This window comes from Pleurodeles waltl, chromosome 6 (assembly GCF_031143425.1).
Source record: "Pleurodeles waltl isolate 20211129_DDA chromosome 6, aPleWal1.hap1.20221129, whole genome shotgun sequence".
In the NCBI taxonomy this organism is placed as follows: Eukaryota; Metazoa; Chordata; class Amphibia; order Caudata; family Salamandridae; genus Pleurodeles; species Pleurodeles waltl.
Genome location: NC_090445.1, coordinates 732,944,493 through 733,016,581, shown reverse-complemented (window position 1 = coordinate 733,016,581; position 72,089 = coordinate 732,944,493). Strand labels below are relative to the sequence as shown.

Below are 72,089 nucleotides of genomic sequence, written 5' to 3'. Positions count from 1 at the left end.
CCCGTTCCCGTCCTCCCTAATCCTTATCGGTTTACCTCCCGCCCCTGGTGACCGTGCCTTGCAATATCATCCCTCCCGTCCTCCCTAACCCTCCCCGTCCACAGCCCCGTACCTGACTTAGCCACGCTTCTCCTGAAGCGTGGCGGGTCCTAAGGTTCTGCTTCCCGGGGCCGGCTGTCTTCGTCCCTGGTTGGGACCGCGGTGATTCCTTGCTCCGCTCTTGCTCTGTTCTCGAGGGGTGCCGATAGCCCTAGGAGTCTTCTCGACCCCTGGAGCCTCACAAGTCTTCGGGGTGGGTCCTCTGTAGCCTCCTTTACGAATCCTCTATGACCATCCGCCGTCCTCTCCCCCAACTCCGCGACCTGGCCTTTTGACTTCCCAGGTTCCCGCGGAAAGAGTCCTGAGCCTATCGGATGGGATGACCTCGGAGGCCCATGTAGCGTCAGCACCAGTCGAGATTGTGTGCGGGTTGGCCCGATCCGACCTGTCACAGACACTCCCCCTAGAGAGCGGTAGCCGATGACGCTCAGGGGTAGGGTAGAGAGACAAGAAGTCAGCATTCAACATGTGGCGGCCCGGAGAGTGCCGAATCTGGAAGGAGAAGGGCTGCAAAGAGAGAAACCACCTTAGAACACGAACGTTTGAGTCTTTGTTGCGAGCAAGCCAGGTGAGAGGTGCATGATCCGTAAGAAGTGTAAAAGTTCGCCCACTGAGATAATAGCGCAATGCCTCAATAGCCCATTTAATAGCCAAACATTATTTCTCAATGGTGGGATAGTGAGTCTCTCTAGGGAGGAGTTTCCTACTAATATACAGTATAGGGTGGATGGACCCATCCGTCTGGGTTTGAGATAACACCGGCCCAAGTCCTACATCAGATGCGTCCGTTTGTAAAAAAAAAAAGGTTTTGGGAAATCCGGACAGCATAACACAGGGTTGGTGGATAGGGCGTTTTTCAGACGGTTAAAGCTGTGGCGTGCAGCTTCGGGAAGCGAGAATAAAGTTTTGCGAGTAGACTTCTTGAGCAAGTTGGTGAGAGGTTCTGCTACTGTCGAAAATTGCGGAATAAACCGCTGGTAGTACCCAACAAGACCGAGAAAAGCACGTACGTCCTCCTTTGACCTTGGTAGGGGTATCTGTTGGATGGCATCTACTTTCTCTATCTAGGGACGAACCAGTCCTTCCCCTAACACATAGCCTAGGTATCTGATTTTTGTAAACCCTAACTTACATTTCTCAGGGTTAGCTGTTAAATGGGCTTCCCTTAATGCCTGTAAGACCGCCCCCAAGTGTTCTAGATGTTCTGTCCATGTCTTGCTGTATATCACTATATCGTCTAGATACGCAGCCGCATATGGCTGATCTGGACGTAGTGCCATGTCCATGAGTCTTTGAAACGTGGCCGGGGCCCCATGCAGCCCAAAGGGGAGAACTGTAAATTGGTAAAGACCGGATGGGGCTGCAATGGCGGTTTTTTCCTTATCTGCTGCTCTCAAGGGGATTTGCCAATACCCCTTTGTGAGATCTAGGGTGGACATGAACCTGGCTTGTCCCAGTTTTTCAAGAAGTTCATCAATGAGTGGCATCGGGTAAGCATCAAAATAGGTCAGTTCATTGACCCGTCTATAATCCACGCAAAACCGAGTAATCCCATCCGGTTTTGGGACCAATACTACCAGAGAACACCAGGGACTGTTGGAGGGTTCTATGATTCCTGCTCCTAACATTGTTTGGACCTCTTGTTCTATTATGATTCTTTTAGCTTCTGGGATGCGGTAGGGTCTTTGTCAGGATATGGACTCATTTTTGGTTCGAATCGGGTGTTCAGCTAACTGGGTACATCCGGGCTGTTTGGAAAAAAACATCCCGATACAACTCAAAAACGTGTAAGAGGGGAACAAGCTGTGTATCTGGAAGGGTTGCATTGGTTTGAGGCCTAGACTCCTCAGGACAGTGTGGCAAGAGAAGGGATAGGAATGGGATGTCCTCTGTACTGTTATTTGTGATATACCGGACTGGTTGGACACTCACGGGTTCAACGGCTGACTTTGACTTTTTGATCAATATTACCTCCTGCTGCTCCTGTGTCTCTAGGATTTTCTCAAGCAACTTTCGGTGACCACTACAAACCACTATAATCGCTCCATGCAACTGAAAAGGCAATCATCAAGGCAAAGAGTAAATGGAGGGCAGATAAATCAATTTATATTGGTTCTTTAGAAGATTTAAACCCAATTCCTACATTCTTTCCAAAGATGAGTGGTTCAGAACTAAAGCCATCAACCAATAAAAAATAAATGAAGCAATGAAGAGCCACTGAAACCAGAAAAACACCATATATTGAAAATGGAAAGGGTCAGCGATATGGAAATATTGTCTCCTGTAGCCAACAAAAACAGCCGATGGACATTGAAATAGCCTATTGAAAAATCAATGGTATTGATCCCCATGGAGTACACCTTGCCTGTTATTGATTCTGGTAGTCTAATCCCACAAATAAATAAAAAGTTGTAAAAGACACATTGGAACTCTTCAACATAACACCAATTAATGACAACCTAAATACTGATGATCTCTCAAACACACCTGAGTTCCCTTTGAAAATGTCATCTCATTACCCAAACGACTATGTCCAGGTGTCACAAACCCAACAAACCTTACAGAGAATCATAGAATCTGTTTTGTCATTAGCGGATAAGACAACAAAGTTGAATCATTCTTTGATATGTTAACAATAGTATTAAAATCCCTTACCAGTACTAGTAACACTGTTTTATCAGGGTGTCGTAGGCTGGCCAATATCAAGCACACAGCACTAGTTTAGTCTATAGGTAAGTAGTGTTTATTTGAGTTACATAACACTTTCTGGTGAAGTAAGTCTTTGATATTAGGCTTCTGTTCCTCGGACGCCTCCTCCAGCCTTGGTTGACTAATCTCGTCTTCTTCTTTCTGCTTTCTCCACAGGCCTCTCGGGAAGCAAGTGTGGACAGAAGAAGAATAGGCACGGTAAGTGGTTGAGCAAATATTTTCTCTTCTTCTCTTCTCTTACTTTCTCTCTCTCTTTTATTCTCTCTCTGCCTTTTCCTTTTCTCTTCTGGCCTAATTCCCTATTCTTTAAAGGTGGGTGGAAAAACGGACCGGATAAAATAAACCACGAAACAAACAAAACCAGACTAACATAAAATATGTTTCCTTGTCCCTTGTTTCTGCTCTTTCCTTTCTTCTCCTGTCTTCTGTCTTACTCAGATCTGTCCGGTCGTGTTTGATTCTGGCTTTTATTTATTTCCTTTCCTGTATGTTCTTTTCTCTTTCTTTTCTCTATTTTCTCTTGAGTCTCCTTCCTTATCGTTGTATTTTCTTTCTTCTTATTTCCTGTCAGTAACTGGAACCTGTTCTCTTCCTGGTAATCTCTTTCTGTGCTTTCTGTGCTCCCCGTTCCAGTCCTCCCTAATCCTTATCGGTTTACCTCCCGCCCCTGGTGACCGTGCCCTGCAATATCCTCCCTCCCGTCCTCCCTAACCCTGCCCGTCCACAGCCCCGTACCTGACTTAGCCATGCTTCTCCTGAAGCTGTCTTCGTCCCGGGTTGGGACCGCGGTGATTCCTTGCTCCGCTCTTGCTCTGTTCTCGAGGGGTGCCGATAGCCCTAGGAGTCTTCTCGACCCCTGGGGCCTCACGAGTCTTCGGAGTGGGTCCTCTGTAGCCTCCGTTAGGAATCCTCTTCGACCATCCGCCGTCCTCTCCCCCAACTCCGTGACCTGGCCTTTTGACTTCCCAGGTTCCCGCGGAGAGAGTCCTGATCCTATCGGATGGGGTGACCTCGGAGGCACTTCCGGGTCATCCCATGTAGCGTCAGCACCAGTCGAGATTGTGTGCGGGTCGGCTCGATCCGACCCGTCACACAGGGCTATCACAAGATTTATATAGGAGTAGTAATGAGAATCTCGATTTTCATCAAGTGAAAGTTCAAAAATGAAAATTGTATACTAGGGTAGATCAAGGAATCAAGGCATCTCATGCTGGTAAATCAAATGTAGGTGGAGTAAGAATCAAAAAATATCTGATACAGAGAAGGAGTTTTATATCAGAAAACCTTTTCCAGAAGAATTTGTAAGTGAACAGGCATCAGAAAATGTACATTCTTGTTCTTCCATATCTTGCTTCCTGATTTTTAGTAAACAAACCAGAAAAGATTCCAAGCCTTTACAATTAGAATCACAGAAAGAACTACCAGAGGACGAAGAACTTTAACCTAACCGGAAAAAAATAAGAGAATAAGGAAAGAGGTTAACTGACAAATTACAAAAAAGCGTCTAAGGTGCATTAGATGCCGTTCACATTCAGTGGTGAACAATCCCTCTATAATTAATGAAGATAACAAACTGGTGCTAATTTAAATGAAATACAACAGATAAGCCCATCACAAAAAACATAATTTTATCAACTAAGGCCACAGAAGATCTTAGTCAGGAATCAAACCCTTAAGCACCAGAATTTATGATTCTCTACACATCTAAAGAGAAAACTGCCATTCCATCTAACATCAATGTTGGCAACAACCATATAAACGTGTCATTCCCTCATACAAAAACGAGGTCTTTTGTATCAATTAACTATTTAAATTATAGATCTTTTTCATAGAAATTGAAGCCCATTAAAGAGATGAACAATTCTGTGTCTGTTACATACTTATCCACACCTGTGATTCTTATCTTTAGCAGAAATTAAGTTAGTTTATTTCCCTAAAAACAGGATCCATCCATTGTGACAATTGAATTCTGGTCAAAATTAGTTTAAAAAATAATTGTAATTAATTGAGATCTACCTTGCACGAGTGGATTCAATGGATCGTCCATCTAACAGCAACTTGTACTGATTACTTATGTTGTCCAAAATACACGCTACATCATACAGTACCAAACTAACCCATACAGATAATAACTACAGGACCATAAACTCAGTGGTTATCCAGGATAACTCTGAAGGTAGAAAAGTAAACACCTGTGATCTACCAACCCACAAAACAACCAATAAAGTGATATCTTGAACACGGCTTTCTGGAAAGCTAAGCAAAAATAGGCTGAACTGGGATTTCAAGTTACCTTTTTAACAACAACAACTTCTCCCTTGGAATTTACCAGGTCTGAAAGATAGAAAAATCAATTATCTACCAGGTTTAGAAACGTTACTCATCTGTTTTCACGTGATATTGTAGGAGGCTGGCCTGGCTTGTAGTGGGTACCAGAGGTACTTACACCTTTTGCCAGGTCCAGTTATCCCTTATTAGTGTAGAAGAGGTGTTTCTAGCAGCTTAGGCTGATAGAAGGTAGCTATGGCAAAGCAGCTTAGGCTGAACTAGGAGACATGTAAAGCTCCTACTATACCACTGGTGTCATATGCACAATATCATAAGAAAACACAATACACCGAATTACTAAAAATAAAGGTACTTTATTTTTATGACAATATGCCAAAAGTATATCAGTGAGTACCTTCAGTATGATGATAAGTGATATAAACAAGATATATGTACACAAACCAAAATTAGGTAAGTAATAGCAAGAAAAGTAATGCAAGCAGTGTAGAATTACAGAAGATTGCAATAGGAGCATATAGGTATAGGGGCAACACAAACCATATACTCCAAAAGTGGAATGCGAACCACGAATGGACCCCAAACCTATGTGAGCTTGTAGAGGGTCACTGGGACTGTAAGAAAACAGTGAGGGTTAGAAAAATAGGCCACCCCAAGACCCTGAAAGGTAGGTGTAAAGTGCACCTACTACACCCAGAGAGCACAGAAGTCGTGATAGGGGGATTCTGCAGGAAGAACAAACACCAGCAATGCAACAATAGTGGATTTCCAGAGCTGAGTACCTGTAAGACAAGGGGACCAAGTCCAATAGTCGCGACAGTGTCGATAGTGGGCAGGAGCCCAGGAAAAGCCAGCTGAGGGTGCAAGGAAGCTGCCACTGGATGGAAGAAGCTTGGAGTTCTGCAAGAAAGAAGAGAGCTAGGGACTTCTCCTTTGGAAGACGGATGTCCCACGTCGCGATGAATCTTGCAGAGGTGTTCCCACGCAGAAGGACCACAGAAGGACCGCAAACAAGCCTTGCTAGCTGCAAGGGTTGCAGTGAAGGTTTTTGGATGCTGCTGTGGCCCAGAAGGGACCAGGATGTCGCCACTTGGAGGAGGAGACAGCGGGGGTGCCCAGCAACTCAGGGAACCCTCACAGAAGCAGGCAGCACACGCAAAAGTACCTAAACAGGCACTTAGAAGGAAAGTGAACCGGAGCCTACGTGAAGTCACAAAAGGGAGTCCCACGATGCCGGAGGACAACTCAGAAGGTTGTGCACTGCAGTAAGGAGTGTCGGGGACCCAGGCTTGGCTGTGCACGAAGGAAATCCTGGAAGAGTGCACAGGAGCCAGAGCAGCTGCAAATCATGCAGTACTCAGCAATACAGTCTAGCGTGGGGAGGCAAGGACTTACCTCCACCAAACTTGGACTGAAGAGTCATTGGACTGTGGGAGTCACTTGCACAGAGTTGCTGAGTTCCAGGGACCACGCTCGTCAGGATGAGAGGGGACCCAGAGGACCAGTGTTGCAGTCTTTTGGTACCTGCGTTAGAATGGGGAAGATTCCGTCGACCCACGGGAGATTTCTTCGGAGCTTCTGGTGCAGGGTGAAGGCAGGCTATCCCCAGAGCATGCACCACCTGGAAACAGTCGAGAAAGCCGGCAGGATGAGGCGATACAAGGTTGCTAGTAGTCATCTTGCTACTTTGTTGCGGTTTTGCAGGCGTCCTGAGCAGTCAGCGGTCGATCCTTTGGTAGAAGGTGAAGAGGGAGATGCATAGGAACTCTGATGAGCTCTTGCATTCATTATCTAAAGAATTCTCCAAAGAAGAAACTCTAAATAGCCAGAAAAGGAGGTTTGGCTACCTAGGAAGGAGGATTGGCTACCAAGAGAGGTAAGAGCCTATCAGAAGGAGCCTCTGACGTCACCTGCTGGCACTGGCCACTCAGAGCAGTCCAGTGTGCCCCCAATACCTCTGTTTCCAAGATGGCAGAGGTCTGGGACACACTGGAGGAGCTCTGGGCACCTCCCCTGGGAGGTTCAGGTCAGGGGAGTGGTCACTCCCCTTTCCTTTGTCCAGTTTCGCGCCAGAGCAGGGCTGGGGGATCCCTGAACCGGTGTAGACTGGCTTATGCAGAGATGGGCACCATCTGTGCCCATCAAAGCATTTCCAGAGGCTGGGGGAGGCTACTCCTCCCCAGCCCTCACACCTATTTCCAAAGGGAGAGGGTGTTACACCCTCTCTCAGAGGAAGTCCTTTGTTCTGCCTTCCTGGGCCAGGGCTGCCTGGACCCCAGGAGGTCAGAAACCTGTCTGAGGGGTTTCCAGCAGCTGCAGTGGAGACCCCGGAAAGGCAGTTTGGCAGTACCCGGGTACTGTGCTAGAGACCCGGGGGAGAATGGAATTGACAATTCCATGATCTTAGACATGTTACATGGCCATGTTCGGAGTTACCATTGTGATGCTATACATAGGTAGTGACCTATGTATAATGCACGCGTGTAATGGTGTCCCCACACTCACAAAGTCCGGGTAATTTGCCGTGAACGATGTGGGGGCACCTTGGCTAGTGCCAGGGTGCCCACACACTAAGTAACTTTGCACCCAACCTTCATCAGGTGAAGGTTAGAAATATAGGTGACTTATAAGTTACTTAAGTGCAGTGGTAAATGGCTGTGAAATAACGTGGACGTTATTTCACGCAGGCTGCACTGGCAGGCCTGTGTAAGAATTGTCAGAGCTCCCTATGGGTGGCAAAAGAAATGCTGCAGCCCATAGGGATCTCCTGGAACCCCAATACCCTGGGTACCTCAGTACCATATACTAGGGAATTATATGGGTGTACCAGTATGCCAATGTGAATTGGTAAATTTAGTCACTAGCCTGTTAGTGACAAATCTGGAAAGCAGAGAGCGTATAACCACTGAGGTTCTGGTTAGCAGAGCCTCAGTGAGACAGTTAGGCATCACACAGGGAACACATACAGGGCACATACTTATGAGCAGTGGGGCCCTGCCTGGCAGGGTCCGGGTGACACATACAACTAAAACAACATATATACAGTGAAATATGGGGGTAACATGCCAGGCAAGATGGTACTTTCCTACAGATATTGTCCACAAAAACTTCTCTTCACACAATTATAGATGATGGGTAACATTGCTCTTGGCTCCAGCAAAGGTCACACAAAAGGAGGTTTAGCTATGTCAATATTAATAGATCAGTAGTGGGACTACAAGGTTTTAACTTATCGCCCAGCAATAACATACACACCATCTCCTAAAGTAAACTTTCTGGTCTAAAGTTTCTCAGAACAATTCTTTCCTCTTGTTTCATGTGTTCATACTCCCAGGTGAGCAAAACAACTTGATATTATTTAGAACATTGGTACTCACAAACATTGTTTCAGGGGCCGCAAAGTTTAGTCTGTGATGCGACGAGGGCCGCATTGATGCCAGCAAAGTGGCAGTCTTGGAGTGGGGGGAGGAGGGGAGGCGGTAAGGTGGGTTATTGTTCATGTCTAATAGGAATCCAGGCCACCCTATGAGTGCAAATAACAACTGCCCTGCCTCTTAGTTCACTATTGGCAATGTTGTCAGTGTGTGGAGAAGACTTCAATCAACCTTTAAAGAAATACTTGCCTGTTTTTTTATTTTTTTATGTAAGTGCCGAATCGAGTGAACAGCTGCCTTGTGCTGCTGTTGATCAGGGGGCCTCATATAAAGGTCAAGAGGCCGTACTTTGAGTATCACTGATTTAGAACATTCACATTAATTGAAAATACAGTGGAAAATGAACTAAATACACAGTTGTTGATAATAGGAAACTTTAACCCAAAGATATTCAATAACAGGTTGAGTACCTACGGATACAAATAGCTAGAAGAACCATGGAATCTTCCGAAATCATAAAGCTGATAAATGCAGCAGACAACGCGAGTTTCACAAGATACTAGGTGGAGGCTTAATCACTGGAAGAGTAGAGTCGGATATGGCCAGACCTGCTAGAACAAGTATTACAGGATCATTAACAAATAGTTATATAATTCCAAGTCTTAAATTATTTAGTCTAATCTCTGAAATACACATGTTATATCTCAATCATAGTAACCACACGATTAACTAAATTCCCATCAAGTTTCTGCAATCACATCCCTCTGATTGGTCCTTGGAGATCGCCCATGGTGACATCAATGTCAAACAAAAACATGGACGACTACACTGGAACGCCATGAATATAAATAAACACCCTTAATAATATGAAAATTGCACGTTTCTACCTATCGGAGGTAGCTGGGATCAATAAGATATTTGAGTATATTATTTGTAGCAAAGGCGGAGGAAAGAAAATAAACTGCAAAAAAGAGTGCAAAATATTGCAAAAGACTGCATATCCCAAACTGTCTGTGCATGTAAATTGGCTTGTAAGGAAACAGTTCCTGCCTCAGTTCATAACTGGTAACAAAGAAATTTAGGACTTCGTGAAAAAATACGAAATACATCGAATTGCTCACAGGAAGGTAAATTACCAAAATTGGCTCGGTCTTCATTAAGTTGCTTTCAGTAAAAACTCAAGACAATTTTGGAGATTAGTAGCACTGAATTGTGGGACAAAAATAAGTCTGCTATTGTCTTTAGTCCACCTCAGGCATGGATAGGCTACATTACCAAATTATACACAGGAAGTAGATCTAATCAAGCTGATGAGTTCATTTTTGATTTCTCTTCGACTCAGAAGCAACACTCTGAGGAGATAGCCCCACCTATGTGCAAATAGCAAATTACATAAATAGACTCAGAGCTTCTGGAGCCATGAGAGCAGACCAAATTGAAATGGGGTAAAATACTAGCTCCCTTATACTCCCACTGCTACAAATCAGGTCATATACATAGCTCCTGGAAAGGGAGCATTGTGGCACATCTGTTTAAAAAAAGAAGGACATTCTAATACTAGTAAATACAGACTAATTGCTCTCCTTGATACAATAGGAAAGATCTTCGCCAGAAGTGTTTTGAAACATTTGCATGACTGTGCACACGGGAAGGCAATCATTCCTCACTAGATGCAAATGCTTAGTAATGGATACAATTTGTATGATACAAACATTAATCAATACACATTACATTTAAACCTCAAATAATTTATGCCACTTTTATCGATTTGTCCACATCTTTTGGTAGAGTAGACAGACCAGCGCTGTGGAGAAAAGTACTGAGCTAGGCGTTCCTCCCAACTTATTAAAATTGATAATTGCAATACATACTTCAACATGGTGTAGAGTATTGATAGGAGGATAACAGCAGAGTTAAAAGCTTGGAATGGCTTAAAACTGGGTTCCATACTGGCACCATTTTGTTCTCCTTCTTTTTACATGATTTACCATCTCAGTTCTCCCGTGTCAAATACTTTCCCCCAAGACTAAGCTCCTAAACAGTACATTTGCTGATGTCTGTGGATGATGTGTGGCCATATTTGACCTAACCTCAACAGGCCTGCAGCAGAACTTAAAGGCACTTCATGCTTACATCGTAAAACATTCCCTTAAAATTAAAATACCAAGATTGGAGCCTTGGAGAGCTGGAAGCAATACAAATCATTTTGCTGGTCCTTAGGGGCCAAGACATTAAAAAAGGGTAAGTCATATATTTATCTTGGAAGAACATTTTCCCAAAATCTTAATAATAAACAACACTTCTACTCTAAAGTATGCTTTAGAATACACCCGCATAGTAAAGTGGTCCCATTTGAATGTCCATGAAAGCAATATTCTGAAGACATTTAGTACAGTTAGTTCAGGCATTCCTTTGCAGGAATTGCGCCTGGAATTCAGCTTGGCTACTTCATATGCCCAAGCAAATTAAAAAATAGTTCAATAGGCCTATTTTATAATACATGCATCAAAGGGCTCTCTAAGAGAGTTGCTAAAATATGAAAACCTTAAAGCCACAAATACGAATCACACTTTTCCAGTAAACTTACAATTTGTACTAGATTAACTAGAATGCAAAATTGCATTTTTTGACACATTATCACTCAGACAACTGCAATTATTCTTCAAAATGGTATCCCAAGTCAAAGTTTTACATTAGATGAATATTGTGCTAACTTCAAAATGTATAAATCCTTTCCCGATAAAGTACTGTATAAAAAGCCTCAAGGATACCTATTTCTATCTCTGGAACATGGTGTTTAAAGGTTAAAAATACTGATACGGTTAGGTAGCTTATGTCTTAAGTTCTGTATTGGAAAATAGGCAGACTAGGGAATTGACCCATTTATGTATCATCTCTGTTATGTACTATGTATACAAAAAAAGTGATGGCTGTAATGCTTGAATTAATCTTAGTCATTGGTAGTCACTCGGACCTCATCCCAGTCCATCATTATTTTGCACACCATGTCACCTTAGCTTGGACCCAGGCATTTGCAAATCCGTCTTGACCCTGTTCCAGTGGAAACACTTAAGCCCGAACTGCCAAAGCAGATCCTCTCTGAACAGGAACACAAGCAAACCAGCCATACACTGAATTGTGTTTGGAAGTTGTGGGCATGTCTTTGAGCAGTTTGAATGTCTGGCCATTTGCAGCATAACAAGAAGTTCTGTCTAGATTGTCTATAGTTCAGTTTTATTTGGCGTAGCCTGGTTCAATTTTACTTTAAACAACTTGGCTTATCTACATTTGGCAGAGATTTCTTAAGTTACAATCAACACAGTTTGTTTGTACTTGGCAGAACTCAGTTGCACTTGGCACAAATACTATGAATTACATGTGCCAGAGTTCTGTTTAGTCGTACTTACGACATTTAGTTATGCCATTTGTTGCAGTCAGTTGAGTTGTACTTGGTACAGCTTGATTCAAGTGTGTTTGTCATGAATTGGTTAAGCTTTACCTGTCTCAATCTCTTTCAGCCCTACTTGTAACAGTCCAGGTCATCTGGAGTCTGCTTAGATCCTGTAATTACATCCAGCATGCCTTAATTAAGTGGCAAAATTATCTTACGTTGTATTAGCCATGTCTTAGTTAAGTTGCACTTGGCATAACTCGGGTTGAATATATTTGACACAGCTTGGTTACATGATACGTGGCACCTCCTAGATCATTTTTATGTGGTACAGGTTGGGTAAGCTTTATTTGGTACATCTTAGTTGAGTTAAATTATGTCAAACATACAAAAGAAGATGAGAGTATTGCTTGCAAATAGCCTAAACTCCTTGCAATTGCTCTTGGAAGCAGTCCAGCCCATTGTTTTTCACCCACTGTGTCACTCCTTGACAGAGCGCCACCTTATGCAACCCAATACTGACCCTTTTCTTCATGGGGGAAGTTCATCCCAAACTGTCTCCCGAAGGGAACACAAGCAATCTCAAACCACTTTCAGTTTGTTAGGCCGGTCTGGTATAGTAAGGATCATGTGGCACAATGAGCAAGGGATTCAAGCTGTATTAGACCCAGCCAGGTCCTGATCAACTGACACATCTTAGTTCAGCTGTAAATTAGTTAAGTTGTACCTGCATAACTCCATTCAATCACACTTAGCACAGATTGCTGTATTTTGACTTAGAAAACTTGCTTGCATTTCACTTGAAACAGATGGTTTAAGCTTTAACAGTGTGCTTCCTGTGACTTTGAGAAAGATTGGTTAAATTGTACTTAGCACAACCCGGTACAGATACAATTTGCACTGCTCAGTTTAATTGTACTTGACTACATTCAATTTGACACAGTTTGGTTCGATTGTATTTCCACATCTCGGATAGCTTAGTTCATCTCACACACAGAACAAAAAAGAACAGAGGAATGCTAGATCGAGCGCCCCTCACCCTCTTGCTGGAGATTACATAGGTAGCACTTACCCATAATTCCTCCTGGACTATCAAGCCCTCAAACACATGAAGGTCAGCAGCCCAGGAGGGGGCATGATGAATGGGACGAGGACATTAGGACCAGGAGTAATGAAGATTATCGGTAAGTAATAGAGATTAGCCTCAGGCCCACTGCCCTCATCCCCTTCATCACTAGTGGAATACAAAGCAGCCTCCCAGACCTTCGTATAAACCTGAATAAGAAAAAGTGGAAAAAACACACCAGATACCAGCCGAATAATGCAGCACCATAAGTGATTTATTCAAGACAGAAAGGAAGGGAAATCAAGACACAACAGAATGCAGCACCCCTAACCCAAAGTTGGTATCATTACATAACACAGTCTACAGCCTGTAATGTCTCCCAAAAGTATTAGGGGAAGTCTTTGAAATGGACACCTTCTTAGTTCTGCCCAGGGGACTGCAAGCCCCCTGGTAGACCAGCCCTGAACCCCCACCAAACGAGGAGCTTCCAGCACACAATAAGCAAAAGCAATCAACTGCTTGATCCAGTGGCTGATAAACAAAGGGGAAGACCTTTTCACCTTGGGAGAGGAATCAAACAAAACAAACAAAGAATCAGTCTTATGAAAAGACTTTGGGCCTCATTATGAGGTGGCGATCGGACCGCCGCAGTCCAGGCTGTCTGATCACCACATTACAACCCTGGTGGTCGGACTATGTCAAGACTGCTGTCCCCGAAAGAAACATTGTTCCTGATGGGCAGATGGCAGTCAGATTCACAGTCAGCCACGGTGATGCTGAACTCATTGCCACCGTGCTGATCATGACTCCACTTTACGCCAGCCTTTTAATGGTGGTGAGACCAGTGTCGGGGACCACAGAAAGGCCCCTGCACTTCCCACGAACATGTCATGGGCTATGCAGGGGTCCTCCTGCCCAGCACCCTCAGAATGTGCACTATCTAGTTTGTAGACAGTGCGCATTCCGAGGGTGCTGTTGTGCTACTGTATTGGCTCTTAAGGGAACGTTGTAATACAATGCCACTACTGATCAGCCCAGCTGGAACATTGTAAAATGATGGGTGGGTGGGATGCCGCCAACATGATGGCAGCGTCCTCCCCGCAGCATTGGTGGTCCTGTGGTGGGACCGTTAAAGTCATAATGAGGCCCTTTGTCCTGTCTAAGTAAACCAACAGGGCATGATGAACATCCAACAGGGACCACTGAGGCTCCGAATCAGACTCAGAACCATCCCTCAAAACTGGGAGAATCACTGCCTGGGACTGATGAAAGTGGGAGTCCACCTTAGGAACAAAAAAGGGACCCAACCTGAGAACCACACCATCCGCAGAGAAAGACAGGTAAGGCTATGATGCCATCAAATCGCCAGCTCCCCAATTCTGCTGCCAAAGGTTATGGGCACCAAAAACACAACCGTGAGCATGAGAAACTTTATGTTCACCAACTCCAAGCGTTCAAAAGGAAAAGAAACGAACACACTCAGAACCAAAGGCAAATCACAAAGAGGAAACCAGGGCTTCACTAAAGGCATATCCAGGGAGATATTGCACAACAAACGAACCACCAAGTCCTCAGCATCTGTCAAAATTCCCCAAGGAGACTTGAAAGCACATAGAGCAGCCCATTGGGCCCCAAAAATGGAGACTGCAAGGCGTTTCTCAAAACCTTCCCACAAAAACTGCAAAACATTACTCAACTGACAGTCCAGTGGAGACAGCTGGAGAGGCGTGCACCAACACTGGAAACTACCCCAATGCCGCTCATAGGAACACAAAATGGAAGGAGTGCTAGAATTTTAAAGTCACCACTGTTAAGTTCCGGGACAATCCTTTTTCCTGCGAACACCACCTTTCAACTTCTAGGCCGACAGATGGAGTCACTGAGGAGACAGGAAGGAGGTGGACTGAGAGGGGAAGGGGAGCATGGGATCATCCAGGGACCCTGGATTGCCAAGAGCTTGAGCCAAGGAAACCACGACCTCTGGGGCCAAAAAAGGACCACCACAATCATCACCCTGTCCTCCTCGACAACCTGGCCAACAGAGGAGAGATCAATGGCACCGGAGGAGGGTCATACAGGAGATGATCTGACCATGGGAGAGTCAATGAACCCACCCCCCAAGCTCTCTCCATTAGACCTCAAGAACAAAAACTGGCAACCTGGGCATTGAGTTGGGAAGCAAAGAGGTTGAGAAAAGGCACACCAAACTTCTTGCGCAATAGATAAAACACCTCTCTGGTCAATTACAGTTCCTGAGAAGGAGGAAACAACCTGCTGAGGGAGTCTGCCACCCCATTGTCCACCCCTCTGGCATGTACCACCAGAAGCGCCTGCAGGAAGCGTTCCACTCACTGAAAAATCAAGGTAGCCTCTGCATTGAGGGACCATGACCGAATACCTCATTGGTTGTTAAGATAAGCCAACATTTACGTTACCTGATTGCCTGATCTGACCACCAAGTTGAAACTCACCAAAGTAGACCTAAACCACAACATAGCCCTGTACACGGCCATGAGTTCCCTCCAATTTGAAGAGCACCACAGTCCTGGAATGACCACCTCATCTGAAGTGACCTGTCCCCCAGCATAGATCCCACCTGAGGGAGCTGGCATAAGTTGTAAGCACCAAAGGAGGGTCCTGCTGAAGAACCATCCCCCTGATCAGGGTGGCAGGCCTGGTCCACCACCGCCAGACTTCCACTGCCCCGTTGGTCACCGGAACCACACAATTAAAATCCCCAGATGCAGGACCTCAAAAAGTGTGAAGATGAGACCACAGGGAATGGAGGTGGAAGTGAGCCCAGGGCACCATCCACACTGCTGCTGCCATAAACCCCAACAGCCTCAACCACTGCCGTACAGGTAGGGGTTGACAACCCATGGTGTGCAAGGCAATAGACCTCAGGACTGCTGCCCTCAGTCTCGGAAGGAACACTTGGTTGATGTCTGTCCTAGACAGATAAAAGGGCCTGTCCCTTCACTGTGATCTATACCGTCACCAACATTAGTCTCGCAAAGTCCAGGTAGAGAGGCTGTAACCATTCTCTGAAAGAGGGTGCACTTTGGATGTTCTCTTGACATCACAGACATGCTCTGTGGTCTCAAACTAATTATCAGAGAGACTCACGTCATAGTGAGCATAGTGAGGGAAGGCAACTTTTCTCCTTTTCGGGTGTGAGCAGAGAACAAAATCTGCTCCCGCACAGACAGAAGCAAAGTAATGGAGCCGCTTCCTCCAGCACACAGTATGGTGCTGGCCTGGGAGCGAGCTGGGGCTGAGGGGGCCATAGGGATATCCCCACAGCCCCAAACGAGGGGCACATTGTGGGTAGACACCAGAGCACCCACCAATAATGTAATGGCTGGCTCCTGGCAGGAGTGCCCACAGGAGCTGTGGGGGGCCTGAGACTCCCTCTGCATCACCCAGTGAAAACAGAGTTGTGGGTACCATGAATGGGCACCTTGGTACCCAATTAACAAAAATAGTTGGTTTCCGCTGACATCCACTACGGGTGCTAACTGGGGAGCCAGTCAGTAAGGGCCTTGGGCCTCCCCCTCACCACCCCAACTATTAAAAACAGTGTGGCTGCCCTGGGTGGGCACTCACAACTTTGAAAAAAAGATTAAAAATAACTGCAGCAGGAGCCGCTCATTTATTATTCACAGCTCCTGCAAGGAGCACTCCATAATGTCCTAGGGCATTAATAAATTATATATGTTTTTGCTGGTTGCTTTCCTAGCAAGGTCAGGGTCACCTCCATACATTTAGGTCAATGTTCTGGGGGGCTGCAGAGAATACAGCAGCCCCCAACAACATTAAAAGAACTTCTGTAAGTCTCCTGGGTCATTGAATTCATGACCCCAGAAAGGCCTACCATATTTCTTAAAGCACTCCAAGCAGGAGTGCAGGGACCTTTAGTGGTTTACTCTATGGCTGCACTTTGTGGTCTGAAAAATGTTTTTAAAAAACCGAAAGGCATGTCTGCTTTCTTTATTTTTTTATGTACAATATTGTATCACACTCACTATTATTAAACATTTCTATGTTGTATTTACTAAATATACATTTGATTGTGGTTATTGTTGATGGGCTGACCATTTGATAAAGCTAATAAGCCCTACCACTATTAGTTTGGTATTTTCGGGCTTTGACAAAGCCAACAGGTCTGTCTTATTTAAAACTACATCATAACCAGCCTTGCACAGCGGCAGGAGGGTTTGGGTGATTGCAGGGGCTGAGTGCAAGGCCTACTTGCTGGTCAGACCCTGTACCCAACCCCATGCTGTGCACTGCCAAAATCCATATGCAGGGTTATAGGCCAGACCCTGAGCCTAACCTCACGTCATGCATGCTGATGGACATCTTACTTTATATTATTTTTAAACAGAAATTCACAGAAAACACAAAGGTTAAAGGGATGTTATAGTTAGGTGAGGTTATAGTCATTTTTAGTCACCATTACAGATGATAACACTGTGCATCACGGGGGTTTGAGTTATGTTTACTTTAGGGCACTAGTTATAGTTACTTAAGATAACTATAACTGGTGAGATTCAGTTGTTTTATTGGTTTAAAATAGTATGTTTTAGCTGGCATTTTCACCTTCCCACTTAACTATAATATCCCTTTACCTTTTGACTTTTTCATCGAATTTAAAGGAATTTTATATATAAGAGAATATATAATAATCAGTGATGGCTCCTCCGTTTGGGCGGGGGAGCGTTGTCCCCCTCCAGCAGCGGCAGCTGCAAAAAAATAAACTTTGTGATTGTTTTCTGGTAAAGGGGGCGGGGCCACGGGGGATGAGCAGTGAGGCGGATCGCATAGTACTCCCCCTCAGAGCGCATGTGTGTTTGGTTGGCAGTCTCGGGCTGACCAAACATACATGCACACAGGGCTCTCTCCAGCCCAGCAACATAGTTGCTGGGCTGGAGAGAGCCTGCACAGGCTCCCAGTCTGCCTGGGAGCACCCTGGCAGGGCGCTCCCAGCCAATCCTGACGCTGCTCTGAGCAGCATCAGGATTGACACAGGGCAGGCTGGGAGCCTGTGCCTGCAGCGCCCGGTGATGGAGAGGAGCGGCGCGGAGGCGAGGAAAGGTGAGAGAAAAAGCCATATACATTTGAGGCACAGTGACGTTTACCACTGTGTAGTTATAGCAGGGTCAGAGTTTCCTTAAGAAGAACATTTTTTGTTGTGCTAATAACTTTGACATTGTTTGTCAAATCTTCACAAAACTTTCTAAAAAATGTTTATCCACCTCAGCTCCTTTCTGGAAAATTTTGGAGTTATTTATTGAATGGTGGCAGAGAAAAAAGGAGCTCCCAAAATGTAATTTCCATATGTTAATTTCCATAGGAAATACTGGGCACGGATATAGAAAAACAACTGAACGGAAAAACTCAAAATTTAGCGGAAAGTTAGAATTGCAATCAGAAAGGGTACTTTTTGTGTTTTGCTGTAAATCCATTTTGCCATGTTCAAAAAATTTGTGTTAAAAGAGATGCTCGGGCGTGGCTTGAAAAAGGTAAAAACATAGGTGTAGTTGGACTGTTGGTCCAGTGGTAGTCACGTGATATTGTAAATTTAAAACATAAGGGTTTCTGAATGACTGAAAGAGCTTTTTCTCCTGTTGGCCTTTCCCGTCCAGTAGGACCAATACCTGTCTTGCAGGACTGAACATTGTGATTTTTTTGGGCTCAACTTGAAGACAAATATTGTGGTCAGCATTACAGGAGATGGTGACTCAGTCCGAGGTCCTGAGCAGGCCTGGTTCTAGCGGGTGGGTCAGGTCCACCCAAACATGACCTTTGGCCCGGCCAGTTGGCAGAAGAGGCCTAAGAGAACGTACCTAACAATTCCTCCCTGGATGTGGGCGGTCAAACCTTGTGATGTTTTTTCACTTTGTTTACATTAATTATCAGTCAGGGGCAAGTGTGCCCCCTTTCCAAAAGAAATCACATGACTCTTCTGTCTGTATTTACTTTATTTGTTCGCAGGAATCTTTGCAGCTCTAAAACACATTCAAGTGTTTTTATTTATATTTGCTATTTGAGTTAAGTACAGATAAGGGCTAAAAATACAGACTTTATTTGATTTTGCTTATTTTTATACCCGCCTGGACATTAAAATAATATTGGTGCTGGTAGAAAACCAGCCAGGTGGCAAACCTAATCAGGGGCATTAAGGGTCCTCTTGTAAATATTTTAAAGTGCATTGTTTTTATGAATACTGTTTTGAGATTGCACTGCAGAGGGAATAAATTCCGGCTTTGGTGGATTTTATTCTATTTTTGTAGTGGCTGAGACATTAAAATACTCATGTCAGAAACAAATTGGCCCCGTGGCAACCCTAGCTCGTGTCTGAGGCAAACTGCAGGTGGGCGGTGTGTATTGGGGGAGTGGGGACAAGGTGTTACCTGCCAATGATGCAGCAGGTGCAGTGGTACCAGGGCCCAGGGCTGTGAGCGTCCTTCTGAGTCTCAATTATGTCTGTTTCTGTGTGGGAATTCTGAGGGTGTATATGTATTTTAGTCTGCGTGTGATGGGCACAGTAATATATTATAGGGTGCAATATACACACACAGTGGAATTAATGCTAATTATCCATACTTACTTCAGAGCTAAATAATTTATTCCACACGTATATTTTAAAATGGACAGGTTTTGCCACAAACACAATATGATTTTCAGATAAATTAAAAGTTGCTGTTTACATTTCAGCATACACTTTATACAGCTATATTAAAACCATATCGACAATTTTAAGGCAACATTTCATCTATTCTATTTGGTCAGATTTCCTAACTTACTTTTTACATTTCACAGCATAGGGCTAGCTTTGGTAAGACACTATGTTACAATGCGAGGTCACACAGCTGATGATCCATGCACAGAAGCTGCAGAGGGTGTGGACCTTCAACCTTCAGCGGCTAAAACTGCACCCCATACACATTAAGAAAATACATGTTGCGTGTTTTCCTATGTTCCACATTCGTAATACAGGGCGGGCACACAGGTAGAGGGATTCCCTCATTTGCATGGGGCCAATATAGCAGCAGTGCTATATTTTAGTAGGTATGACTCTACAATGCTATCTTCCCCTAGTGCAGCATAGCAACTTTGGTTGCTGTGCTGCATGTTGCTATTTGTTTTTTAGTAAATGTTCCTCTAAGTGTCAGTGAGTATGAGTGAGTCAGTGAGTGAGAATGTGAGTGAGAAAAAGAGTGACTTCAAAAAGGTGAGAGCATATGGGTGAAAATTAATGAGCATGAGTGTGAAAAAGAATGAGTGAGAGTGAGTAGCAATGAGTGAGCACAGCTGTGAGTGAGAATGAATGAGTGCAAGTTAGTGATAATGAATGAGAGTGTGATTGTGGATAAGTGAATACACGTGAGCATGAGTGAGAATGTGACTTTATGCTTGTAAGTGTGCCGTTGACCCTGGCACACTGAAAGTAATTCTTGAGTTAGTGAGGCATCCATGATAGAATTTTGGCACTGGCATTCTGGAAGCAGTTCTTTCTATGACATGCACCTGTGAAAAATGCTAGAAAACGAGGGCACACTAGATTTTATACTTAGCATATGGGGACACCGCTGACAAAATGCTGGAATCAGCACACTGGATGTAATTTGTAACATAGGGGCAACTTTGGAAAATTGCTGGCTTGCTGAAGAAAAGTCTTGGTACAGGGGCCACACATGTCACAGTGCTGACACATTGAAGGTAATATTTGACATAAAGGAGGATAACCATGGTATACTGGAGAGGGGTGCAATTAGGACAAAGTGCTAGCCCTGACATACTAGAGATAATTGTTTATGTTAGGGCCAGCCATAATTTACAGATGGACCCAATGGCAAAATGCTGGCAGTGGCATATTATATGTAATTTTTGGAGTTAAGCTTCACATATGACATATGTGGACATTCATGACAATATTCTGTATTTGGCCCAACGGAGGTACGTTTTGTCTTATGGGAGCACCTATACCACATTTTGGGGAAAAATGGGATGAACTCTTGGGATTATCAGGTTAAATTGGCATAACACATCATGAAAGACTTGAATATTTAATGAGTGCAGAGCCTATGGCTTTTTAGAATATGTATGTGAAAAACCTGCTTCAAAATGCACTATTAGTCCCATTGTTTAAAATGTTCATCCCCGGTACCCTCTTCAGACTCACTCGCTTCACTTTCTACAATTCAGGGCAAGTATTACCACCACTTTAAAAATCTCCAGCCGTGACTCCAAAAAAAGTGGACAAACAGTGTCTTCATGAGCACTGTTTACTTTGTACAGCTTCCCCTGGGACTGTGATATCACACTGTAGGTTTTAATAAAATAATAAATTCATCAGTGCAGTGTGCACTCTTCTGATTTAATACAAAAAACCCTAAAAAACTCACTTATTAAAAAAAATTGTCACGTTTCATTATTGTGAATACATGAAAAAACCTCACCTCTGCTTCACATGAGTGATTTAACCTTCCAGATGATCTTAAATCAAAATGTATTAACAGTAAATAATAATTTATGCCAATAATATAGTTTACATTCAATATATGGTCAACATGTGGTCAGAACTACTATTGTTTTATTTAATCCTTTTTGTCTCTTCCGATGATTTAGCAATACATTTCTCATTGCAGTATACAGTAGGGAAGCTATTAAATAATAACAGTTTTTTTCAAGGAGACCAGATCCTCAGGGCTTGCGCATGTTCCCAACATGTCCACCTCTTGGCAGCTCCAAACTCCACTAGTTATGTAGCACAGAGTTAAAGAATGGCCATGTGGGAGAATGGGTTTTGGGTTGGGAACAGCGGGGAAGGAGACCTGTGGAAGCAAGAGTTAAACAACACAATTGCAAGATTAATCACAATGACTTTCAATAAGTTTTGTTTCAAATAAACACTTATGCTGAAAACATGAATGGCCTAAGGCTACACTATAAATAGGCCCCAAGAATCTAGGAATCTGGAAATCAAGAAAGGTTATGCAAGGTTTTCTTACCAACATTCCAGAATTAACATATTATATTTTGAAAAATAAACTCTCTCCAAATACTTCTTAGAATAATATCTGCATTGTAGCAAGAATCAAAGAGCACATGGTTTTTTTCTCTGCATGAATGAACTGTACTAGAACCATGAATAACACTGCTACGTCACTCTCTGATTAAGAGTTTCAAGACTCAAATGCTCAGGGAATATTATGCACCTTAATCAAACTACACATCTAGATTTCAATGTCTAGAAATGAGCGCGCACTCTGCCGATCTGTATTTCAAAAGTTAAACACCAGGAATGAATCGCGCACCTTGTTGCTGATTCGAACATTGAGATTCACTTGCAATGAAAAGATTGCGCACACTTCCGATCTGTGATTCAAGATTTTAATGCCGGGAAAGAATCACGCACACTGTTGCTGATTCTGTAATCAAAAACCAAATGCCATGAAAGGATCGCACGCACAGCCGATCTGAATGCCAAGAAGTAAATGCCTGGAATGAATCGCGCACACTGTTGCCGATTTGGAATTCACGATACAAATGCCATGAAATGATCACGTGCACTGCCGATCTGAATGCCAAGAAGTAAATGCCTGGAATGAATCATGCACACTGTTGCCGATTCTGAATTCATGATACAAATGCCATGAAATAATCGCACACACTGCGGATCAAAATACCAAGAAGTAAATGCCAGGATTGAATCGCGCACACTGTTGTCAATTCGGAATTCACAATACAAATGCCATGAAATGATCGCGCGCACTGCCGATCTGAATGCCAAGAAGTAAATGCCTGGAATGAATCGCACACACTGTTGCCGATTCGGAATTCATGATACAAATGCCATGAAAACAATCGCACACGAGATTTTAAGTTTAGCCCAAAACTCGAGTATCACTGGAAAACAGAGTCGGGGGGCCTAACCCGACCTCCGCCTTACCACCCTGCTTGAAGATCACCAAATAAACAAGGGCAGGACTGGAAATGTCTGGATAGGCCTCGGGGAAAGGAAAATGCTGCTGCTCTGCACTGGGACCTCTGAATCGTGAGAACGTGGAGCTGGGCTGGCTCCCTTATATAGAGCCAAGCCCGCCCACAAGCCACACCCAACCATGCTGCAAGAAAGGCTTCTAGAAAGTCTTAGAATAAAGGACCACACCCTGTAGTCCTGCAAACAAGACTTGCAAATGAACAATGAATTACAAACAGCATTAGTGACTTTTTAAGGTAAAATCTCTGCAATGCGAAAGGTTAACATACTGCATAGAAACACAATGCATGAAATATGACTTTGCATAAGGACTGGGTTTTTGTATTTACGTCGCCCGTAGAGCGTGCACTGTCCTGATGGTGACATGTTTGCGGTATAAAACATATAGGCTCCAAGTTGTGTTGTGTGTTTTATGCTACCCTATCCTCTTCAGATGAACAGTTGATTTTTCATGTAATACTAAGAGAAACAATTAATGATCTCCTTGCATATCACATCAGCAACCTAATACAAGTGGTATCCAAAACAGACATTTCTCTGTGTTGTGTTATTATATTAGGCAAACATTAATTATGGCTTTTATTATAACTTCAGCAATATCATTTATTGTGATGTCATCAAGGTTAAGGTCTTGTAATATCACTTCGTAGGAACAGTGAGTCAAAAGTCATATGATGTTATTTCCTGTGATGTCATTAAGGTCATGGATATGAAATGTAATTTATGTTGCCTGTGACATTTTGGCGAATCAACGTCCATGTGTAAATCTAGGGCTCCAGAATTAACATAAATTGGGCCCGCCTTGGTCCACCTGAATGCAACCTTGGTCCATCCATATAAAAATTCCTGGAACCGGGCCTGGTCCTAAAGTATTACAAAAATAAGAATATAAGGGATTAGGGTAGGGACACTATGACCTCCTGGCCCTCACTGGTTGAACCAGAGGGACTGCTCAAGGGATAAAAATAAAAACAATACATTTTCATACCATAGTTACTGGGGGGCTCCGGAAAGACCCAGCATGGCCCTTATGTGAGGTACTGTGGTATTCATATTGGAGTTGCACCACAGGACTGTACAAGCTTCAATTAGTGAAGCTTGCCCAATGTACCAGGGATGTGACGCTTGATTGTGGTACAGCAGGAATACTGCATTACCATGGAAAAATAAAACAAAAAATTGAAAGATACTTGTCAGATGGAGGCTGTGGGGTATTGGTGCCCTTCAGTTTGGGCTGTGGCATGCCCAGAGGACACACCCTGCGCCCAACCACAGACACAGCAAAAAGGACAAGCGAACTAGGGAGTTGGCCACCTACAGGGGGTTGGGTGCAAGGCCTGGCTGCATGCCAAGTCCTGCAGCCAATCCCATGCAGTCCATATCTGAAGGTTATGCGTGGCAGGGGTTGAATGCCCATGGGGGGGGGGAGGTTGGTCAAATGGCCTGGCTAAAGTCCAGGCTCTGTGGACAACTCCGCACTGTGAATGGCCAAAGGTTGTGCTTGGTAGGGGTGTTGAATGCACAGAAGGGGCGGTGTGCATATCCAAAGGCTGTGCATGGCGCTGAGTGCCTGTAAAGAATGGCCACAGGCCAGGCCCCGCATCCAACCCCACTCCATGCAGCAGCAGAAAGCCTTGCACTATGGTGGGTTCACCTCCCACGAGGACTATGAGCCAGGTCCTACGGACAACCTCATGATGTACACTGCCATAGTACAAGGCATGGACTGCTTAGTTTAGGTTCCTGCAGGTGTTAAGCACAGGGCCTGGCTGCAGATATGGTCCAGCAACCAACCCCATGCCGTACATGGTCAAGTGCTGTGCCTGTTTGGGGTTGGCCACCCACAGAGGGTTGTGTGCAGGGCCTAGCCAAAGGCCAAGCCCTGTATGGGCGATGTATGAAAATGAGAGATGTATGAAAATGATCAAACGGTACCAGAAATTCACTGAAAAACAAACAACAAAGTGACATTATAGTTAGGTTTGGTACTAAGTTCTTCTCTTATGTTATGAAAACCTCTAAAATTCACTTAAAAAAGCAACTGTTAAAGTGACGATATAGATAGGTATAATAATAAAATTGTTGCTTATTTTTAAAAATAAACCTTAGATTTTCATTTTAAAAATCAATGTTTAAAGTGGTGTCATAGTCAGGTGGTGAAATGACACAAAAATTAACGTTTAAAACCCCCAAAAAAATCTCAAGCCAGCACTCAAGCCCCCAGATTTGAAGAAATGGCGAGTAACCTCTGACTAAGAAGTCCCTTTGTGACCTGTGGTCACGCACTGTCCTCAACTCCCTTTTGGTAGCCAAATTCTTTCTGTGCACTGCCTTTGGACTCTTAAAGGATTCCCTAGGGACCACCTTTCAATTTATCTCTATTTTTGTAACCTTAATTTCTACAAAACTAATGAATTCAAGTAATCAGATTCAGTGCCTGTGTACTGAAAATTAAAAAATAAGGTAGTAGAGCGCAATGGCCTTTGGGGATACGGGGGCTCAGAGTGCAGGAACTCTGTGGCCGGATGGATAAAGGCCATGCATGGCAGAGGATGCTGCTCAGGGTATGTGGGGTGCTTTGGTGTAATGATGTGAAATTTTGGCAAAATTATGATAAATTACACATAATTACGTGAAAAACAAATCTGTCATTACACGCTACATTTTAAGTGCCACTGCATCAATTTTTGGTGTGAGGATGCATTTAAGCAAGCACTGGGAACTACAGCCACTCTCATTCTGCTGTTGGTGAACGTTTGGTGTATATTTCTTCCACAAATAGTCTGTTTCACAGTCAATTTTTACCATGCATACCTTATAACTATGTGAAGTGGGGTAACAGCATAAATTTGGAAAGTTTGGATAAAAAGTGGAACGAGGAATTCCTGAAATTAGGCAAATTACTCCTGGTACCTGAGGGTTTCTAACCTTCTTTAATCAGTTAGTGCACTTCAGTTCATTTGGACAACCAGTCGGTGAGTTAGAGCTCTGTGTCAGAGCAGTAGCCAGAACTGGCACACAAACCCTTTCTCAGCATTCCAAGTCATTGGCTTCCATTATCTACTCCATCCAAGTGGGAAGTTGTTAAGGACCACAACTGGTGACTCATTCAGTTTCTAAGAACTGAGTTTCATCCTCATGAACATGCCTTACAGGTATAGAAGAAACACAGTCCACTCGTGCTCTGGTGAGTGATATTGGCTGAAAAATAATCTGCAATTCCAATGGCTTTTTGAAATCCTTTAATGCTGGTGAATAAACTCCTCTTATGTCTAAGGACTAATGGTCATGAACACCCCAATGTAGGATGGAACCTACCTCCAGTGTCCAAAAGGGGGAAGGAAGTTCATCAATCTCATTACCCTCAAGTTTGCACAGAGATAGACCCTTAGACTAAGCCCTCGTCTGACTTGTCTCTGGTTGCTCTTGAACAACGCTCCAGCGAGGGAAATAGTTCCAGGGCCTTTTTGTCCCCTACCCTAGCCCTGATGCTGGATCCACCATAGATCCAGTGATACTGAGGCATTATGGTAATCCCCTAGGAGGCTGACTTGTCTCTCCTGCTGAAGTCCCGTCTTCACAAGGATCTACATTTTGGAACTGTTCTTCCTCTCCACAGAGGGTACACGAAGCAGTTTTTTCTATGCAGGGGTCTTGTGATCAAACTGATCAGCCGGTATCATACATTGATGGGAACTATCTCTACAAAGGAGTTCTCCTTTCACAGGCTGTTAGCACGGACACAATTCTCAGTTCTCTTGGACCTCCAGTGAATCTTGAGGCAACCAACTCATAAGTCAACCTCAAAGCACACTCTGTCATCTCAGGTATCTTTCCTTGAGACAGTGCACTTGCTTTTGACAATGGGACTTCTAGGGGTGCAGGACCATGAACCTTTGGGATGCAACACTTCAGAACTCAAGGAGGGTGTGACCCTCAGTATAACCTGTCACTCCAAGGGAAATCTGAACCTGGCAAACCTTCTGGATACCCCACAAGTAAAGTATCCTTCTTTCACCTTACCAAGCCTCTCTCAGGACTGTCTTCAAGCAGACAGAAACTTCTGCTGCCCTTGCAGTGACCCAAATTTAAACATATGATCTACTTCGGGATGCTCATCCTTCTCTCCTTCTGGAGCAGGAAGCACAAGCACTAAAGCTTGTGCCTTCTCAGAGTCTGTCGATGACTCTTGATTTGACCTAGTTCCTTCTCCCACAGAGTTTTGCAGGCTTCATCCTTCCCTGAGCCCCCAGCAACTGATGTTATTAGAAGTGTTGATTAGTCCGTTAGAGGAAGTGTTGTTGGTTTCACCCACAACACAGTTTTCTCCGTGTCCAGGTCAGGTTCACTGATGGGCCTTGTAAGCTCCTTTGGGCCTGGATCAACTTATTCCTTTTTCCTGCACCCACCTACTGTGCACTGGCCCTGTGACAACCACCTGAGGCCCATAAAGATGGAACACACTTTCTGCATCTCACAGAATTCTCTCTAGATATGTATTCCAGCGACTAGCAAACCTTGCATTTCTAGAAGATACCCAGACTCCAGTACTGTTTTCCATAGTGTGGTTTACTCCGTTCTAACTGGAGGAGGGGTCTGTATGACCTGAACTGGTACAACCCTGGGATCCGCGCTAGACTTCTGCTTTGACCATCTATTGATAGGACTGACGCGGGTGATGTGGGCCTTGGGCTTGGTCCAGAGTGACCCCTTCACTCCATCCCATTACGGACACTGTCTCCATTCCTGAACTTTTCGCCCAGAATTTAGGGGTGGGCATAAGTTGCGTAATTTTGTGTAGAATAATGAAGCAAAATTATTGCAAATTTATGCGAAATTACCTGAACTGTCTATTCATGTACAAATTCAACTTGAAAGTGTAATTTTGAGTTGATTTCTGGTTCCTTGTATTCAAAACACTGCAGCTCACGGTGTATTCTTGTAGTTTTGCCCTCAAATGCTACCCAAACGGTCTGCTCTAGTAAAAAATCTAAATAAAATGTTTGTTGACCACCCACATTAAAGAACTGCTGCCCGCATTCCAAACACTACTGTTTGTGTTTGGATTTGTAGTTTAATTGTTGGATTTGTAATTACCTGAATTGTTCACTTGGATGGAAATATCTACCTCAGTGCTGCTCGTCTTTAAAAAGAAATAACCTGAATGGTAAATCTCTTGTTAAAATGTATCCCTGAAATTACACAGTGTAGCATAAAGGTATCATCTTGGTATATTTTGTTATGCAAAAATCACCAAAATTACACCAATTACTCTGTCTTAAATAACAGTTTGCCCATGTCTGCTACAAATCACAGTTTTCAAATAATTTAATTAGTTCAATAACTGGGTCCAATTAGACTGGTCAGGGTTAGAAAACCTATCTGAACAAATCCGAGTATATTATGGCCTGTGACAAGGATGCTTATTAGGTCCTTTACTATTCAGTTTGTTTATCTCTGATCTACCAAAGGTGCTTTCTGAGGTGAATTCATTTTCTCCTAACATTGGTGAATCGCATCTTCCATGCTTAATGTATGCAGACGATTTAGCCCTAATGTGGTCAAGTGGTATTTAATGATGCACGACTCGATCAAGTACTGCTCCATAAATACCTAGGTCTATATGTTACCATTAACTTTATATGGAATTAACACTTAGAGATTTTAAAAACAACCCTATGGCTACAAACCAATGACCATAAAAGGTTTGATTCACAATTTTCGAGGTCCACCTGTAGAACCTTTAAAGAAAACATTGCTGGGCACACTAATCCTTCGGGCACTATATGGAGCTGGATGTTATCCATCGATAGTAGGGTGAGTTGGCCGAAGCTGGAGGGTCTCGTCTGAAAGAGATTATTCAATGCACTGATGAATGTAATGATACAGGTGCGAGGAATCAAAATGGGATCACTATCCTGGGACTTGATAGTGCACTCATGTGTCCTGCGCTTCCTATTCTCGCTTAGAAAGGCACTCATCAGCGATAAATGTTTGAACCAGTTGTTACAAGAAATGGAGTGTCGTTTTGGTTATAGCTCAAGTTGTATTTGTAATTCCATTTTATATCCCTCTCTTGGCATTGGCATTAACATGCTGGCAGGCAACATCTCCATGGTCACCTTAAAGGGCAAGTTTTAAGTCTAGAGAGGGACAGACGCTATTTATCTTCAAAGAAAAAGCTTAGCATTCCCTAGAATACATGGGTAATGAAAGGGGTTTTCCTTATCTGACAAAGCTCCCAGATAAAGAGATGCACAAAATAATGTAGTGGGTCGGATAGGGATCAACCCTGGATTGAAGAATTGAAGAAATCTGGTTTAAAAGCAAGGATTAGGTTAAACCAAGATTGTTCTATCTGATACATGGGAGTAACTTCAGTATATTTCATCTTTTCTTTGATTGTCTACTATATTTGGAGGACAGGAAAAATCTACTCTGCCCAATTTTCAAGAGATTTGTTATCTCTTGCCATACTGTACCTCTAGCCACTTTATTTGTAATGGAATGTCTCGGGATTGCCAGATACATTGGGTTCATATAACGAAAGTCTTTTATTATTTTACAATGCCATGAGTAAAACAATGCTATTATAAACTGGGGTGGTTGCCATGTTAGTTATTTTATTATTTATCATTGTGGTCAGGTTAATTACATTTTTAAATGTGACAATGAAATGAAAAGGCTTTTTAGCTATTTCCTTGGCTGTACCTTAAAGGAGATATTAAATGACAGAGTTTGAGATCTAGGGAAGGACAGATGCTACCTATCCTCGAAAAAAGTATTTTGCATTCATTAGAATATCTGGGAAAATAAAGTTTTTTTTCTCTATCTGACTAAGCTCTCGCATAAAAGACATGTACAAAGAAATGTTGTGATGCTGTATAGGGATTGCCCTTGATGGAGGATATCTGGTTTAAAAGCAAGGATTAGGCTACACTATGATTGTTGTATCTGTGGCATGGGGGTAATCAATGTATACCTCATCTTTTCTTTGATGCCAACTATTTTTGAAAGAGAGAAAAAAGCTATTCTGACCATTTTTCAAGAGATTTGGTTTCTCCAGCCATAGTGAAGCTCTTGCTATTTTACGTGGTCCTGTGCTCACTGTGCCGCTGGAATTAAGCTATACCTGGCTGATGAGCTGAAAACAGTGGTGAAACTGGTCCTGGGTTGCTTGTGTTCTGGTTCAGGGAGGACCTGGCCTGACAATTTGGAATGGACTGTTCCTAATGGAGTAGGGTCAAGGCTGATTTGCATGTGGCTGGGTCCAAACTGAGGTGACATGGTGAGCGAAAAACAATGGATTGGGATTTGGCCCAAGCGATTGCCAGTTGCTGAGATTAATTCAATCATTCCATACATCACTTTGCTTTTGGAAGGAAAAACTAGAAGCATCTCTTCCCTCAGGGTGAAAGGTAAAAAGTGATGTTCTTTCACTATAGATCAATGCTGCCATGATTACTTTCAGTGTAGTCAATAGATAGTAATGACTTTCTCTATAAGATGTGTATATTGATAGCCACTGAAGACCATTTGCATCTTAATCCATTTACAGGGGAGGTATTCAGTGAACTTGTGTGATTGTCATATTCATGGAGGACAAAATCAAAACCCACATGCAACATTCAGGGCCTGGTTACGAGTGTGGCGGTCCATACCGCTGCACTCGCGGTGGTGGTATGCACAGCCGCGGATGCGGCAGTCCGACCGTCACATAACAACCCTGGCGCTAAGACCACCAGGGAACCCCCAGCTTCACCAGGATCTTGGATACAGGCGGTCTGGCGGTGGCGGAGATCCTAATCTGCCAGGGTAGCGCTGCAAAGAGCGATGGCCAGGGGATTACAACCTCGTTCTCCATCAGCCGTTTCATGGCGGTAACACCGTCATGAAAAGGCTTGCAGAGAACAGGTGCAGGACCCCCCCCACCACCCAGCACCATTGCAGTGTTCACTGTCTGCTTTGCAGACAGTGAACATTGGGAGGGTGCTGGTGCACCTTGCTCGCTGCAACATTGCAGCCGACTCGATTACGAGCCAATGAAAAATGCTGTAGCCTGTTTCCCGTTAAGTCAGCGGGCGGAATCTTAGGTTTGTGGCCGCCAATTTAGCTTGGAACCCTTAATAACTCTATCAGGGAGGTCACAGTGTAGGTGGCAGCCACCCTGTCAGGAGATTGGCAGAGTTTTCTGTCCACCAAATTCAAAATGACCCCCTTACTGGCTTTACCAGCAGTCTAGTGCCTAATTTGTAAAATAATAAGTGGTGGGCCCCAATTTGTCTCAGAAGCCCATCACCAGTGTTGAGAAATGCCCATATATCTGAAAGCCAAGGCTATCTAGCCTTGATTTTACCTCATGCCTCTTTCGTCCACCACGATACACTCAATGTCTCTTTATCTCACTTTTGTTGATCCTTTTTCATCTCTGCTTTCTCCTTTTGTGACTGTTTTCATGTCTTTCTCTTCCTCCCCTATTCCCTCTCTTCTGTCTTTAGATGTTGCTCTGGGTCAAAGGTTGATGATGAAAAGTAAGCTTAGGTCCTAATAAATGAGTGCCAGTGAGCCACACCTTCTACTACGGATCATCTTAAGTACCGAACATATTGTAGGGATGCCCTCTTCAGAGCCATGCAATGGACAATTTTGCCCCAGCGTTCACTTTTTAAGTGGCTTGACTCAACTCAATGGCTCACATACATATAGCTATGATGCAATTAAAATGTATCAGTTCTACTCCATTTAGCTTTGTTGAATTACATGACATGACTAGATTTGCTCAATGTCACTTTGTGTGCAAACAGCAGGCTTCTTAATACTTGCATGTTTCTTCTTTCGTAATGTTACCGCAGTAGAATTTTGGTACCACTGGGAAGCTAATAGTAATGGCAGGGATGAATTATACATTGGGCTTACTCCCCTCTTTAACTTTATCCCTTGATCTCTTAAGGCATTTAAACTCGGGGTGGGAAGGATGCCCACAAAATGAACAGGAGTGCCTGAATTTGCACGTCCCGGTGGGGCGTGAACATATCTTTCTGTTGAACGCCCAACATAAGCCTTTTTTGTCATTCGCGTACTGTGCTCGAAAGGGCTGCTTGGTGGGTAACTTGTTATTCACGCACTCTAACCAAACATTCACTTCCGTCTGGTCCCACCCTATCGCTGGGTCCTCCACCTTTGCCCACCTGAAGTCCCTGTCATATTCTAGCCAAGCGTTCCCTCCATACGCATGGTGAGCCTTTAATATTTTGTTCCCATAGAATATCATAGCGATCCCAATTTCTGGCTTTTTCTCTAGCATAACTGACATAAACACATTGTAACCGAACAACCAATTCGTAATGTTCTCCTCAATCTTCTGTTTTTTCTCGCCAAATGCAGAGGATTTTGCATCCTTTTCTTTTGTTTCTACTTCCCTTCTCTTAGCCCTAACCAGGCTAAAAATATCTACAAATTCCCTTTTCCATATTTTCTCTTTTATCTCGGGAGCCACGTGCGCGGCTAACTTCCCTGGCCTGGACAGCAAAGTGTCCACCCCTGACCCTTCAGCAGAAGCAAGTGGTTTTGTGGCACTAACGCCTTGTTCGTTGCCCTTACCATGCTCTTTTTCCACCTGCGGAGTCTGAGTGAGCGAGCCCGGTGCCAGGCTTACACAGGGGCTGGCTGTCGACACCTGCAAAGAAGGAACAACACGCGCCGTCGCCAAAGCTTCAACCTGGCGCTTAAGATCTTGCACTGAACTCTGAAATGAATCGCTAGCCCATGGAGTTGTGGGGCGAGGTGGAGGGGCGGGAGGTGCACTCAGCTTGGATAACATCTGTGATACTTCCAATAGGGCTTGGGTTGTTGGGTCTTGAGACGCTCCCGGGGGGTTTGGCTCACTCCGCCCCTGCTCTGATGCTGTGCCCCCCACTGGTGTCACCCCCTGGGTACTGTGGGATGCGTGGACAGGTAACCCCTTGGTTGGGGCTGCTAATACTGCTAAAGATCGCCCTATGTCAGCCAGCATGGAATCCACCCCTAATGCAGGGCCTGAAACATCTATCACCTCGCTTGGGTGAAGCACTGGATTAACCCCTGTGAGTGATGTAGGCATGGGGGCTCCCAGGGGGACTGGATCAACTGTAGGAGGTGGAAGGGGGGGGCTGCCTGTGTTGCACTTGTTTGTTGGACCGCTGCGACCTGCTTTTTACTCCTACGTTTGACTGGAGGGAAAGCTGCGTGCGGGCCACGTGTGCTCCACAGGGGCGGGAAGGCCCTTCCCCGCCATCATCTCCCTCTAAAGGGACGTCCCCCCATCTGAGTCACCGTCACCCAATTTTGCTAAAACTAATTTTAATAGCTGGGCCAACTCTGGGTCAGTTCCCTTCCTCTTACCCAACCTCACCCTAGTGGATGCCATAATTTAAAAGTAAGGTGAGAAACCCAGTGAAAACAAGTATGCAGCAGCCGCAATACACTTGTAACAGACAGATACCCTGCAAGTAAATTCTTTCTTAAAACAATCACCGAGTTAAATTGCAACTTATTTCGGTTTGTAATTATTAACAATCCTGTAAGACCTGAAATAAATTGTGTTAATCAACACCAGCAAAATTAACAAACTTGCTGCATACACTTTTTAAAACCAATGGCGAAGTCTTTGATGTCAATAACATTCAACTTGAACAGCATACACAATTAATAACAAATTAGTGAAAGGGAACAAACACGAACGCGCTGCTCAGTAGGTAAATTGCAATGCTACCCCAAAGAAAAGCTGTAACAACCGCGACAATCCTTTCTTAACGCTGACTGAAGAACTTGACCTGGCTCAATGAGCTTATTGCTGTAACATACACACACACGGCTAATAAACTGAACCACTGGGGCTCAAACACCCCACACACGTTTACGCGCCGCAATCAGTGTTTTACCGGCACCCCAGAAAGGAAATTCCTGCCTTTCACTACACCGAAAGTTTCTTGGGGGAACCCCTAACAGGTGAGCGCGCGCACAGTTAAACACCACTCCTAAACACGGAGCCCTGTCACCGTGCGCTCACTCACCTCTTTTCCCCGCAAATTGGGCCGAGACCCGCCGCCTGCTCCTTCGTGAACTCTCCTTTCAACTGGTCCCTCTGCGCGCCTGAAGAACTCCTGCAAGTAGAGAATCAGCTTGCTCCATGATGAAAAGTTGAAGACGAAGATGAAGCCCGAACGTCCGGGCCGCCGCGCCAACAAGAAGAAGGCCGTGCCTTCAGTGGGGGTGCTTTTAAGCCCCCCACTGGCTTGCGGCGGCCCAGACCGGTTCGGCCCGCACGTCGGCCCGACGTTCCTCCTAAGAGGCATTTCCGCTCCCACGCCTCGCGAGGCGTGAGAGCGGAAGCCTCGGCCAGCCTGCGCACAACTAGTGCGAGGGTTCGGCCCCGGCGTCCCCGACCCCTAAGGGGTCGCTCTCCCCCCATGTTGGGGGGGGCGCTTTTCCAATAGTAATGGGAGTTCCATCAAAATATGGATGGAACCCTCTCTGCCCTCTTCCACATTCCACCGACTGCTTTGGATGGCTGAAGGCAGCCTTCAAGATGATGGTGCTCCATCAACTCATGTGAGAAATCTAGAAGCTATTGAAAATAATAATGGACCTGACACCCGATTTAATTTTGCCGACTGTCTCCATTATCAATGTGTCTACTCTGTGAAAGGTCTATTGCAAGGAACATGAAAGTGTGACTGATGCACTGGGAGAAACATCCAACTACTCAAGGACACTTGTCCTATGGGTATTGTCAGTCTACTACATATAAGGGCTTCCTCACAAGAGGGGAGAGAGTTCCTTAAGATCTATTCTTTTGTCCTCCCTACAAACGTATGTACTCATAAAAAGAAGAATAGGGCTACTCTGTAAATGCCTGTTTGGGACAGATGTGCCAGAACAACACTTGTGGTCAAGTAGTCTTCAGTAACTCAACCAAATTATTTAGTAATGGTTACTTTACGTTGCTTAATATATTACATAATTGTTAGAAGCGATGGATAGGGTCTCTTCGTACCCTATCCTTTGAAAGGGTCTGCATGTTTCAACTGTCTCCCTTGAGCCCAAAATGGACCTTATGACTTTCTTCAGGGCCTATGCTAGTCTCTGGCCCCCACATAAGGGGCACATTGCCAGTACCATTACAAACAAATGGCTAACTCCAGTGGGACTTGGACAGATTGGAGTTGCATGGTTTAGCTCGGTTAGGGTTTCATTACTTAGCTTGTGAAGATGTTGCTCAGCTGCAGTGACACTGTTTTTCACAATTGCAATAGTATATCTTAAATATCTTAAATCCATTTCAAATCAGTAGCTATGCTTAGTTACTCGTGGACCTGTAGCATGGCTTAGGCTGGTTACACAATTTTTGTAGCCTCTGAATGGCTCTTTGCTCAGTTCAGCTTGATTGCGCTCAAGCAGTTACATTACTGTGTTTTCTTCAGTTTCACTTGGGGTAGATGCCTTTACAATGAAATTGACATGCCAAAACCAAGTTGCATTGTACATGGATCCAATACTCCCCTGCACTTAATGTGCTTGAAGTTGGTAGTGTTCAGGTTTGTTGCACTCTCCTACTTAGTTGCACTTGAAATGGCTCTGCTCAATGGGATCTGATTAATAGCACTTGGAACGTCAAAACTCTTCTGCACTTAATTGCATTTGCACTTGGACTGGATCATTTATTTTCCATTTGAGCTTATCCTTAGCATAGCTCCTCTTGCTTGAATTTGAAATGGCCGAAAGTTGAAAGGTTATGATTGGTATGATTCAATACGGTTGCCATTTGCAAATGTACACTTGGTATAGCTAAGTCCTTTTGCACTTTCTTTAGTTGTAATTGCCTTGACAAATCTCTGTTGGACATTAATTACATATAATTTCCAATGCAACTGACATAGTTGCATTTGAATGGCTCTTGTGCACTTGACCTAGCCTTAACTCAGCTTAGCTCAGTTTGATTTAATTTAGCAATACTCATCAGGTAAAAGTTGCTTGCGCTTGGCATAGCTCAACTCGATGGATTTTACTGACTAACACTGCATGGCTATTTGTGGCGTGGCACAGCTAATACTGTGAATGTATTAAGTGTAATATGGCTTGGATGTGTTGCACTTAACCCCGTGCATTTAGCATTATTTGGCTCTGTCACATCGTATTTACTCTTGATGAGGCAAAGCTGCCTTAAGTTAGTTGCACTTGGCTGGATTCAGCTCTCTTGGTCTAGACTAGTCTCCCTGGATTTCATATCCTTTCAGTTGCTAATCTCTGCCACACTTACTTTTCATCTATATCATTTGGGATGGTAGCAGACTGTTGTGAGCTAAACGCAGTCTTACATAAAAGTGTGTCAAAAATATCGTCTACAACATCATGCCATTCACTGGAGAAACCTACTCCGAATGGAGTGATATTTTGTTAACGATAGGGCGTGACATTTATGTCAGATAGTCATTTTTTTATATAATTATTCTGACATACAACTGAATCTTTTTGCCCTATTTTGCATTTTTAGCTAATTTGCATTAGGCTCCGTTGAAGTTGACATATGTCAGATTCTCTTACACTGGATGGCCATTGATTGAATATGCAAAGCTTCAGTTGGACTAGTTGTAGGGCTGTACAAACCAGTAATCACCCATTATTCTTGTTAAATTACCCAAATTATTTACATTATTCAGGGTTTGGCCTAGACTATCCTACTACTACAGGACTAAACATAAAGACCCCATTTACTAGTTACTTCTTAATTCTGATGGCACTGGTATCCTTTCGGAATTACAAGTTTTTTACTTTCACCTGGAGTTACTCAAGGTGGAAGTCTGACCCAAAATGAGGAATTAGAATGGCATTCTACCCGGAATTACCAAACCCTCTGGCAATTCTTCATTCTTAGAGGACTCTCAGGGTCCAACTCATAATGGTCTTAATTTTCCCTACCCGAAGTTAATGGTACTTTTGGCATCAGTCGTTCCAAAAGTGAAAAAATCGGGCCTATTTCTCAGTGGACCTGTATTGAGGGCTGTAGTGTCTACCTACTCAGAGTTCTAGGAGGAAGATAAGACTGTCTGCCTAAACGCTTCAAGTCTAGAATTTCACACTGCTCCTCTTTATGCAGTGGGAGTCCTCCAGGACATTCCACAACTTCCAAATCTATTATTCTTTGGACATATCAAATGTTCTGCAGATGTTCCCCAGAGTCTGTGATCTGTGCTAAGAAAGTGTTTTCTGTTAAACACCCTACTGGTGCATGTTCACTCCCAAGTGGCATGACTGTGCTTACTTTCAGTTTGCACCTTTGACCTAGACTAGCTGGTTTCTAGTACCCTGTTGCCCTACAGTGGCTTCGTTGTTTAACCCTAGCTTACTGTTGTTTGTTGAAACGCTTCGGGTCTAACTCAGCTTTACTTGATTCCCTTAGACATGTCTCTTGTGAGCTCTGTTGCATTTGGCATGCATTCACTTTAGCCGAGTGTTCCCAATATGGTTATGCGTAACCTTTTAACACTTCTCCATCCTTTGAAGCATTCTATTTGTGCCTATCCTTTTATGCCTCATCTGATTTTTATTTAGCTTGGCTGCACTTGGCATTGTTTTGCTCAGTTGTATTTGGCATTACTTGTATACACTGAGTTTGGCAAGTTTGCTCTTGGCAAAGATCCTTTCAATTGCCTTTGACACAACCCTGCTTCATTTAAATTAACTAGAATTATATAATATTGTATCCTTTTATATCACTTCTGACCTTTAACTTGGCAATGATCTTCTGCCTTGCAGTTTTGTCATTTGCAAATGGCTTGTTTTTCTCCCTTCCGCTTAGCTCGCGGTGGGAACTGCTTGAGTTCGCTTAGTTGTCTTTGGACCATCTGTATTTGGCTCTGATGCACTTGAAAAGCTAATTACATTGTATTTGTTTCTGTTCCACTCAGCTCGCTTGCACTTGGCGTAACTCTGTTGCCCTGCTCATGGCACTGCTTTTATATATTGACCTTGTCTCAGTTGCACCTGACATCGCCCTGGTACCATTTATCTCTCAATTGCAAGATTTTGCCCATAAATCCTCAATGCACTTGGCACAGCTTCAGTGGGTCTTAAGACTTGCAGTCTCCTCGTATGCACTTAGCCTACCTACACTTGGCTTGTTGGTCAGGGTGCACTCAGCGTGGTTGAACTTTGCTTGGTTTCACATGCACTGCTCCTCCCCATTGCATTGCTCTGGATTTGCACCTGGGTTGGGCCCAAACTGATTAAATAGGCAGTGGACCTTGTAAGACTTCATACCTAGTTCACAGAGGAAGAATGCACAGACAACTCATAAATTATACCATATTTATTACAAAGTCCATACTTATTGATCACAAAAACTATCAATTCAAATAGAATGTGAGCATTGGCACTTCCCAGAGCATTGCGTAATACTCAGGGCTCAATTGTACTTGGCTTGTTTGCATTTGCCTCGGTTTCAGCATTGACTCAGTCCACTCTACTATGCTCAGATACACCTGCCTCGATTGCACTTCGCTCAGCTCGTGCATTCTAGTTGCACTTAGCTTCATTACACTGCGCACAGCTACTCTCCATTGCATTTGGCAGGATTGCATTTTCCTAATCTCTGCTTTGTTGAACGTGTTGTTTACACTTAGTATAAATGCAGTTGCTTATCCCGCTTGCTTTCGACATTGTTGCACTGAGCTCCGTTGCGCTTAACAAGGCTTCTACATTAGACTTAGTTTGATGGCGTGTGCCTTAATATACTTGGCAAGGCTACTATGTGCACTTTTCCCACATGTACCTGGAGCAGATGCTCTGGCACAGATTGAACTTTGGTTGTTCTTGGTATGGCTGCATTTGGCTCGGCTTCACTTGGCACGGCTCCTCGCCACTGCTCTTAGCTCACATGCACTTGACTTTGCTGCACTTGCCGAGCTCCCTGGAGTGTGCACCTCCGCCCTCTGACCCTTTCCCCGGTGCTCACACACTCTCTCCTCCCTCTATACAGGCTTCAAGCCTCCGGGAATCCCGGGCTCCGTAGTGCACGTCACCGCCCCGCCCAGCTGAAGCACTCCGGTAGGCCAATGGGCGCGCGCTGGCCCGAGGGACACCGCCCACGTGACGGGGCCCTGGATGAAGGAGGCCGAGCCCAGGCGCGCGCGGCACAAGGAAGGTGAGCGCGAGCCCCGGAACGGGCACAGGAGCGGCGGCAGCACTACTGCAACGCCAACAGCTGCAATCAGCACCCGCGAACTACAGAACCAGGGATCTGAGTCGGCTGCTGGGGGAGGAGTTCGGCTGTCACCCCCGGAACTGGAGGGGAGTGGAAAGCAGCTGGAGCCTGCCCAGCTGCACAGTGTGCAGAAGCAATCACAGCAGAGCCGCAGCCCGGACCCTGCCGCTGTCTGTCCGCGAGGGGTACCAGCCTCTGACAGTCTGCACGCGCCGCCTGCCGGTGCAACCCGTGCCAAGCCTACAGTGCAGCAGCTGCACTTCCTGCGGATTCCGCGCACTTCGGCCAGATGTAGGTGCGTCCACCGGGCTCTCCTGCACCTTCCCCGGGTTCGGTCCGGTTCTCCTGCGCTTTCCTCGGCTCTGACACACTTATTCCAGGCTCTGACCAGCATTTGCTGTCCGCCCTCTGGTTCTGTTCTACTTCTCCCAAGTTGGGACCCGGCTCTGCTGCACTTCCTCGTCCACTGCTCGTCGATCCGGCTCTGCCGCACTTCCTCAGGCACTGATCGCCCGCCCTTGCACCAGCCTCGGTCCTGCCGCACTTCCTCCTGCACGGGCCGGCTCTGCCGCACTTCCACAACTCCGGAGCGCTCCCCTGCACTTCGTTCGCCTTCTCTCGCTTTTCCTCCAGGTTTTGAGCGCGTCGCTCTGCACTCCCGCGGTTCCTGTTGCTGAGATCGGGCAGGAGAGGCCCCCTGACCCCCTCCCCTCCCCCGGAGGAGGGGTGTGCCGGGTGCAGCCGCCTCCGGGGTGCAGCATGTTCCAGCCGGCGCCCAAGCGCTGCTTCACCATCGAGTCCCTGGTGGCCAAGGACACGCCGTCGCCCGAGGAGCCTTCGCCGATCCGACCGGCAGCGCTCAGCTATGCGGGGCCCCCCATGCACCCCTTCTTGCAGGGCTTCCACCACCCGCACCCCGGGAGCCACGGGGAACTGCTCTTCCCCCCGGAGGCCGGCAGCCAGTCGGTGCAGGGCCCCCCAGCGCACCACCCCCACCACCAGCACCCCGGCCTGGCCGCACACCACCACCACCTGCCCGGGGCCCCGCTCTTCGCCTCCGCCCAGCAGCGAGGGGACCCGGCCAGCTTCTACCCCTGGCTGCTGCACCGCTACCGCTACCTGGGCCACCGCTTCCAAGGTAAGGGCCGGGACTGGCACCTGAGGTGAATGTGGGACAGAGCGAGAGAAAGAAACTACGGGGGAGAATGGGTGATGAGAAATAAAGGGGAGAGGGTGAAACGGGACGAGTGGAAGAGTGAATGCGAAAATTGGTAGAAATAATAAAAACAGTGTGCGTTTGGGAGAAACAAGCGAGAGAGCTTGGGCGGCGAAGGAAAGGGAAAACACTATACTGAGGAACTTAAAACGGTTAAAAGAAGGGAAACGACGAAAAATATAATTGTGGGGAGAATGCAACAAAGGCAGAAGAACCACACCAACGAGAGACAGTAAGGAAAGAATGAAAATAAGAGGCAAATAAAATAAATAATAAAAAGGAAGACAAAGGTGAACTAGAAAACGAGTCGAGGGGAGAGAGAGAACGTTCGAAAAGAACGGACAGAAACTGGCGGCCTGAGAAGGAAAGAGGAAGAACAAATTCCAAAACATATTTTAGAAGTGGGAGGAAGGGGTCGCGGTCAAAAACTGGAGAAAACGATCGAAATGAGTAAAAAGTCAAACAAAATTTAAGGTCATTGGTGGGGCGTGGTGTTGAGAGAAATAGAGAAAAATCACTTTTAGGTATAAAAGAGCGTAGACACCCAACGAGGTGTGTGACTCAGCCTTACAAATGTGGGGCCAACGAGTGAGACTAAATAATACAGATATTGGAAACACGAGTAAAAAAGAGTATTGAATAAAGCGTGCCGCAGAATAGTGAAATGTTAATATGGGCGAAAAATATGGCTCCAGGCACATACGGAAAGTCAGAAAAAGGTGGTTACAAATGCGAGATTAGAGTGAGATCAGCGAAGAGACGGAAACCAAAGGAGCTAAAGAAAGGAGAAACGGAGCGAGTACGCGAATGAAGGGAGGATTTAAAGGAAATTTTTAAAAAACCGAAAGGTCGGAAAGACGGGCATCTAGAAAAGTTGCGAAGGAAACAACGAATGGAAAGGCCCAGGCTGACATGTCAAGTAGAACACAAGCATCTAGGCGCTAGAGGAGGGAAGAAAGCGCAAGAGGTTAGAAGAATGAGGCAGCCAGGCTCGGGGGTGGCTCAGTCCGCCGCACCGAGGCTGTGATCCTCGGGGCCCGGCCTGCCACTGGAGCACGCACGGCCTACTGCTTCCAACTAATTGTAGAACATTTCCAAACGAATGCTGTTGATAGCTTTAATTGAGATGCAGCCCCTCAGCCTATTTAGCCCTGGCGTATATCCACTGTCTCCTTGACAGGGAAAGAAACCATTGTACAAAGTAAAAATAAAACGTATTTCAAAGACGTCTAACAGTAAACAATTGTCTGTTTTGGCGCGCCGTGTTTTACTTGCGCTTTCTTCGGGGAGAAACTCTGTTTCTAATTCTGAAAGGTATTGTGTTAAAAAAGCACACATCTGAACAGAGAAGTCCACTGAAGTCAAACGGATTTATCGATCCGTGTATGGGGCGTGTATGCAGCCGGCTCGTGGTTCTGTCAGTGCTCCTGTGTGAAGCTACAGGTGAGAGGGCTGCACCCTAGACGTATACACGTATATTCCTGTAAATAAGCAGGCGTGTGCCATGCAAATATACACGTACTTACTATCTAGATAATGCACATATAATGTATATTCTTCCACGGATTGAGTGGGAGCGCTGATCATTATGTTCCTTGAGTAAAAAGTTCACGCTTTGTCGGTGACTCGGTCAAGAAAGGCGCCTGTTTCCGCTTTCGTTTAACCCTTCCTGTCAGCACAGTTGGCGTTGCCCCCCTCTCCCCCCCCCCCCCCCTTTGAAACAATTAGTCTGCATCAATGGCCGCTTTTAATTGTGTTGTCGTTAAATTAGCGGCAGTTGTGTTATCTGGAGCGCTTCAAGGGCGGACTGGTAAATGGTTCACGTCGAGGGAAAACACACAAGTCGGGGGTTCCGCAAGCACTCCAGCCGCTCCCTGTTTACAGCTGAAAAACAGAAAAGGGGTGCGAGACCCAAAGTATGTCTAATGAACGCGCGTCTCTAAGGTGAATGAATGACAACAGTGGGTACCTCAGTCCGATGGGGGAGGCGAATGAATGACAACCCGAGCCCTCCACGGTGTCAGGAGAGAATTATAAAAAGTGACACGTTTGGGAGATATGTGGCCAGGCCCTTACATACAAGTGCCCGGAACGGCTTAAATGGAGGATGTATATACACCGCATAGAAGCGGCTGTTTAGTTAAGCGCCGCGAAGCCATATGAATTTAACAATGTGCGCTGTATAAACGTCACCTACAATTTACTCAATGACAAGTGCGTAAAATAAACTGCTGAAAACGAATTCTCAGCATTGGAAGTGGCTTCTTATGGGACCGTGGTGTGAGACAGTCAATACCCTGTCGGTGTCAGAGGCCCTCACCTGTCTGCCCTCTCCCTCTCCAGAGAGTCAGTCAGTTCAGAAATCGCTCTAAACCTTTGCGCTAATCCTCGATGTTGGTGCACAAATAGCATTGAGTGACGCGGTCATTATCTGCACGGGTCGATGGTCTGAACTTGAATTGGGTGGGTCTGTAGCGGGGAGTGTGATCCGAAATGGATCTCGGTGTCTCGCGAGAGTGGGGGTGAAGGGGTGCAAGTCGTTAGCAGGATCATTGACCGACAGAAGAGTCTCGCCCCCCCCCCCCCCCCCCGACTAACTCTAGTCGTGTAGCTGCTCGGTGCAGAAGGGGCGGCTGTGTTTTTATTTACCTTGTAAGCGCAGTGTATGTCAACTGGGGGTTCGTCAAGCTCAAGGTGTCCCCATAAATCCTGCGGCCAGGAGTGGCTGGTGTGGTGTGCTGTGAATAGGGCGATTGGTATACGTGTAATACAAATTAAAACAACGCTGCACCCACATGACTGGTTCCTGTGTCGGCCATTCCAGTGACCCCTTAAAACAAACAATGATGGGGTTCTCCTGTGACTCTGTACATCGAGGCAGGTGTGGGTGTAAATTAACAATAACAATGTGGTCAGTTGAAGTCGACTTGTACTGCTTCCCTGGGATGTGTTTAACTGTCCTACGTTTAGCTTATTTTTTCCGAGTTAAACAGTTTGTGAGCGCTGGGAACTTGTCAGTTTGACCCACGCCGACAAAGGCTTAAAACTCAGTCGCGCTCTGTGTATGTGTTGGTGGGGGGTGATTTCCTGCATTTCAACGCGGTGTGTTCTGAGTGTGTTTTGGGTGTGCTGTGCCTTGCGCTGTAACTGTGTGCTCTGTCCCTTCTGCAGGCGCACTGTCTAGAGCTCCTTGGGGAGACTTCCTTATTTTAGCGCGTTGGCCCTGAGGTGTGGTTTGGGTGTTTTGTGCCTTGCGCTGTAAGTGTGGCCTCTGTCCCCTTCTCCGGCGCACTGTGTATAGGTGCTCGGGTGACTTGCACTATTTTAGCGCGGTGCTGCTGAGGTGCTGTGACTGTTTGGGGTATGTTGTGCCGTGCGCTGTAAGTGTGTGCGTTCTCTCCTCTGCAGGCGGTGACACGAGTCCCGAGAGCTTCCTCCTGCACAACGCCCTGGCCAGGAAGCCCAAGCGGATCCGCACGGCCTTCTCGCCCTCCCAGCTGCTGAGGCTGGAGCACGCCTTCGAGAAGAACCACTACGTGGTGGGCGCCGAGAGGAAGCAGCTGGCGCACAGCCTCAGCCTCACGGAAACTCAGGTGAGGGGCCCTCTGCACCCCAGTTATGGATGTCCCCCAGTTATGTGTGTCTCTTTACTACTCCGTATGGGGAGAGGGCACTGCGCCCCAGTTGTGTGTCTCTTTACCAGGCACGTGGGGCCGCAGAGCACCCCAGTTACTGCTCAGCATGGGAGCAGAGTCCCCGTTTTGCCTGTTTGCGCCAGGCCACTCTTGGTGCGCCACTGCGGAGGGACGTGCGCTGCGAGGCCCACTCGGGACAAAGAAAGACGAGCTAACGGGCCTTGGCGTGGGGTCTGCTTGCGCCCCTGGTGGTTGGGGACTCTAAGAATGTAAACAAACTTTTTTTTTAATTGGCAGTATGTGCCAATGGAGTGGAGTGTGGTGGCGCTGTGGTAAAGATACCGGTGGAGAAGTCGAGCTTTCTCGCGCTCCTTCACCCGGGTTAAAAATCAGTCAGTTGTTTTATATAGCACCAAAGAGCAATCGTTCTTAGCTAAACGCTGTGCTTGTTTAAGAGGCCTTCAGAAATAAGTGTTTCCAATGTCTTTCTGAAACATTATATTTCTTAACTGCGATGAACCATTTTACCAGCAATTGTTCCTGAGCATATTCCGCATGATCTGACCACTTAGCTGGCATAGACGGGAGCGCTTAGACAGCAGGCTTGGCGCCTACATTTGGCATTGAATAATAATTGGATTCGGTCGGGCATTAGAGGCTGTGTTCTGTGTTTACATTTGACTTTCTCGGTACGTGATATTGGTTATAGAATCAGGGAGTCCTCGTATTTGTACGTCCAATCCACACCCTGGGTGAGCTGGGAAAATGCGTCTCTGGGCCTTTAGCAGAAGCGTCGGGGGCCTTATTCCCTGTACATGTCCGAAATGCACGGAGCAGGTGCCCCGAGACTGCAGGCTTTGCGCGTCCACATTTCTGGAATCTAGATCACAAGACGTTTGGGCAGTGTGTGAATTCACACATCCACCGGCCCCAAAGTGTGGGGTGCAAACTGCTGCCGGTTCTTCACTGTGGAGTCAACGGTGCGTCTGGCCCCACACCTCGGCATGCACGCTGCCGCCGGTCCCACAGTGTGGAGTGCAAACTGCTGCGGCCCTACCGAGTGCAGAGCGCGGCTGCTTCCGGTCCTACAGTCTGGACTTCAGGCTGTCCCGTGCTTAGGTTTATCTGTCTAAGTTGTTGTGGTTGCTTGCTCTTCCGGCCACAGTCGCCAGGCTGTTTTATTATTTACGGACTCTGGGCTCCTCAGCGGCGACGTGCTTTCGTGTCCTTAGGGCCTGTTTGTTTTTGGGGTGCATTTAAAAAAAAAGACTAGCCTTAGCCAACTTGGGCAGTTTCTGGCGTATACAAATATCTGTTGATATCCTGCATACATCACAGTAAGTATATTGCCGTAAATGGTTACATTCTCCCCTGAACTAGCACAACATAGCGCCGTACTGTGATCGGCGTTTCCCTCGGTGCTCGAAGCGCTCGCAGCCCCGGACACGGCGGTGTTTTTCGGGTCGTGTGAGTGTAGCTCTGCCGCGCTGACGCGGGCTGTTGTTTTCTGTTCAGGGCTTTGCAGATGTTTTACAGATGTTGTCATTGCACACAGCCCACTAAAGGATAGAGCTCAAAACGGGAACACAACTGTGGTCTAAATCTCAGGGCATTTTTGCTTGTTAGAGTGAAAGTGAGAGGTCGTGCGGAGGAACCGTGAGTGACCTCCGGGGCGTGAACGCTGGGGGTAACACACAGTGCACTGGCCACGATTGTGCTCATTAACAGGCACGCTCGTGTGTGTGCACGCACACAGCATCCTGCATTCCTTCGTATACATCATATGCACTATATAGCGTACGCGTAAACACTGTGTTTTCTGTCTATACAGACACGTGCTTGTACGTAAATACATTCTACAGGTTCGGGTGCTTTAATTGCACACAATGACGTGTTGTACAATTTATCATGGAACAGTGAGGTACGGGACATATTTCCCAGTTCCCATTGGAACCTGGGTTTCATATTCATAATGACAGCCTCCCCACCACTCTGCAGATTTTCTTTTTACAGTTGTCAGGATTATTGTGATTATGTGGCTTCGAGGATGACATTATCTAAATGATACTATGGTGTCAAGTTATGCGCAAAACATGCGGCCCTTTCTCTGTAAGCATTTACAATGATTTACAGTAGAAACAACTTGTTTTGTGAAATCTGCAAAATAAGGAAATCATGGCAAGTTATTTAACGAATGCGCTACATCAATAATTATATGGTAAACAATGCAGCCACTGTATGGCAGAACTCCACGTGCTCGCACCATTGTCCATCATTGTAGTAGAAACACCCCAATGGAAGGTGAATACAACCTCAAACATCTAGTTCCAGAAAATGGCCATTGCTAGCTGCAGTTTTACCCAGTCAGCTTTCTCAGGCCAACCACCCCAAAACTAACATGTAATGTGAAAAACACATAATGGCTAACTTGTAGTGTGGTTCTGTATTTGCAGCTTGTGGTTCTGGTGACATTTACGTATCTATCTATCTATCTATCTATCTATCTATCTATCTATCTATCTATCTATCTATCTATCTATCTATCTATCTATCTATCCCAGGAAACACACGTATAATTTTGTTTCTAGACCTAGCTTAACTGTGCCTCAGCAAAGAGCACTGTTCTGCTGTTTATTAAAAGTTGATGTATAAAGTGTTTTAACGTTATGAAATGGTCGCAGGACAGTGAAGAGAGTAGGAGGCAATCGGCAACAAGCTACCCAGAGTGCAATCTGTTGTATCTGCTAAGGCCTGCTACTTGGGCATCTCAGAATGTGAAAGTAAGCTCCTTGAAGGGGGAATGCTGAGCTGCGTTAAGTATATATATATATATATATATATATATATATATATATATATATATATATACACACAGAGCAATTTCTAAATGGTTAAAAAATAGAAATCATTATGTACTTTGTGGCAGTTTTGAGAAAATAGTTTTTTTCCAAACCCGGAAATGTTCCTTTAAAATAATAAGTGAAATATTTCCTATACTGTTTAGTTTTCGAGTTTTCGGCCTGTGTGAAAAATATAACAATTATTTATGTGTTTAACAATGTAGAATTTTAGAATTCAAGTGCCCTTTATACTGTTGAAAAACACAGATTTCCTTGGACACCATGGTGGAGCTAACCACAAACTAACTGCTTAGGTTTTCTTTAACTTTCGTGAGTACATTGTTGATAACAGAATGGACAGAGGTCGATACCAGTGAATTATGAGATCCTGTGACTGTGTGTTTACTACCTATGAAATTACTGCACTTCCACTTAATTTGTACCTCTTTTCTAGATGCAAAAAATGTTTATAGCTTTGATTAAATTCGCGCAGTCAGGGAACGCGCTTCCTAAGTGACCTGAATTTGCAACACAGTTTAGATCACCCTGCCACATAATTTGGCTCTAAATTACCATATAATCCTATCTGTCTTCACACTGATAACGCTCCGCAAAGTAGTCCTCTGTCATTATGATATTGAACTAGTATTTCATGGGGGCTGGGGGAGAAGCATTTTCAATATTTCCTTGGTCCTCTGGGATTAGGCTGTAACGCTGTTTTTACGTGCTTTGGTCGTAATACGAGGGTCGCTCTTTTTATTGTAAAAGTCCAACTAAATGAAAACCTGAGAGATAAATCGATCAGTTTCTATGTGTTTCCAGCAAGAGCCTACGGAGGCTCCTTTGAATCACGTCCAGGGGGACAAGCTCCCTTTCAAAGGTGCTCTTTGTGTTGCGGGGTTTTTGGGGTGGGGGTGGCTTTTGTGCTGGTGTCAGCCGCAGTCTCCCCCGGGACCAGTTCCCTGCGGCCGAACAACGCGGACAAGTGAACCGTCCTCCCCCTCAATTAGTGCACTAAAAAGCGAATTAAAAGTCACCCCCTATTCGCTGCCATGACCGCTTAACAAAGCAGGGGGCATTGGGGGTGAGGATCTGATCTGAAATAAAAGGGGGCTGGTTGCCAGCTCTCGGATCTGAGCGGTTTATCACTAAACCGTCTGTCTTTAAAAATCGGCGTTCCCCAGAAGGAGCTTAACTTTATCTGCTGGTTACAGACGGGAAAGAGTCGGGGCGGGGAAAAGGCGCACTCTTTTAACTAAAAAAACAGCAGATCTGGACAGGGGGCAGCTGCCGCGGCGCGCAGTCGGCCGAGCTCTCCCGGTTTGTCGGGTGTTTCGTTCAAAAAAGCGGTTTATTGTTGGTGTCCACTTTGGGATCGGTGGGCCTTGTCACCTGCGAGCGTTGGTAGAGGGCCCTGGGCCTCTCGGGGGCCGGGTGTAATGATCCATAGAGGCTCCGTGCGCCGCCATAGGGGGTTCTCGAAGCGCTTACACGTCCTTCGCAGGCAGAGAGCGCTCTACTGTCCGCAGGTGGGGCTTTTCTGAGCACAGCGGTCTGCCTGTCTGCCTCTCGCAGAGGGTGCCGCGTAGCTGGACTTACATAGGTTAGGTGTCCTGTCGTGTCGGTTCAAGTAATATACATCATACTGTAATAAAATATAAACTCGGAGAGCTGTGATATTAAATTTCCCTAGTCATGGCTGGAAGGGTCCTTGTTATTCGGGTAAAAGGTAATACGCCAATTTGAGGTCTTAGAATTTTTCTTCCATGTGGCACCAGCTGCAGCTGATTTTGTAAAAATAAATAACTAGAAATATATATATATATATATATATATATATATATATATATATATATATATATATGTATATATATATATATATATAGACACACACACACTTGTGTGTATGTTTATATATTTATATCGTTCCCTATATACATATGTTTGGCATTTGCGCGTTTTCTCAAAACCACTGACCTGTGTCTTTAAAAAATAAAAAATGAAACCATTCCTTCTGACTGAAAAAGCCTGGGTGTCTTCGCGAAGCACCGCTCCGGCCCCCTTGTCACCCCTAAAATGCGAGAAGTGTGTTTTCGTTGGATTCTCCGGAGCGGCGAGCGTCGAGCGAGGTGGAGTGAATTTGTGAACCGGGTTTAACTTTGTGCTTCTAGGGTCCTTTGGTGGCCAGGGCACGAGTGCCTGGCTAAACCCCCTTGCCTCAAACCTGCCATCCTGGGTGACATCAAACTCATGGCATGGCATCAGGGGCGCGGCCCCTCCACACGCGCCTGACGGGAAAGAGTCGTCAAAACTCTACGAAAAGCCAAGCCGACGGGCCGGCCGATGAAAACAACCACGTCACTTTTAATTCACCGTGTGTCCTACAGAATAACGCACGGGTAGGCCTCTGCCTGGTACACTCTACCGCACGTAGCCTCGCGGGTGCCAATTTCATGCGTCCCCGGGTTTTTTTACCTGCATCACAGCTGCTTGAACGTGTTTGTAGTAGAATACTGCAGTATTTTTATACAAGCGGTTCTGAGTAATAACTAGAAGCGGCGTGTTTTATTTTGAAGCATGCTGTTTTGTGCTCGCTGGTGCATTGTACCACAGTGTGCTGTTGATGCTGCGCTCCATTATCTCTTTTGCTGCCTTGTGTATTTTGTTTCTCTGCAACTTTGTGCCCCGTGAAGCAGTGGCATATTTTGTGGCAGTGCCACCTTGTGTTTTATGTGGTATTTGTGTTTGGGGTATTTTGTTGTAGCTACATTTTGTGCATGTTTTTGCCGTGCAACTTTGTACATATTGTAACAGTGCTGTTTATTGTGTTTTATTTCTGTTCTGCTTTGTGTACTTATTTGGTTGAACTGCTGCTATGTGTTTTGTTGCAACGACGCTTAAAGTATTTTGTGGCAGCGCGAGAGGGTATTTTGTGGCAATATTATTGGATAGTAGTTGCAGTATCGCGTTGAACATTTTCGTTGTACCTTTGTAAATATTGTGACAGTTCTGCTTTGCATACTGCCGGTAGCGCAGCTTCGATTATTGTATAATTTGGGTTTTGGTGGAAGCGCTGTTCGTGTGTTGAGTTGCATTGTTCCTTTCTACCCTTTGTAGTAACGCTGCTTTGTGCATTTTATTCCATTTATGTTTTGTGTATTCTGTTGCCTTGGACTTTGTGCATTTTATAGTATTGTTTAGCTGGGCTATTGGGTGCCATTGCTTAATTGTATATTTTCCAGCACGGCCGTTGGGAGTATTTAGTGGCAGTGGTGCTCGAGTTATCCTGCAGTGGATGATTTGTAGGACGGATGCTTGAAATAGTTTCTATCAAAACACGTACTTCGGGTATTTTACATTGTCACTTGATGTGAGGCACGCCATGCTGTGCAGCGAATAGTGTAATAATGCTGCTTGCTTTTTTTTGTAGTAGTGTTTGCTACGATATGGTGTCAGTCGTGTTCTGTGTGTGCTGGGAGCATCGCTGCTTTGTGTTTGGCCACAGTGATCGGTTGGGGGTTTATGTCAGCGGTGTCCGGCTCAGGGTGTTTTGTATCGCCTCTAGATCGGGTTCTTTGCGGGAGTGCTGCTTGGGTTATGGCGTGGTGGCGCTGCATTGTGCGGTGCCTCAGTGGTGCTTGGGTGTAAGGCAGCAGTGCTCCGTTCTGCGTTTTGTATGAGTGCCGCTTTGTGAAGTGTGTTGCTGAAGTGCTTGGGGCACTTTGCAGCAGTGATGCTTCATTCGCGCGGCAGCTTTGCTCCATGTGTTTTGTGGCAGTGCTGCGATGTACGTTTTGTTTCATTTGTGCTTAGTGTTATTTGAGGTAAAGCTGTCTTGTGTATTTTATAACAACGATGCTTACTGGAATGATCAGCCGTTCTGTCTTGTGAATTTTGTAGCTGTTGTGAGTTAGTGTAATTTTCAGCAGTGTTGTCTTGGGAACTATATAACAGCAGTGTTAGTGTAATCAGCAGCAGTGCTGTCTTGTGTATTTTACAGCATCTGTTCTTATTGGATTTAGCGGCAGTGCGATCTTGTGTATTTCAGCAGCGGTGTTTAGTGTAGTCAGCAGCAGTGCTGTCTTGTGTATTTTATTGCAGCGATGCATATTGGAATTAGCGACGGTGCTTGGTGTAATTAGGAGAAGTGCTGTCTTGGGTATTTTAGAGCAGCGGTTTTTTATAGCAGCCGTGCTGTCTTTGGTATTTTATAGCAGCAGTTCTGTCTTGTGCATTTTATGGCAGCGGTGCTTAGTGCAATTAGCAGCATTGCTGTCTTGGGTATTGTATAGCTGCAGTGCAGCCTTGTGTATTTTATAGCAGCGGTTTTGTTAGGAGCAACGCTGTCTTGGGTATTTTAAAGCAGCAGTGCTTACTGCAGTTAATAGCAGTGCTATCCTGTGTATTTTATAGCAGCGGTGCTTACTGGAACTAGCAGCAGTGTTGCCCTGCGTATGATATAGCAGCATTGCTTAGTGTAATCAGCAGCATGCTCTCCTGGGTATTTTATAGCAACGATGCTTGATTAATTAGCAGCAGTGCCGACTTATGAATTTTAGGGCGTCACTGCTTAATGTAGTTAGCAGCAGTGCCGCCTTGTCTATTTCATAGCAGAAGTATTTAGTGTAATTAGCAGCAGTCAAATATTTGCTAGCAGCGCTGCTTAGTATATTTAGCAGTGGTGCTGTCCTGTGTATTTAGTAACAGCGGTGCTTTGTATATTTGCAGCAGTGTCTTGTGTATTCAGTAGCGGCGCTGTCCTGTGTATTTAGTAGCAGCTGTGCTCAGTATATTTAGCAGCAGTGCAGTCCTGTGTGTTTAGCAGCAGTGCTGTCCTGTGTATTTAGCAGCAGTGCAGTCCTGTGTATTTAGTAGCAGCGGCGCTTAGTATATTTAGCAGCAGTGCAGTCCTGTGTATTTAGCAGCAGAGCAGTCCTGTGTATTTAGTAGCAGCGGTGCTTAGTATATTTAGCAGCAGTGCTGTCCTGTGTCTTTAGTAGCAGCTGTGCTCAGTATATTTAGCAGCAGTGCCTTATGTATTCAGTAGCAGCGCTGTCCTGTGAACTTAGTACCAGCGGTACTTAGTAAATTTAGTAGTGGTGCTATCTTGTGTATTGAGTACCAGCAGTGATTAGTATATTTAGCTGCAGTGTCTTGTGTATTCAGTAGCAGCGCTGTCCTATATATTTAGTAGCAGCTGTGCTCAGTATATTTAGCAGCAGTGCAGTCCTGTGTGTTTAGCAGCAGTGCAGTCCTGTGTATTTAGCAGCAGTGCAGTACTGTGTATTTAGTAGCAGCGGCGCTTAGTATATTTAGCAGCAGTGCAGTCCTGTGTATTTAGCAGCAGTGCAGTCCTGTGTATTTAGTAGCAGCGGTGCTTAGTATATTTAGCAGCAGTGCTGTCCTGTGTCTTTAGTAGCAGCTGTGCTCAGTATATTTAGCAGCAGTGCCTTATGTATTCAGTAGCAGCGCTGTCCTGTGTACTTAGTACCAGCGGTACTTAGTAAATTTAGTAGTGGTGCTATCTTGTGTATTGAGTACCAGCAGTGATTAGTATATTTAGCTGCAGTGTCTTGTGTATTCAGTAGCAGCGCTGTCCTATATATTTAGTAGCAGCGGTGCTTAGTATATTTAGCAGCAGCGCTGTCCTGTTTATTTAGTAGCAGCGCTGCTTAGTATATTTAGCAGCAGCGCTGTCCTGTTTATTTAGTAGCAGCGGTGCTTAGTATATTTAGCAGCAGTGCTGTCCCGTGTGTTTACTAGCAGCGGTGCTTTATATATTTAGCAGCAGCGTTGTCCTATATATTTAGTAGCAGCGCGGTCCTGTTTATTTTGTAGCAGCTGCGCTTAGTATATTTAGCAGCATTGCTCTTCTGTGTATTTAGTAGCAGCGGTGCTTAGTATATTTAGCAGCAGTGCTGTCCTGTATATTTAGTAGCAGCGGTGCTTTGTATATTTAGCAGCAGTGCTCTCCTGTGTATTTAGTAGCAGCGGTGCTTAGTATATTTAGCAGCAGTGCTGTCCTGTATATTTAGTAGCAGCGGTGCTTTGTATATTTGGCATCAGTGCTGAAGTGCGTTTTATTGCAGCGGTGCTTACTTTAATTAGCAGCAGGCTTGTCTTGTGTATTTCATAGCAGAGCTACTTAGCGTAATTAGCATCAGTCATACATTTTCTAGAAGCAGCGCTGCCTGTGTATTTAGTAGCAGTGTTACTTAGTATATTTAGTAGCAGTGCTGTCCTGTGTATTTAGTAGCAGCGGTGCTTAGTATATTTAGTAGCAGCGCTGTCCTCTGTATTTAGTAGCAGCGCTGCTTAGTATATTTAGCAGCAGCGCTGTCCTGTGTATTTAGTAGCAGCGGTGCTTAGTATATTTAGCAGCAGCGCTGTCCTGCGTATTTAGTAGCAACGGTGCTTAGTATATTTAGCAGCAGTGATGTCCTCTGTATTTAGTAGCAGCGCTGCTTAGTATTTTAGCAGCAGCGCTGTCCTGTGTATTTAGTAGCAGCGGTGCTTGGTATATTTAGCAGCAGCGCTGTCCTGTGTATTTAGTAGCAGCGGTGCTTAGTATATTTAGCAGCAGCGCTGTCCTGCGTATTTAGTAGCAGCGGTGCTTAGTATATTTAGCAGCAGCGCTGTCCTGCGTATTTAGTAGCAACGGTGCTTAGTATATTTAGCAGCAGCGCTGTCCTGCGTGTTTCGTAGCAACGGTGCTTAGTATATTTAGCAGCAGCGCTGTCCTCTGTATTTAGTAGCAGCGGTGCTTAGCATATTTAGCAGCAGCGCTGACCTCTGTATTTAGTAGCAGCGGTGCTTAGCATATTTAGCAGCAGCGCTGACCTCTGTATTTAGTAGCAGCGGTGCTTAGTATATTTAGCAGCAGCGCTGTCCTGTGTATTTAGTAGCAGCGGTGCTTAGCATATTTAGCAGCAGCCCTGTCCTCTGTATTTAGTAGCAGCAGTGTTTAAGATAATTAAAAGAGCACAAGCAGGTTGTGCAGCAGCGGTGCTTAGTGCAGTCAGCAGCAGTGCTCCCTTGTGTGTTTTAGAGCAGTGGTGCTCCGTGTAATTAAAGCAGCGCTGCTTTGTGTATTGTGTGGCGGCGGCGATTATAGCAGAGGTGCTTAGTGTCATTTACAGCAGCAGCGCTGTATTCTATCAGTGGCGCTTTGTGTTTCCGACGTGTAGGAATGGTGTTTAGTGGAGTTTGTCGATGTGCCCCTTTGTCTGCTCTCTTGTACTTTCACAATTTATAGTTTGCTCCAGCGATGCTCTGGACAGCATGTTCACTAGCCGCTTTGCTGTTCCGAAGGTGATTCTCGCGGCGGTGCTTCCCACTGTTACTTTCTGTAGTTTTCGGCAGTGCACGTTACAGTGGGCAGGTCTCGAGCATCGCACAGGGCACTCGCTGGTCCTGGCTGGTGTCGGGTGGCCCGAGCTGAGTTGGGGTTTGGATAATAATCCCGAGGGAGGGGAGGGAACGTCATGGGGTCAGAGTGACGTGCTAGGGATCTAAAAGGGGTGACCTGAGTGTCGACTTCTGCTCCGTGCGGGTGGTTGGGGGGGGGGGGGGGAGGTTTGGGGTCAGCAGGTGCAACCTGCGTCCTGGGCAGGGTCAGACTGGCCCACAGGGCAATCAAGTGGTGTCAGAAGCGCTGGTCTGATAGGTCTGTGCGCGCTTTTTTTATTTTTTTATTTTTTTTAAGGCGGCTGTTTGTGGGCCAGTTTCACGGTCTGGTCAGTTGATTTCCCTGATATTACCACAAACATTGCCTGCAGTGAACAAAACGCATGCACTCGCCTATATATTACAAAATACCCACACTGCGTGCCTTCGCAAGTTCAAAACTGGCCTGATTTGCAAATGTGGGCCCCTTTTTAGCTGTCTGGACTGCTAATGGGGGCACTTCGATTTTGAGGCTGGGGCCTCATGTTTGCCCCAGTCGGATCCTGGCGTTGAGGAGTCTGCGGGGTTGAGCTGGGTGATGGGGGGTGTAATTACCCGAATGGGTGAAAGGTGAACAGCTCTGGTCATGAGGGGTGCGAGCTTGGTCTAGGGGAGTCTTTTACAGGTAGTGGCAGGACACCAAGGGGCTTCTGTCTGCAGGTTGGGGTGGGTGGGGGCGCTTGCCTGGGGCCTACGCTGGGAAAGTCTGCACAGGGCTGAGCGGGGCTGGTCTCCTGCCTGTGGCTTCTCCTTCTAACCCTTAATCTTCTCCCTCCCCAGGTGAAAGTCTGGTTCCAGAACAGGCGGACCAAGTTCAAGCGCCAGAAGCTGGAGGAGGAGGGCTCGGACTCCTCCCAAAAGAAGAAGGGCACGCACCACATCAACAGGTGGCGAATAGCCACCAAGCAGGCTAGCCCCGAAGAGATAGACGTGACCTCCGACGACTGAGCCCTCCGGGCTACCGAGGACGTACTGTACGTGCCGCCGCAGACACTGGGAAGAGAACGGGGCGCCCGAGATCACACAGCGCGGCTGTGCGCTGGGAATACTAGGGGGAAGCAAAACTATGTTTTCTAGAAAAACAAAACAAAACCAAACAAAAAAGGGCACGGGACAACCAGGGAGAGAGGCCCGGAGCAAGGTAGTAGCGCTCAAGGATGGGTGGCAGGCGCACATGCCAAGCAAGTCACCGACCCAAGGGATGGCCATCAGTCAATGTCTGACATTACACACCACCTCCGTACATTTTGCACTTGCCAGTTTTCCCATATGCTGAACGAAAACAAACAACTTAAAATCAGAAACCCTCAATTTCAGAAACTTGAATTGCACGGGAGGTGAAAAAAGAAACATTTCAATATTGTTTTTATTTGCGCTAGGTTACATGTTCTTTCATTTTTCAGTACGTATTCGGTTTGACCAGAAATGCAGCATATAGTATGAATATTCACTCGATAGGCTGAGGGCAGAAGGGACGTGCATTTTCCTCAAAAGTATGTAGGGGACAGAAAATGAGAATGGAATATGGATTTTGGCTTCTAGGTTTATAAAGGACACTCGTTGTAAAGTTGCCTTTTCTTGGAGCATCGAATGGGTAGGCTACCCTGTGGAGTTAAAAAAAACCTGAACATTATGCCCGGCGACCCCCCAGCACTGAACGTGTAATTTCAAAGACTCATGAGTTTCTCAACCGTGAAAAACACGAACTGTTTTCTTAAATGTATTCTATACCAGAATGTAAATATTTTTGTGTTTGTGTTAATTTGTTAGAATTCTAACACACTATATACTTCCAAGAAGTATGTTATTGTCAATAAAGATTTATCAGTATGCTCGCAGAGTACAAACCTCTGTTTTGACCAGTTGCGTTTTTTAGTTTCCAGGGTGTGCAAGGCGCTGCTGTGCTGCAGTTGTCGGGTTTTGTCGGCCCGCTGGCTGCGGACCGTGCGTTACTCCCGCGCACTGCAGGCTGGCGGTTCTGCTCGCCTGGGCCCCGCCGGCAGAGGTGCTCTCCCTCCTGTCCACCTCTGTCTGGCGGGATTTCAGGTTACCGACCGCCTGCACTGCCCGGACCCGGGAAATTCTGCGTCATCAGCACACTTCGAGGTGCTTGTCTCAACTGCACCATTGCTTTCATCTGTGGTGGCTTGCTGAAGTGCGGCATACGACTATAATAATTGTGCTTCTGTGTTTATTGTGATACGGTGTGGCACTGATGTTGGTACATGCGAGTGTGTGTGTGGGTAGGCGTGATTATGTGTATTGGGATCAATAAAGACGTGTACATGTATGTATACGCACTTTCTGTTAGTATATGACCGTGTGTATTCACATATACATACGGTTACACACACCTATGCACACGCCCATGCGCGAGAAGGCATGTTGATATGTGCGAGGCAGCGGAGTTAGAAATATCACCCTCTACCCAAACTTGCCCATCACATCCATTCTCGGGAAAATTTGGAAATCAGTATACCAAGGTCATCTAATTCTCACCAAATCTGGCACAAATCTGAGGGGTATTAGACTCTGATTTATGTTTTAATTCGATGTATATATTTATCTATTTGCGCACTTTTCGAAATCAAAAGTATGTCCACACACCCATTCACATGGACTCCCTCAAACGCGTAACTGTACACGCACTTACATTCATACGCATGGACACACACACACAATCGCTTTTTCACACTCGCACACACAGTCACACAGTCTTACTCCACCCCTTACACAGTCCCCTGAGTCGGTAATACCACGGTCCGGGACTACCACAGCTCTGAGGAACTCATTCACTGGCGCGCCCGGTGCGTGGTGCCCCCACCCTTGGCACTGTGGCCCTCCGCTGTGGGTGACACTTCCCCCTGTTATAGCCTCGCGTGCTCTGCCCTCGGGTGCCGGGCCAGGGCTGCAGAGCTAAAATACGGCCTGGCGCTGCCCCGAAGGCGGACGACCGACAAAAGGCCCCATTTTGAAGTCCGCAGCTAGTTTCAGGGGCAGCCCGGTGTTTGTTCACGGTCCGCTCGCTCTTTCCCCCATAGGCCGTTTAATCAGGTTTCTGCCCATTGATAGTCGGGCCCTGCCTGCTCTGTGCAGCTACAAAGCCCCCTGGCCGCCTTTGTGCGAGTGCAAATCAGGCCTGCCAATTACCATACCGGGGACCCGTCACCCCCTCTTTTAATCTCTTAATCCCTGCGTCCAGGGGGGCTGCTCGGACATAATTTAGGACAATCTGACTACTTCGTGCCCTGTGATAAGGGTCCCGCTACAATGGCTTTGAACTAAAATAAAATACACGCTTTGTTAGGCGAGCAGCCATGCAGGCCTCAGATCAGCCGGGCCTTACACGTGTTGGCGCTATAGGGCGCTGGGGCCGTTTAAAGCGACCCCACCGCTGCCCAGCCACCGAGGGCTGTTCTCTCTGGAAGATACACGCAGGCCGGCTGCGTTTAAAGGGTGCCAGCCCCAGGGAAAGGACGTGGACGTAAAACCGAGACCACTACACAGCTTTCCTGAGCGCGAGCACAACGGGGCTTCGGAAACTAAATACAACCGGAAAAATGTAATCAGTTTCCATAGCGCCCACTACATTCGTCAATAAATACTCGACTCTTCATTAATATGGAATCTGTGTAACAAAGCGCGGAATTTCTAGTTTCCAACATATAGTCACTGTACTGAAAAGCAGGCATTATGCGACGCTGTGGTTTCCTTACTGCAAAAGTAGAAACGAAACATTCGTTTTTGTCTGACCTGTATTTAATTTTTAATTCGTTTACTATATATGTCACATCAACACAACCTACTGTCAATGCCATTCGTTGCGGGAGTACGTTAAATAAATTAGGTTTTTACTAATTCCAATTTTCTGACAAGAACAAATGTGACTTTAATGTTAACATTTCGGCTTTGGTCCGTTCTTTCCCGTACACAATGCCACCTATGTATATTTAATCGCCAAGAAATAATTTATTGTGCGGTGTCCGCCATATACATTAAAGTATCGTATTAACTGGAACGGAGGCACTTACGACTTTTGTGTGGAGAATGCCGTCTCTTCTACCGCATACTGATGCCAAATAGTTGTGTTGGACTTTACTGTGCGCTGGGGACCAACGCGAATTACTTTCTTGCGCATCCGATTATTTGGACCCGTGTATTGTGTTCTTGCAGATTCTTTCGAGGCGCCCCCAGGGCTGAAGATGGATCCAGTTTAGCGGCTCTTTTTCATACTTGCCGTCGGTGCCATAAAAGCTCTCACGCTCACAAGATGCAGCGATTGTCACAAAAACACCCACACGGGCCCGACACAAATACTTTTTAATTCATTAAAACATGCACATTTTTAAAGAGATTTCACCCTAAACAGGCCCATTTCCCTAAATAGGACGGAGTGTTCCCCTTCTCGATAAGGAGCTTATTTCTCGGGAGCGCGGAGCACAAGGGGGTTCCTCGGTTTTGGTTAATCGTCCCGTGCGCCGAAAACAGGCTTCAGAGGATGCTATTAGCTTTGGGGGGAGCAGAAGAAGGGGAGACCCTCCCTAAAAGCTTTATTACAGGCCGGGCTTTGAAAGTGGGGGATTAGCCGGCTGAAAGGCCCCCAGAATGGCGGGAAGAAAGGGGCTCATGCTAATGAGGTTAATGCGCTATGTATGCGGGCGCAGCGCAGCGTCATTAGGCGCCCTATCTGGCGCTGCCTGGGCCCCTCCCGAGCAGTGCGCGGCCGCCCCGCCAGCTCTGCGCGCCGCAGATAATCATATCTTTTCAAGATAAAGAAAGTGAGGCCCGGGCGGCGCGCCTTGATCCGCTGCAAACACGCTGGAGGACTTTCCAGCCCCCCTCCCCCTTATGCAAAGAGCTCGGCTCTGGAAACACTAGTATTACTTATAATGGTAATAATAGTGACGACTCGTTCTTTTAGGTAGCGCTGTGCACCGCACTTCGGCTGGTTCTAAGCGCTGGTACCCGCAGCTGTTACTATTACCCCCTTTTATGGGACTTCGTTTACCCTTCTCGGATGGATATGGCTTGATACTCGACGTATGAATCAAAGTGATACCCTACCTGGTAATACATTAGAAAATAACATCGAATCCTCTGCACCTGTGTGCGTGTGTTTTTTTTAATATATATATATATATATATACACATACATACATACATATATACTGTAGATATATATATATATATATATATATATATGTACAAAATAATTTTCTGGGATAACTCGTATCTGCACTTAGCAAGGACGATTTTCCTCTCACAAAGTGTGTGAGCATAGTGTGGTGATTATATACAGACACACACCGCACACACACGTGGTTGCTCACTGTTAAAGTGAGGTTATAGTTAGCAAAAAGTGTCAATTAAAAACACCACTTTAAACAAAGAACAATGAATTTGACCAGTTATACTTACTTGAATTAACTATATCTCATTTACTAGCCCGGCACAGAGTTGTTATTAAAGATACCACTTTCAGATGACATTTGTGATGTTGTCAATGATGTCATAAAGCAAGTAATTAATCATTTAATATGTGATGTCATAAGCAGTGCATGCAATTGTGCACCTTATAGCTACTTCAGTTAGCTATAACTGATCAATTTCAGTGTTATTTTGAGTTTCAAATGGTATTTTTAATTGAGCTTTACACCTAACTATAGGGCCACCTTACATTTTTGTTTTTTAGTGATTTAAAAAAAAAAATAACTTTAAAGAAGGCTTTACCATGTCTAACTAGAAAGTCACTTTAACGTTTCCTTGTTTGTCAGTGAATTTTAAGTTTTTGTAACATGAAGTAAGATTTTAATACCATACCTGACTCTCCCAAGCCACTGCAGTGTACAGACTTTTACCATGTACGTCGGGTTTGGGCGAGGCCCTGTGCTTAATCCTCAATGTATACCCAACCTCCACGGGTGCTGAACTCCCTACAGGCAGCCAACCCCCCTTATTGCTTGTCAGCCACCCCTATGGTCACTCAACACCCCATGGACACCCACTCACCTTTTTTTTGTTGCTTTTTTTCTGGGCTTCACAGTAATCTCAGGGTAATCTTGCAGTGATTTTGTGGTATTCCAGTGAATTTTTATGAAGCTGGTTGGGGGCGCTTAGGACAACTTGTCCGAGCGAGACAAAAAGAAATGCACTTTGACTTTGCCTCCTTAGTACCCCCTCACCCCATGAAGTTGGGAAGTAAGAGTAACCCTATGCCCCCTTATATGTTGCTTTATTTGAGCTTTCATGCACAGGGATTGCTCCCCAAGTCCAAAAATGGCAACCACAACATTTCACTTAATTTTGTGGTCAGCCCATCACAGTGCTCGGTCTCGCAGGACTGGTCTAAATCCTGCAAGACAAGACAATCAGAATATTTCTTTTGGCTTTTTTTCCTTCAGTACTACTGCATTGCAAGATATCTTTATATTTTGAAGCTTAATTTCTCTCAAACGATTGGACAGATTTTCACCAAATCACAAAAAGCATGCTTTCTGGGTAAAGATCTAGCTTCCTGCCAAAACTGTAATTGGCACCTGAACGGTGTAATTCAGTTCAGGTGTCTTGGCAGTAGCATTGCCTAAAATTCATACAGGAAATTGCACGGGGAAAATGTATTTTGGGGCCCTTCTTTTTCTTGGCCCTTGCTTGATGGATTACCCCAAAACTATCCAGGAAGGAGCTGAGGTCGATGGACCTCTTTTTTTGGACAGGTTCATGAAGATTTGTCAAATGGCACCAAAGAAATTAGCAAAACAAAAAATCAGTTTTCTATGGAAACGTGGTCCTGGCTATTACTACACAGTAGCAACCTTCACTGTGCTCTAAATATATATATATATATATATATATATATATATATATATATACACACACACACATTCACAAATACATAAATAATTGTGCAATATCCATCTTTCTCAAATATAAAAAAGATTGCTAGATTTACAGACACACGTGCACACACATATCAAAAAGATTGCTAGACTTTACAGACCCACACACACACACACAGTATGTAGATTTGCAGAGTGTAATAAGCTAGTTATTACTTCATTCTGTGCATCTGCATTTATGGATATTGCCATGGCATTTTTCGGTGTACATTTGTTTAAAACAAGGGATTAAAACAAAATAAGGAAACAAGGATGCAAGGAGTTAAATTCGTGTAGTGAGGCTAAAAACACTTAGAAGGGATCCTATGAGTATTATTACACTTGCAAACTATGACATTTGGCCTCATGGTTTGTACCATGTTATCCAAGTTAACTGTTATGCATGTTTTATATTGCATGCTTATTTTGGTGTAGTTAATATTAACAAGCTATTTTCTTCATAGTGCAGCTAATAAGAGGCACTGACTGGCGTTAGAATGTTTATGTTTTGTTTACCTTTTCTGAACAGTCATTAAACTAATGGGCATGGTGAGGGTGACTGGATTTAAGTGATTTTATGATAGCAGCATTTACCCCATAATTAAAGTTTGTTATATTTGCCACATAATTTACCACATTTGGAATTTTCACCAATAATGTTGTTTCTGGTTCAAGTGGATGAAAATAACACCCCCAGAGAATGTTCTGCTTAATGTTGAATGATTCCAGCATAATTTGCATAACATTGCACACAATTTGGGCCTCCAGTCCACATAATCCTAGTGGGCGTGACAACATGAAAGCTGTCCTGAGTAGTTTTGGGGCTGTTCCTATGATGATGAAATCTGTATTTCACAGTCAACTGTGAAATATTTTTTATATTTCTTAATTGTCTGTGATACATGGGTTTTAATATCACCGTTTTTTTTGTGCACTTAAATCACCAAAACATGCTGTTATAAAGTGGCGATTGCCACTGTGCAGTTAAAGTTAGGTCAGATTTTCCGCAGAAAGAGTGTTTTTTTGTTTTGCTAATAGCTCTGGTCCTATTTGACAAATCTATTGGACCTATTTACATGAAACTGTTAAAAACAGGTTCATCCCCCTCATCTCTGTCATGAAAAGTTTTGCTTTGTTCTGTCAAGAAGGAGACAAGAGAAAGGGGTGGGGTGACAAACGTGGAGATTCACATAAGAATTCCTAGAGGAAGCTTTGCTCCCAAATACATAAAAAAATTAGTCCAGTGGTACTAACAAAAAAATAATGTGGGCTTCTTATTGGCTGAAAGAGCTTTTTCTCCTGTTGGCCATTTCGGTATGTACTGAACAAAATGTTCGGTTGTCTGCAACTGTGAACTAAAGTTATGGCCGCCATTACAGGTCTCCCAAAGTCTCCCAAAGTCCTAATAACAATAGGAAAAGCACATTAGGTGGCATGCTCCGACACATAGGGCCATGTGTTGGAGAAAGGGATGTCATTTGAGATGTCATCAGTGATGCCACTTAACACTTCATGAGTGAACTAATATGCAAAGTCATAAGCAGTGCATGGCGGGGGCGCAAGTTATACCCAGCTATACTTGTGAATTTCAGTAGTTGTTTGCTTTATAGAAATTAGTTTTTAGCTTATTTAGACGCCTAATTAAACATCACCTTAACCTTTGTTTGTTTTGAAAAAACTAAAAAATCTATCTATCTATCTATCTATCTATCTATCTATCTATCTATCTATCTATCTATCTATCTATCTATCTAGAGAGAGAGAGAGATAGATAAATAACTTTCACTCAGTTGTCACTGAAACAATGCTGAACTCCTTTTACGAATGGGTGTTCCTTCGTGGAAGTGGACCCACATATTTAATCTCAACAACACTCCTCACAGAGCATATCAGAGCACTCAGCAGGTTTCCAGACTTTCCATGTTTAATAACCAAACAGATGGCATTTTCAACATTTTCATTGTTGGTTACATAAAGAATTGTCAGTAACAGATGTTTAAATGCGCCATGAATCATTTCCATTGGATGGTAGATCATAGTCATCAACGACGGACTGTTCATTATACCTGAGTCTCTTGGCCAGCACACCACCATTCTTGCATGTTTAATGATTGAATAGTTCATCGTAAAGTTAGCACTTGCGGGCACATTGTCTCTTCAGCAGATGTCATAAACTGCACGTTGACTAGTTGCATATGATTCTGCCGTACTTGCCCAAAAGGGTGATAATTACTTTCAGTTTTTATCTGCACCCTCGTTCAGCCGCTAGTGCCTTTTGTCATGCACCACATACCAGTTTTGACATACGTTTATGATATCCACTGAAGAGACAATGTGCCTGCATGTACTTGTTACTCCTTCTACACCCACTCAGCAACCATTTGAAACACTTCTATCCTAAAATCTCTTCAATAGATTTACACCAAGTCAACAAAAGCACATTTTGTGTGCACATTTCTAGTTTTATGACAATTTTGGTAAAAAACAATTCAGCCATTTTGGCTGTAGTCATGAGAAAAATTACCAATGGAAGATAAAATTAAAAAAGAAAACTCATATTGTTGCATCTCCTTATATTTTTCCTCTACAGGGATCTCTATGAAAAATAGTGAGACTTTAACTGAGTACCCCCAACTATGGCCAATTGTGATGCACATTTCTTCAAAAGTTACAGCAAATAGCATTTTATCCTGCCTTCCCTTTCGGATACTCCATTCCAGAGTAAGAATTGAAGATGGAAGGGATATGAATGACTGCTGAAAGAAAAAACTTTCTCTTGCATTGGCCATACCAGGTCACGAGGCTTGTCCTCGCATCCTGAAGAAAACTTTGAGGGCTAAATAAAGGGCAGGATGAGCAGACCCTGACCCCGGGGCCATAGTGTGGCATCTTTCAAAGGGGCCCTTTCGGTTAAATAAAAAAAACCATATGAAATGAGCTGTGGGATTTGCAATACCTTTTCAGGACTTGTGGATCTCCCTACACCGAAAATAGTAGCTGGGACCGCAGTACTGAGACAAGTACTGGGGACCATCTGCATTTTATGGGTCAGGGAGAGAGCCAGGCACTTCAGATCCAGGCCAGGTTGGGTACAGGGTCTGACTGAAAGACAACATCTGCAGTGGGGCTTGGCTGCACACAGTGGCTTGGGAGCAGGGTCTGTCTATAGGCCAGGCCCTGTGGTCAATCTCTGCTGCACACCGCCAAAGGCGGTGCACGGTGCTTGTTGGACATTAAGTACATTATAAAAAAAAAATGAACTGAAAATAACACAATTTAAAACTACTTTATGGTTCTGGAACAAAAAAAAAAAAAACTAATGAAATTCCTAGTTATGGTTGATAATGCACACAATTAGTCAAACATTTATAGAGAGCCACGGATCACCCGTGAGGGTCTCGAGGCACTGGAGCTGTATGCTGCTGCGTGTGGAATGACCATTCAAACATCAGGTCTTTAGTTCCCTTCTGAATCACTGGAGTGACGGTGCGGTCCTGAGGTGCAGGGGGAGGTTGTTCCAGGCCTCGGGTGCCAGGTGCGAGAAGAAGCAACCTCTGCTTTTGGCACAACGGATCGATGGGGTGTCTCCGAGAGAGAGAGAAGCTGATCTTAGGTGTCTGGAAAGTTGGTGGAAGATCAGGCATTTATTGATGTATGCTGACCTTCGTTGTGCCAACAAGCCTTAAGTCATTTAACCTGGCATGCTCACAACACCAAAAGCGTCAGCACCACAGACCACAGAAACATAGAAACAAGCTGTTAAGAGAACATATCGAGCGTTGCTATTTATGCTTGTTGAGTGAGTTGGTAACAATAACTGGCATATTTCATTGGTTTTGCATATTTGAGCCAGAAACGTAACTCAGTTTTTAACTGTGTTGTTCCCAGCAGAACTTTATGTATTTCTTTTGTGTACACACAAGCACTAACACACATTCTCAAATATATTCATGGTACATGTGCAGAGTGTAACATGTTACTTATTACCATTGAATGTGTGGGAAGGGGGCCATGACTCATGAGAGGTGAACCATAGCATGGACAGTGGGCCCCATATTGGTATTAAATAGCATTACTTTCAACACAATACATTCTGCTCTTCTGAATATGTGGTTTATGCCATTGCATGTTTTAGTTTTAATTAATGAAAACAGAGATGTAATTAACACGAGGAAGCAAGGGTTTGAATCTGTGCAGTATGATACAATTATATTGAAGATGGCTTGTGACCATCAGAATGGTTTCTGTGTGTAAAGCAAACGTAATTTGGAATGCATGAGGAAGTAAGCAGTGTTTTTATGAAGTTAAGTTGGGTCTACTCTGGTAATAAGCAGCAGTTTAAGCTCTGTACTGCCCTAACAAATGTGTTGAATGAATGTACATTTATTAGTACAGTTGCTTGAAATCACGTGTTATATATATATATATATGCATATATATATATAAAGAGAGAGAGAGAGAGAGAGAGAAACAAAGTTTAAAGTATTAAGTATCAGTTTTCTTGGGTGACGAAGTCACACAAGATCTAATGTTCTAAATTAAAATACTGACATTTTCCAGTTACAGTTCAGTGATCCTTTATCCTTTTTTAAGAAGAAGATACTGCTTACATTCGAATCTTTAAAATTATGTAAGGGTTTATAGAGTTATTTTAGTGATGTCATCAATTATGCCATTTGATATATCACCAGTGATGTCATCGGTTATGTCATTTAACATGTCATAAGTGATAAGAACATAGGAAGTGTATGGTGAAAGTTATAGTTGGCACATCTAACTGGTGAATTTCATTTTTTTTCTGTTTTGTTTAAGAGATAATTTTTATCTTATTTAAACACCTAATTATAACATCACTTTCAGCTTTGTTTTGCTCAGTGAATTTCTGAGGTTATTTGATCATATTCTGCATTCAAGATGTGTAACTCATTTTTGAAGTGTGGAGAACCTCTGCAGATTGCATACTGCCATATGCACTACAGGATTGGGCAAAATGATTAATATTTGGCCAGACATTGTATCCATCTATGTGAAATCAACCAAACTCACCCTGTCTACACACAAACTCTGGTTGTTTGTAGAAGAGATTGAATACAGTGTTTGTTTTACTTCTATTTTTTTCCGTTTTTGTGATGTTTCATACTTTTTAGGTTATTTGTATTTTCTGTTTAAATTTTTTACAGTTTAGAACTACAGATGTTTAAAGCTATTTATCTTTTCACACACTGTTTTAACATCATTTTCTATTTCTTTAGTTTTTTTCCACAGTCTTTGCGTTTTTGTGGGGATGGTCGTCCTAGGCCCTGGAAAACATTATTTTATTTGTTTCCACAGAGGCCACTTCTTTAAGGCAATGCTTGCAGTACATTGCAAAATACTCCATGTTCTCATCACTTTCCTCAAGTTGTTGATACAGCACTGTCTATGGAGAAGTATTTTCTCCTCCAACAGTTTGATTCGTCTGCATCTCAGCACAGCTATGCTCTTTTGATGCTTAGCCCTCAGTGCTTCCACAACCTACTGGTTCCCATGGAATGTTGTCCATTTGTCCTCTATGCAGCACCTGGTTGCACAAAGTGCACCTAACCTCTTGAGTATTTATTTTTTGTAGGCAGCTTGAAGGTCAAAAAACGTCCACACCACTGTTTCTTTCTCAGGCCTCAGTTGTTGCTGAAGAAGGAAATGGAATAACAATAATGTTGTCACCTTTTGATGCTGCATATGTGATAGACCTGGCAATTGGTGTGTCTTTTTTTGACCAGATTCGCCTGGGGCCGTAATAGACTATAATTGCATTTACACCAAACTACCTTTCTTAAAAAACACTCTGTTGGCAGTGTTCACGAAAATCATTTGAGGGTCTTTCTAAAGGTTGTGGGCTTATTGTTTTAGTAATGTACTCCAAGTGGCCAATCAGATGGCTGCTTTCATTAGTTTTTTTGTTGGTGTGCTCTAGGTCTTGCAGAGTCAATTACAGAGGGCTGCGGCACTCCCACAGGACCTTTACTTAACTTTTCCGGGGCCCATTGGAGTCCTGAGGACTCATAAGGTTTTTGAAAAGAGTTGTGTTCACTATAAAGGGGTCATTTTATTTTAACTCTGAGTCTAAGACAGTGGTTCCCAAACCTTTTAGGACCAAGACCCACTTTTCATAAAGACAAATATTGACGACTCAACTACCTTTAATGGACATGAGGGGTGATTCTTGAATGCAATTAAAGCGTCACTTTATAGCGCACTGTCATTCACAGATACCTCATTTCCCATTGAAAGGGTCACTAATTTTGCACAGAAATATACCTATTTTTGTTTTCCTAAATGCTGAATGCATACAATTCATTTACAGGTAATTGCATTTAAAAATAGGACATCCTAAAATTGTCATATAATTCACTTCAAAAACTCATAACTTTGCAGTCAGAGAAAGAAAAGTAAACATGAATCCCATGTTGAATGCATGAATAGCAGTTTGTCTGAAGACGTAGCCAGACGTCTGGCTTTTGTTAAGCCCTGTAAATGTGACAGAATAAACATAGAATTTAAAGACATCTTGATTTATTGCTTGGACATTCGTGACCCACTAAAAATCGCCTCAGGACCCACCAGTAGGTTGTAACCGACAGTTTAGGAAACACTGACCTAGAGGAGCTTCGTCCTAGGTACAAATAACCAAGATCCCTTGTAATTTTTAGTAAAATGTGTGCATTTTTAGATGCTGCAGGTCCTGAAAATGGTGCAGCTGTACCAGAGACTCGCCATGAAACTATATTTCACTTCCTGATGTTAATATATTGATCTATTTTGAAGGAGTTCCTGCCTAATTACTGCTCTTAAGGAGTGCCACTTTAGTGGCTTGTGGCCAGGCCCTGCACCCAACCCTATGACGGCCATCCAAACCCGAACTATGCCGAGCCTTCAACCTTGTGCAGTAGTGGTTTGCCTTAGGACCAGGCCTCCAGCCAGACCCTACACCCAACTCTGCCATGGTCATTCAACAAGCTGCTGTATTGGCCTTTGGCAGAGCGCAGCTATGGGGGAATGGGCCCACCCCAAGCGACTGCCAGGGGTTAGACTGATTGCAAGCATTCCTCTGTCCCTTTGTGTGTGTTTGATATAACACCCTAAGTGGCCAAGGGCATATCCAGGCATGGATCCCATGCTCACTGTGCACTCAAACCAAGCTACCTGAATGAAAAGACCTAGTTATGCCACAACTGGTCTTTGGTTGTTTGTGTTCCAGTTCAAAGATTGGAAATTAGGACTGGGTTGTTCCTTTTAGAGCAGTTCCAATCCAATCCAGAGCATCCAATCCGATCCAGTCAATTTGCATATGGCTAGATTTAATCTGCGGTGGTATGGAAGGCAAAAGAACAATGGATTTGAAGGCTATTCTTAGCGATTGCTTGTGGTTAGATTTCGAATTCCTCCCTTCATCATTTGTGTGTTTGAGGTTGACCACCAGACCTGATATCTTGCCAAGCCCTGCACCTAATCCCACCACTGCACGGCTCGGCCTTCGGCACAGTAGGTGGCCAGCTGCCTGCTGCAGACGGCCTTCCATCCGCAACACGTGGTTGGCTACAGGACTTGGTCTCTGGTCAGGCCCTGTGTCCATCCTTGCGGCGGGAGGCCAACCACTGTCTCTTTGGTCATGTCAAGCAAGGGTTGACCGCAGGGCCTCACCTCCCAGCACTGGTATTCAACCCCCCCCTGCTCACTCCCTTCGACCATGTGCAGTGGGGCTGGCCCAGGATCTGGCCTGACCTACTGAGGGCACCTAGCCTACATTTTCTTTTCTTTCTGTTCCCAAGTTTTTTTTCAGTACAACAGTACTCTAGTGGTACCTGTCACTCACGTTTCCACCTCATATTACCATGGTATCATGTCTGATTCTATGGGGTGGAATATTGTACACTGACTCCCACTGTGCCACTGTACTTCATAGGTCCCACAAAGTAAAGTAAGTAAAGTAAAGTAAATGGAAATCTGATAGAATGGATGTACAAACAGATTTGTTGGATGAAAGGCTTTATTTATGGAAGGTGTGAACGATGTATGGGTCAACGGATATTTAGATGATTGGATATATGGATGGATGGATGTGTGAACAGATGGATGGATGAACTGGCCAATTGATGGATGGAAAAGTGAAAGATTGAATGAAAATGATGGATATCAACGGGTAGCTGGAAGGGTGAAAAGATGAATGGATAGGTGCTTGTATGAAAGAGAAAGGGAGCTCTTCTAGGGAGGTTGTGACTCACTTGCTTTGTACCATTAGACCTTTGGTTCCAAGTGGGGGGTATATTACATTTCTGGTTACTCTGTTTTCGTGAGTAATATTCAAAGTGCAGTCATTAGGGAGTTGCCTAATCAAGTTGTTCACCAACCCTTATTATACATCTTCTCTTTTAAGAGCTACCTTCATATTCAGTATTTTGATTATACTTTTTCAACTTTGTTGAAGGGTGTGAAGTTCGCAAACATCTTTTCGTGTTTTTAATAAAATAATGTTTACGAACATTGAAGGCAATAACTATTGGAGTCCAATCTCAACTATTTTTGTACCAATTGGTGACCCAAGGATGTGCCTTTCAAATGGGCTGTGAAGTGAAACAGATAATAAAAAAAGAGAAGACAGAGACCACCCAAGGCAGTTACTTTAATGCACTGCAAAAGTGGTCTTAATGGTAGAGCGTCCCCCCAAATGTAGGGGCGTGGCTCTTAGATTACGGGGCTACCGTGGCCTGAGTCCTGTGCACTAGTCGTGCGTTGGCTGGCCTTGGGCACTTCTGCCCTCTCACCTCGCGAGGTCGGAAGTGCTTGATACAGGGGTTGCGCGGGCCACGTAATTTCTGGGTCCAGCCGCCGGCGGCGCATCTGACGGGGGGTACTTAAGTGCCCCCCCAGAAAGGGCCTGGACTTTTCGTGGATGTGGCATTGGTGGATGGGTGCCTGGAACAACGTTGAGGGAGCAGCAAGCGCGACGTCGAGGGAGCAGCACCTGCCGCGTCCGAGAGCAATCAGCGCTGGTGATCCCCTCCCGGGGCCTCACGCCTCATTGGGGCCTTCTTCTGCACGGCAGCAATTTGGAACCCTCGCCGGGGCCCGCAGCACTCTACAGCTTAGAGGGCCTCATCTGGGCCCCCCCTCGTCTCCTGCTTGGTTCGTCGCAGGATAGGGGCAATTTTTCGGAAGCCCTGCCTGGCCCGACATTCACCCCGGGTCACTGAACGGAGGCATTTTCTGACAGCCTCCCGTGGTGCCCTCCTGCGCCGCATTTTTGGCTCCAGGGCATTTACAAACCAAAGGGTTTGCGGAGCCTCCCGGGGGCTTTCCGGCCAGGATTTGTTGTGTGCCACCGATTTCAGGCCCCACTTGACCCCTTCTTGATCGGGGGCATTTTAGTAGGCCTTATCTGGGCTTTCCCCTTCAGCCCATTCCCTGCTCGCCTTCCCTCCCCTACCAAAGAAGTTAGTTATTTGCCCTCAAGGTTAAAGCAATCCCTAGATCACCCCCGCCTTCCTGGCCTGGCTGGGTGGCCCACCAGCACTGGCATTTCTGCGACTAAAGTCTGCCAGTTCCGGGCCAGGAATGCTCTTCAGGATCTGGGGTAAGTGCATATTTACGGGGAGGGGAAAAGTTACTATTGTCTTTATATACAGTTTATACATTGTAGATATATAATAGTTGTCTGTGCATTTGGCAAGTTCATTGGCTAATTAATTCATTGTTGTAACACAATTGTAGTGTGTGCATTTGATGTCATGGCTTCAAGTCGCAGTAGAGTCTGAAAGAGAAAAGGGAAGGACCCTGAATTGTCGCAATTGTTCAAATTAGTCTCGGTCAAATTAGGGGAAGGGGAACCTGACAGCGGAGACTCTGCATCAGACAGGGCAAACACTGGGGCAGAGGGTGACCGACCTGGGCGCTCTCATGTCCGCCCCGCGCTGCTTTCCCCCACTGTAAAGCGCAGAGCTAGGAAACAGGTTCAAGCCATTCCTGTGGGAGGATCTACGAGTGCAGTGCAGCATGTTTCCATTGTTCCTTCAGTCCCTGCTAATGCTGCTCAGTCACCACGAGGGGACCCTTTGCAGAGGGCCCAGCCTCAGCCCAGTAGCCCCGGTAGAAGTGAGGGACATTCCTGCATCTGATCAGGGGGTCATGTCCATTTTAACAGATATACAGTAGGCATTGTCAGCTTTATCAACACCCTCTGCCACGCAAGGGGTGAAGACAACAGCCCAACCGGTCCTTACTCCCGCCTTCCAGGCGCAGGGCAGTGCATCCCTTCCCACACCCTTCACTGCTCAGGCACCTACACAGGATGCGAACACGCAGGCATTGCTGTCAGCGGTTCAGCTATTGTCTGCCCTGGATACCCTGCCTTCCTCTGTCCCACCAAATGCCCTGTGGGCCGCTACAGATACTGTAAAAAATACCTTAGCAGAACCCAAGGGCCAGATCACGGCAATTGTAGCAGCACGCATCAATAGGCCATTGGTTGCTGGTACTGTAGGCTCGGGTGACACCCCGTCACCGGGCGTGCAGTCCCCTCCCACCATCAGCGTGGAGAAAGGTAAGGTCACTGACAGCAACACAACCAAGTCAGGGGGTATTGGTTTGTTGACGAGCACTGGCCAAGACACATTATTATCCGGGCCAGGAAAGCTCGCGTCGCACGTCCCTACAGAAGTCAAAGAAAACTTTTGGAAAGGGGAGTTTATTGACATCTTTTCACTCATCAGGGCTAAGAGAAGAGAGGTGGACATGAAGAATAAGGAGGGGAAGGCCTCTTCTACCAATGATAAAAAACCCAGAGTAGAAGAGAATAACAAACTGGATATTTGGGTTTAATGTTTACATGTCTGTCATGTTTGAAAAGTAACCGGATCTGGCAACCTCT

At 45.0% G+C, this 72,089-nt stretch overlaps 1 protein-coding gene across 1 annotated transcript; it reads left to right on the top strand.

The window, feature by feature from the left end:
• Window positions 1-39,105: 39,105 nt before the first annotated feature.
• Window positions 39,106-56,153, top strand: EMX2 (empty spiracles homeobox 2). Its single transcript, XM_069239255.1, has 3 exons — window positions 39,106-40,312; window positions 43,799-43,983; window positions 55,092-56,153. The coding sequence occupies exons 1-3, from the start codon at window positions 39,934-39,936 to the stop codon at window positions 55,257-55,259; spliced, it is 732 nt and encodes a 243-aa protein (XP_069095356.1). The 5' UTR covers window positions 39,106-39,933; the 3' UTR covers window positions 55,260-56,153.
• Window positions 56,154-72,089: the final 15,936 nt, after the last annotated feature.

Excerpts from the sequence above, each read along its gene's own strand:
- EMX2 (XM_069239255.1), top strand. The coding sequence starts at position 39,934 with ATGTTCCAGCCGGCGCCCAAGCGCTGCTTCACCATCGAGTCCCTGGTG. Across the intron at positions 40,313-43,798 it reads CCTGGGCCACCGCTTCCAAG|GCGGTGACACGAGTCCCGAG; the intron begins GTAAGGGCCGGG and ends TCTCCTCTGCAG. Across the intron at positions 43,984-55,091 it reads TCAGCCTCACGGAAACTCAG|GTGAAAGTCTGGTTCCAGAA; the intron begins GTGAGGGGCCCT and ends CTCCCTCCCCAG.